Source organism: Rhopalosiphum maidis, chromosome 3 (genome assembly GCF_003676215.2).
Source record: "Rhopalosiphum maidis isolate BTI-1 chromosome 3, ASM367621v3, whole genome shotgun sequence".
NCBI classification, from domain to species: domain Eukaryota; kingdom Metazoa; phylum Arthropoda; class Insecta; order Hemiptera; family Aphididae; genus Rhopalosiphum; species Rhopalosiphum maidis.
This window is the reverse complement of record NC_040879.1, coordinates 42,744,923-42,817,011: the sequence shown is the minus strand read 5'-3', so window position 1 is coordinate 42,817,011 and position 72,089 is coordinate 42,744,923. Positions and strand designations below refer to the sequence as shown.

Sequence of the window (72,089 nt, the reverse complement as noted above, 5' to 3'; positions counted from 1 at the left end):
CGAAGAAAAATGCCAGATTTATTCGGAATTTATTTTTAAAAAGTCGGTTTCTTGATATCTAATTGGACTTTAATATATCATATTAAATTTCCCCAGTAACGTTCTTAAGCGTCAAGAAACCTATCATATAAACAATATTATGATAACTTATAAGAAAACTTACATTTGAATTTTGGGTCATAAGCAAATTAATTTTTTATATCTACTCATTTTATTGATTACATACCAAAAATTGTAACTTCTTATCACATTCAAGAAGGAAAATATGTTTAGAGTTAAACGTTGAAGAAGTGGGGAACAAATATCGTACTTGCATAGTTACATAGACCTTAGTACATGGACACATGATTGTATGTTATTGATATTAAATGTAGACAATATGGTATGTGTACCAAAAGGGCAAAAATATAAAGTAAATTTTGTATGAAAAAATTGTAAAATATATTAATTATTAATATAATATGCCTTACTATTGTAGTCCTCTAAAAAAATATTGTAAAATTACCATTTAAGATTTTAAAATTGTATAAATATATTGGCTTATTAATATGTAGGTAATATTTGTATTTAGATAATTTATAATCCTATCTATTCTGTATTATATTTTCAGCAAAATCACAATAATTGAAAAACAATATTTTATATTTATAAATATAAATTATTACTTTTATAATATAATGATATTTGAATATTTCTTAATATCAATTTTATATTTTAATAATTATACATATATAAATACGTAAAGTTATTTTTGTTAACTTTTTTTGTGGGAATCACAATAGCTTATAATATTTATCGCTATTAATGTTATTACAATTTTAGAAGAAATCATTATTATTGTTTAGATTATTATAAAGAACAAGAATATACTTTATTGTTGAAAGATGATGTGATTATTTTCTAAAAAATTATGGCTATTTATTAACTATTAAGTACACATTTGAACCTTATGTTGTATTAAGCTTTAAAATATACTTAACAGCAAACAACACTAAATTAAGCCAACACATTTCCACACACATTTTTACATATTCCTTACACATTTAATATAAATAAAAACGATTTTTAACAGCATTAAAGAGAAATCCAAAAAATGAGGTCATGTTTTTTGCTATATCGATGACTGTTGTATTAATCTTTAAATTATTTATAGATTATCTTAATTAGCGATACGAAATACTATTACGTAAAAGCTATATTAAGAAAGCAATTATGTTATAATTAAACAAACATACGATTTTATAACTAATAACATGACAAAAAAAAAATGATAAAATAATATATTTTTCCAAAACTAAGTTAAGATAACATTTCTGCAATATAATAATAAATTAAACTAATAATTATAGACGTTCATTAAATAAATGCCATTTAAAATTAAAATGATTCTCAAAAATGTATTTATATACAATAATATGCATTATGTTCAAAATATTCAAAAACATGCAAAAAATAAGCCTTGGGAACCTTTCTGCCTTTCCGGAATACTATTTTTGTTTGTCATTAGCAAAAATATTCATGTTTAAAATTTACAAAGAACAAGTATATGTTTTTGTTAAAAGTTTAAAATTTTATGTCATTATTTTCTGAAAAAATACAGCTACCTATATTGCCAATTGATTCACGATTAAGTACACATTGCAACCATACTTGTAATCCTATCTGTTCTGAATTATATTTTCAGCAAAATCACAATGAATGAAAAATAATATTTTAAGTTTATAAATATAAATCATTACTTTTATTATATAATGATATTTTTGTATTTCTTACTTAATATAAATTTTATATTTTAATAAGTATATATATATATAAAGTTATTTTTGTTACCTTCTTTGTTGGAATCAGAGTAACTTATAATACTTATTGTTGTTAATGTTATTAGAGTCTTAGAAAAAATCATTATTATTGTTTAGATTATTACAAAGAACAAGTATATATTTTTGTTAAAAGTTTAAAATTGTATGTTATTATTTTCTGAAAAAATACAGCTATATTGCCTATTGGTTCACGATTAATTACGCATTCCAACTATATGATGTATTAAGCATTCGATTATGTATAGATTAAATAAACTAGCAATACGAAGTAGTATTATGTTAAAACTATATTAAGAAAGCAACTATGATATAATTAAACAAACATACGGTTGTATAACTAAGTTAAGGTAACATCATAAAAATAATATATTTGTCCAAAACTAGGTTAAGATAACATTGATGTAATATAACAATATTAAGTATAATTTTACCTATAGTCAGTAAGTAGGATTTAGCAAATAAAGATGACTAAGTTAAAATTGAATCTTATAAGAGTCCTATAAAAAACGAAATGGTGAGCAGAGATGATGATCGAGTGACACCGTCAGTGGCGGACGCTAGTGGGGGGGGAGGGGTCCAACTCACCAATTGCAAATATTATTTGCAATGGCACATTATGATTGATGGGTTTCCCTAAATTTCGTTTACTCGTTAGACGTTACTATATATATCGTTAATCTATTATATTTATTTATATGTTATATGTAGTGTTATATGATCATGCGATAACGATCAACAATAGTCAATCGTTTCCTTCGAGTAGAACATTTGATTTCTTTGAGTTTGTTTCATGGTGTTTACGAACATGTTTGCTCATCATTGGAGGAACATGACGAGAACAGCACTAAAACTGATGGAGTACAATCCCATAGTCTATTTGCATCAATACGCACTACTCAATTTATTATAGCTTTAACCTTTAATAATAATAAAGTCTATATTTAACTTAATGAAAAATCTTAGCGTATTTTTGTAAAAAGAAAATTGTGATTTGAGCCACTGTGTAAATTACGCTAATGATGTGTCAAAATGCAGAAGAAAAATTTAAAAGTATATTTGTGAAAGCTTTGGAAATAGCAGGTACAGTTGATGTCCGTTAAGTGGTTCCTCGGCATGTCAGACAACAGCAAAACCGTAATAACTGTGAAAGATATACCGTAACGTACTAGCGTCGATCCATCTTTATTCCATTTTTAGACCACTTATTAGATCAACTCAAATCCAGGTTTCTCGATCATCGTGAATTACTTTAAAAAAATACAAAATATTTTATCAACAACGAGCAATGAACTGACAACAGAAGAAATAGTCTTAATAGTCAAAACGTTTAAAAAGGAGTGGCCAAATGACATAAAGGGATATGATCTGATGAAAATTTAGAGTCGGATATCACAATGGGACGCAGGTAACTTTGTTTTTTATTATCTTAGGTATTCTTTGTTCTTTATGTGAAAACTTATTTGTATTATTATTTCAGACATTGTTCAAATACGCCTGAAGAAAAAAGGCCAAAAACATTTGTTGATGCTCTAAACTTTTGCGAATCTACTTTATATCAGTCTATACATCGATTTTTGCAACTTAACACAACAACAAATTAAAATAGAAACTAACAACCTTGTGGATGACGGACAGCAAAAAAAAGCTCCGTATCAACTAAATACCTTATTTGTTAATTTAATTATGATTTACATAATTAAATATAATCATTAGATTTATCTATGTAACATTTCTTTGACATATCTAAAAGTATAACTGCTATCTACATTTAACGTTGTCATTTGTACCTACATAACTTAAAAAATGTTTAAGGGTAAAAATTTAAAATAATTAAAAATAATTAATTAATTATCATTTGTATATAGTTTAAATAATTTATTAAACATATTTTTTAAATATATATATATAATATACATACAACAAATTACAATTATTTTAAAATTTTTAAATATTTTTTGAAATATGTAAGTATAAAAGACAAATAACAATTATTGACAATGTTAAATACAGTTTTCAGCTATACTTATAGATATGTTAAAAAGGGTTACATAGATAAATGTAATGATTATATTTAATTATTACACCATTTAGGAGCAATATTGATGTATATTAAATATTATGTATGAAAGGAATATTAATATATATATATAAAATAAAACAAATTGAATTATGTAACAAAATTTCTAAAAAATCAATTATAACTGTCTACAGAACAGAATACATAAAGCATATATTTAACAATGCATTGAACTCAAACTATCCTAGTAGAATTATCACTGTATGGTATAAAACTCGTGAATAAAATTGTATAAATTAAAACAAATTCACTTTAAGCTATGTTCGAAATCCATGTTCAGCCAATTGGATTTCATGCGTCGGATGGTTATGCGTTTTTGACATTATAGCAATATTGGAATCTTCTTTGTGTATTGCTCGACCTCCACAATTATCAATACATTTATAATAGTGGTTAGAACCTATTGTTCTATCAATACGATGCATAAATTATCCAAAACTAAAAGTTGGCCATCTCGCTCAGAAGTTATTATAAACCACGACATTTTAAATTTAATATTATAATATAACAAACTGACGATGCAATGACTGTCAACTGACAAATGCCAATAATATCATAGTATAGTTTTATCAACATTTTGATTATAGATTATAATATTCTAGATTTCCACATAAAAATTATTTTTGTATTTTATGAAACTACGTTTTGTCGGCGAATTGGAATTTTTTTCATTTTTACCGGTTTCCGGTTTCCGCGTCGGCGAATTGGGTGTCGGCGAATCGGGCCTGAATCGAGTCATTAAATCCACTGAGTTAGACATAGGTATTATAATAATTAATAATAACAACTAACAAATAAGCAAATAACAATAATAAGCTCTAAGTTAGACTAATTATTAAAATTAGCCGAGTAAATTTACCGATTTTTTCTTATCGGTTACAAATATATCTAATAAAATACTATAAGAATTTTACCTGAGATCAATCATCCAAAATCTTCAAATATTAACTCTTATCCTTCTTTTAAATTTGAATTTAAAATGTAAAAAATAAAAAATTTTAAATAGTTATTATATAGGTTTGAAAAATATATTGGCAAAATTGGGATTGTTATTATCTACATCTTAAAGATTGGTTAAAGTAATCAAGTGTAACACATATGGTACCGAAAGATTTGAAATAAAACTTTTTAGTTAAGTACCTTTTATTTTATTTATAAAAGGTACCTAAATTAATATGTTCAAAAAAATTTGAATGAGTGAATTATGATAATATTTTATATAATTTTACATATTATTACAATTATAAAATATTTAATTTGTTTATACATTTTTACCATACGCTTCAATATACATATTATAGTACACGAATAATGAGTAGATACGTATATACTATATACATAATTGTTAATATTAGGTATATAGATACTAATGTATCCAAATATTTTGTTACCGTGGCTTGGTAAATCAAATAAATTAATCGTAATATTTTATAATTTAGTTTATCACGCAATTTTACTAAAATAACAAGTTTTTTTCCATCGTGACATTATTATAACATATTATTTATTATTCATTTTTATTGTATACCTATATATTTTAGCCAATTGAATATATCGTATAAAAAGTAAAGAAATCGAATTAGACATGAGTGATGTCACATCACCATTTATTTGACTTATTTTGAAATTTGAAATTTTCCATTTTTTTATAAATATTTGTAAAAAATGTATTTAATGATAAAAGTTCTTAAAAGTTTATTATTTACCAATTAAAAATATCATAAATTATGAATAATTATAGTATTTTTTATAAGCTCATTTAAATTTAAAATTGCGACAAGATTCGTAAAATCTCGAAGATTTTTAAATTATTTTGTAGCAGAAATTAATAAAAATGTATTTTTATTTCTTATGTTTGAAAATTAAAAACAAGTTTCTTTAAAAGTGTTCAACCTTTCTATTGTGCATTAGTACAAACTAGATCCAATTTCTTATATATCACAAACCAGCCTAATAATTAAAATAATAATTGACAAAATAATTGAAAATCTAACCATTAAATATATAAAAAAATGATATCATTGTCAAACCAATACAATTATTGATCAGAATTTAATAAGCGTAAGCATCATAATAGAATAATATTACAATTTACAATTAATGAAATAATATAATTAGACATATAGTAACAAGTAACAATAAATTAATACTCAATTTATAAGAATATTTTTTTTCATTTAACACAGGTATGTTATTACGACTTATGATTATTGATTAGGTAAGATAACAGGTGAGAATTAATAGGGTTACTCAATACTCAGGCAGCATGTTAAAGTAATAAAGTACCTATAGTTAAGTAATAACTAATAATTGAAACAAGTCAATTTATAATTAGATTATTTATTGTTTTCTATTAATTTATTAGTATATGTAAATAATAAATAATACCTAAATTCATCAGAAAAATATAAAAATCATATACTTTGTATTCAAATACCAACTGCAATATTTAAACATTTAATGCAATAGCAATATAATAATATATTATAATAAATTCGAATTAATCATGCCGAGTCGTTAAAGGCTCGTTGCAACATTATAGTAATAATAACACGATATATACCTATATATATCATAACGTTATGAAACCTAGGTGGATGACATAATATAACGACTTGGTCGTCCGTGATTCACCCACCGCGGCGATTTAATAGCCCGGGCACACGCGCCCACCAGCCCGCGGGACGCTTTTAAACGATGTGACTTAACCCGTATTATTATTATTATTATTATTAGCGTTATTATATTACAGTTATTACGACGTTGTCGTCGTTGTACTTACACAAGTTTCGCAAATTAATACACACAACGGCAGCGGCACGATCGAGTACGGGGACCGATCGCTTACCGGCTCTGGAATAGAAGGGGTGGTTTAATGGTGTGGGAGGGACTTCGTCGGTGGCGGCGGGATCGCGTGACTCCGGACATAACGGCGTGACATACGCATCGGTAATTCGACAGGTACACCAAACGAATAATATTATACCACCTGCAGGCTATTATTAAAATATAATGTCAAATACGCAGTGGCGACCGGTGACCTGGACACGCTAGAAACAGAGAATTACAGTGAGTTCCGCTTAATGTTATCACATTAGTTCAGATCATTTTGATTATATAACCGCGGTTGATTTGATAAACCATTTTTTTTAATCATTCTATATTTATACGTGTGCTTAAAATAAATAAATTTAAAATAAAGTAAAGAAATTATCTATTTTCTATTGTACTTATGAATCTGATAATTTCATTTCCATATTAGCCTGAAATTAAAATTCATATTCAATTAGTATGTACTTATATATAATTTTTAATTACTTAAAATTAAATAAATAATAATGTATGTACATTCAACATTATTGTAGCCTGTAGGTAACTATAACTTTTGGAACAACTGAAAAGCGTCGTTATCGCCGTATTTTTGAATAGCTTCTGTTAACTTTTCCAAAACAATTCTGTCGCATAATACATACACGTGATAGCAACAACCATTGATAACCTGCTATACATAAACCTTGAGAAGATTTATTTTTATTTAAAAAAAAAATGTATTTAAAATTTATCAATATGTTTTAACTCTAATGACTCTGTTGCATAGATATGAAAGCACCTCATACACTGCACTGACGTCTATAAGTAAACATAAGTAGATAAGTGCAGGGCTGTACGCTTATATAGTAAATATAATATATAACTGAATAGGTCAGTATAATGGATGTGTTTAATTTGAAATCGATGATAAATAATTCCATACAACCAACAATTTTGAACATATTTTAAGAATAAAACTATATTTTTTTTAGTAATACGGTAGGTAAAAAATTAATTTTTGCAGAAAATATTGCATTTGTTAACTATTATAATACTATATTACTATATATTTATATCATAAATATTATTGTTATTATCTTTTGAGTTAATGCCAACTTTAAATTTATTGAATAATAGTGTGAATAACATTGGTTATAGAGTAGTTTATTCTATAGTAATAATATGATTGCGTTATTAATAATTAACGATGGACGAGCTTAAGCCAACATATAATTATTGTCAATACTCGTTGACGGTCATATCTCGTGTTGATTGTCCACTCACCCGATCTATAGTAAGCTTAATTTTAGAATTCGGGTTTTTAATTTCCGTAGTGTCTTCCATTTTCTCGTCTCTTTTTATTAAATTAATTATTTTAATAAACAGTCCTACTAGTCCTACTCTACGGATGATAAGAATAGTGCACTAAGATCCATTATTTCTATTAGAGGACTAAACCAGTTTATGTATGTATGTGTTACTGTTTTTAATGTTATACTTGTATCAGATTTAGTTTTTTAACGTTATCAAAAATATGCATTAAAATTGTTTAGTATTTTAATAAATTAAATTAAAATTAAAAATGAATAAATAGACAAAAAAAGTTTAAAAATAATTTAAATATTATTGTTTATAGTAAAATTACCTCCGATTTGAGAAACGACGTAAATCATAAAATATTGAAAATTGAGATTATACGTAGAATGTGTTATCTATGGATCGATTCCTAATGTGTGGAAAAAAAATAATATTTAATTTTAGGATGGTTGGACAAAATAATAACTAAAAAAATTAGTTTATTGCAGTATTATACTACTCCTTTTTGTCCAATCATTAAAACAATATTTTAATATTATTTTATACGAGTAATTGGGGCTGATTGCGTATATGGGAACAAACATAAATCCAGTATGAAGTCTATAGTAATTTAGCCGCACATTTACACCACGGATAATCGCGTAGGTATTGTATGAAAATTTTCAATTAATAAACAAATAAGTTAACAAGTAGATAACTGCACTGTTGTATTATCATTGTACGTATAATGAGGTAAGTAGTCCAGAAACTTTATATGCACCTCTCCCAGGCCAAAATTTATTTATTTTTTTTAAATTTTGTATCCACAAGTTTATTTTATTAGACCTCTCGGTTTATCCACTATACATAACTAGTAGCGTAAAAACGGTTTTTTATTGCGTTTTCTTCGAAATATCTTTTATTGACTTACATAATTTCTCAAATAGATGGTTCAAATATGTGTGAAAGTTTTTAGTCTTTCAGTGGCGCCAAACTTGGACTTTTTTGTGAAGCGGAATCTAAAATTATGATTTATTTGACTTCTAATATCTAGATCACACGCTATCATTTATAAATTATAATATTATATATAACACCTTATTTAACTTTATTAATAACTCATTAATCCCAAGAACTCACCTGTACACACCCACCCACCTATTTATGAATATGAATAGATATGAAGCAATCGCTTTACATGATATATGAGTTCGGCGCCACAAATTCCTTGTGAATAATATTTTTGAATCACAACAAAATAACTAAAATCGTAATTTTTCGTTAAAGTATATAATTACATATACAATTAAACTTTATTCGCAAATAAAAATATTAAACATAAAAATTGAAACAGAGTTTAAAAATTCCCGTTTTCCATAATTTTTTTTGAAAAGTATCTACTTATCATTTTAAATTGTAATATTTAAAAGTACCAGCAAGATCCAATTTGCTACCAGAAACAATCCTCAAAGATGAAGATTAAATTTTTTTAAATATGTAAACATGCACACGCTTCACTGTAAAACCAATACATTGATGATTCATAGCTCAGAATTTATGAATATTTCCAATAATATGAATTTAATTCAATGTAGCTAAGTATAAAGTTATATTTAATATACCTAGTAGACAGTATAGTTAAAGGGTTAAATAAAGACACCTGATACAAATACATCAGCTATCAGCATAGCAATTATCTAAGAATAAATACAAATACTTTTCAATTGATTAACAATACTTACCTAATATTTTTATTAAACTAGAAAGTTCCCGGTGGGCCGGTTGTCGTATTATAACTCTGGGCCAATATATATTTGAATTAAAAATTTTACGAAAATAATTTGTTTAAGTATATTGTATTTAATTATAAGATAAGATTGTTATAAAAACCTAGAGCAAACGCGATGTAAACAATTCTACAATCATTTATTCTATGAATAATAGCTGCATGGTTAAGTCATCACGTAACATGTTCGTGGTAAATGATACAGCTGTTTTGTTGATTACATTCAACATTCATAGACCTTATAGTGTCTACTATCTACTGTATATTAAGCAGCATGAAGACTATAATATTCTAATAATAAACTATAATATTCTAATCTTCATGTTAAGCAGTATGAATTATGATTAGTGATAACAAATTTATTATTATTATTTATTTATCACTTATTTAATTGTTGTTTATTTTTATATTGTAATATTAACTGTGGTTTGTGAAGTGTGAACTCTAGAACGCTTTTCTAAATTTCTAATGTCTTATTAGTTACTACTTTATTAGTTATTTGTCCAAAAATGTATAAACTGCCTGAATAAAATGTCGAATAATAAAAAAAAAGGCGGAGCCCAAAAATTAAGGGAAAAAAACAAAAATTACTTGCGGATTCGGCTAAGTCATGCCAAAATATTCGCTCTATAATGTCTAATCAAAACGTAAAAAATAAAGCAATGGAGGTAAGAAATTTAAAACATTAAGGATTTTACCTATTAGTTATTCTTATCTATATATAATAACGATCATGATGAAATTAAAGACAAAGTTTATACTACATTATCATCATGTAAAAATTGTGCTGTATGTTGCTTCAATGTACGTACTAAGTATAAACTTTTTTTGTAATGCATATAGCAAATTAACTTTGGCTTACTCTAGGTAAGCCCTAGGTTACACCCTAAGTATATTCTTACCCTTCCATCAACACAAGTAAGTATTAACTTATAATTCATTTATGAGTTAAATTAAGTCACTATAAGCATTATAAAATATTAAACTTTTGTTTGATTTTAGGTACGCATGTGAAAGGTCTTTTTCGGTTCTTAAAAATATAAAAACAAGGCTTAGAAGCACTTTAAATGAATCAAAACTTGATGCTTTTATGTTTATAGCTGTGGAAAAAAATTGTTTGAATAGCTTAGATATAGATGAGATTATTGATGATGTAAAACAAAATAGTGATTTATTAAAAAAAGAATTGTCTTACTAATTGAATTGCTTTAATAATTATTTGCACGCTTGTAATTTTTGCCAAAATAGTAGAAGCAGTTAATACATGAGTTAATTTATAATTAACTGTTAACTATCTAATCTAAATTTTTATAAGATTCATTTTAATATTTAATTATAAATATTGTTTAATATGTGCATGTTGCATGATGCATGAGCACTGATATAAAAAGTAAAGGTAATTGAGTGATATTATATTAAATAAAAATATTATATTTATTATGAAATAAATAAAACGATGACTAAAAAAAAAAAAAAAAATAGTTGTATGGAAAATTATTATTTTTGGATGGTTGGGCCATACAATTTCCCGGGCCGAAATTTTTACCCAATCCGCCGCTGGAGATTAGTAACTCGTTTAAACAGTATTTTATACATAAATATATAAATATCATAATATATAACCTATATGTTCGAAAAAATATCGTAAAATAACCTACCTATACTATACTAACTTAATAAATTAATTTGTACAATGACAACAACTTACTCGCACGTTTTTAAGTTTTAGTTAAATGTAAATTACTTGTATAGTTGTATCTTTAATACTTAGGTAAATCTAATAATTATAGCAAATATAGTACTACTACCTAGGTATATAAAGACTAAATTTTTAACTAATTATTTATTAAAATATAACATGTTACGAGATCAATTTGAGACAACAAGCTCAAGAGTACTTTTCATGTTAGAGGTGAACATATGTATATAAATATAAATATTAAATACCTATTCTTCCCGCCCGCCTTCCAAGTAATATAATAAGTAATATTATAGCAATAAGCCTTCGAAGTTCAATTGTTGCATTATAATTATTTTTAAATTAGTTTTTCTAAGATATATATATATATATATATATATATAAATTGACCCATGAATATTGGCTACACAGTTTATTAGTTTATTAGTTTGACAATCCGTTTGTTAGATTATCCCGCAAAAACAATGTAATTCTTGACACTACGATTCGTATTGTTATTTTACAAGCTATATGGTTATAGCAAAAAAGAAAAAGATATGGTTTTCGTTTTCGCCAAATAAACTTTATTTCGAATTTATCGTTTGAGATTTGAGAACCACTAGTTATAATTTTTGGTCTGGCGTAGTTATTGTTTTATGTTTTAATAAATGAGCATAAAACCTAAAAATATTATCAATATAGAGATTTTGAAAACAGTATACCTATAATATACTATATATTATTGTACTATATGTAATTTATTTGTGTATGTCTAGATTTGATGGGAAATCAAATCAAATCTTTTTTCTTTACTTTGGCAGAAATAATATAGTAGGCGGAAACGAAAATTTTTGTTTTTATGGAAACGAATAACTCCCAACGTACACCGTACCCGACGATGATAACAAATGTATATAGGCATAATATATAACTACATAATCGTGGAACAAAGTGAGGTCGGGTCGGGTTATGTAATAGGTAATTTGTCCTAGATTAGCCTTTTTGTGTAAGCGAGCTCGCGCGTGTGTGTATTATATAGTTCCAAACAAAAGTCGACTTATTATTATAACTTTTACCGAAAAAACGAAAAGTCCTGTCACGAAACATCAATTAAACTATATGCGTGGAGCAGCTATATATATATATATATATATATATATGTGTATATATATTTGTGACTGTTGTTGTGATAGTGAGCCCAATGGGTTGCGTGTGCGCGGGGCGCGGAAGATTTGGAAACGTTCCGAAAACTTTGCGTATTATACGACGACGACGTTAGTCACTCGTGTCCGGGACTTGTAGCACTCGCGGCCCAGCGAGACAATCGCGTATTCCGCTCAGCAAACGAAATATAGTCTCTGTTGTCGCGCAAGTTTGCCAGCCACGTGTAATCGCTTGCCACCTATGTTTTTCATAATTTAGTTTAATAAAATACATAGGTACATATTATACGTATATATCGTTAAAATTATATCGTCGTGTCGTGCAGTCGTTTTCCACAGAGGTTCCGTCGGGTGGCTGCGATTCGATACACTATATTATTATATCATAATAATACCATCTAGATCAAAACGAGTAAGTCGAGAAATGATACACCCACCTGTTTTGATAGACTGAAGATAAACCTGGTGACATCAATATGTGTATTTTAATTTTTGTATACCTATAACTGATTAACAACCTAATGTGTATACATGAATTCTAGTGTCGCAACCAAGGGATGGTAGAAGGGTACCTGGGCTTAGGTCTGTGATTAAGTGAGGGTGATCACAATGGTCACATAAGCCACAGCTGAGTAGTGAGTGTAGTATTCACGGTATTCACTTCAAGCGATACATTTTATGCAGTAAATTGTAAAATATTTAATACCTACTAATTAATACCTATAGGCATGTATAACGGATCATCTCCCTGAAAATTTCTGGTTGCACTACTGACGGGTTTCTATACGATTATACGAATAATATATATTGTTTTAGTACTTAAACAAATATATACATAGCATCAATATATTGATTCATTATATTAAAATATATTACGAAAACAGTTAAGTGAAGACAAGTAAAGATTTGAGGGGAATGAATAGAAGATAAATACTATCAATCAACGAGACAGCTTTTTTCATCCCATAATTATTTAGGATAATAATTTTAAGCTTGAGTACGATGTATGATGACTTTGATAAAATGAAAAATTTTAAAAGTGAATAAGAATAAATATGCATTGTGACCATGTTCACATTGCAACATTGCAGATACTGTATTTGTAAGATGCTATAATTTGAAGCAATAATACTGGGCAATGGGCATTAACAATTTATTTATACTACTAATAAAATTAAGCTTGGTTTTATGCTTTTATAAAATATATATAAACGGGCTTTTCTATCTTTCTTAATTTCTTCATAATCTTTTGTCTTTGATCCTTTAGACTTATGTTTATAAATTATAAATACGTGCCGGACACGGAATACCTATATAAAATTATATAAAAATATTAAAAGAATGAAACACTTTAATTATTACTCTAGTCATCCACTCTACCGCTTATAATTTATTATATTTATAGTCATATGCAGATTTTGTAGTTTGGGTACTGGGTTGGGGAGGGGGTACCTCATATAAAGTCATTAATTATCCTGTGTTTTCGATATAAAGAACCTCTTTAATAAATAAGTACAATAAGCTAGTAATATGTTCACAAACAATTTATAATAATAATTTTGTTCAGTGTCTTTAAGATCTTGATAGCGAATCGATGAATATATTGGTTTTACAATAATATGTTTACCTATATTTGTTTTGTCTATCGTACATTTTGGAAAAATAATAATATTTCAATTTATTACCAAATTGTGGGTGTTTTTTGCTTTAAAATTGGATTTAGTTGGTACTTTGTAAAATAAAAGTAAAAAAATTCCTAACATTTTTCAAAACAATACAAATCAAAAACTATAAAAAATGAAAGTATTAATAAGAAGAAAAAAAAATGTATTTTCGTTACAAATTTAACATTAATAACCGCAAAAGTCACGTAAATACTTAAAATGTTTACAAAATAATTATATTAGTATTTATTAATATGAAGAAGACGTAGTTTTTTGAATTTGTTTATGGTTGTAACAAATATTTAAAAATTATTATTTTTTTTTTTATTTTTTTATTAAGTAAAAATGCTTTCAGTTTATACTTCAAATTTTTATAAAATTTGTTAAAATAACGAATATATAAATTATTGTGTACAGCTCAAAATGTATTGAATTATTAATTTTAACACTTAAGACTTAAAAAATTATATATGATTCCCTGTACATCTTTTGTAGGAATTCAAAGTAAATTGTTTAGTGATGAACTGAATAAATTTTTATGAGCAATTGAAGTTCCAGTGTTGATGATGTTAGATATTCATATACCTACGTTTAAGAACAATTTATCAGTAAACGATTTTCATAATTTGTCATAGAAACATATATTCAACTATGACTAAATTAATATTCAAAATTATTTTTAAGCTGTTCATATATCCTGTCCTATTAAAACTATTCTACGATACTTAAATTATATGTTACATCAAATGTTTTTTGTTTAGTATTATTATATAATTAAATAATAAGTAATAAATTTGTTTAGTAATACGCCTATAATATATATAAAATATAGATTGAAATATATGCTCAGTTCAAAATAATTAGTCATGTAGAATTATTTTTTATTGAATTAAAATTAAACACATCCATGAAAATTACCCAATCGATGACAAGGAGGTACACTCAAAATCTTATTATAATATATACATCGGGGAAGAAAATATTCTTAGTGTTCTTTCTATTATGTTTAGTGTCAAATCAATTTTAAATTCTTAACGATTTTTATAATGTGGGTGTAAGCCGTAGGACTTGATATTATTCTTTCACTCTAAAAACTAATTTTACATTTTTACGGTTAAAATAACGATTGGCGTGTTGGTTAGTTATTATACGATGCACATGGAGTCATTATTATTATTGAGTTTCAGGAAGGGATTTTTTTTTTAGATAAAACAAACACACATAAGCATATTTCTCGGTAGTTTATTCTTCAATTGAATACTTTTATTTTTATTACCATTTAGTCAGACGTGCTCTCGATAAATCACTTATAATTAATTTTATTTAAGAGTACCTATACCAAATGAAACAAATAATTACGTATCTACTTATCTACTTATCTACTTATCTATGCATATTTATGCATTTATTTGTTTTAATCAACTAGGAATGTAATGAATAATAATTTACAAAGAATATCTTTAAATAATGTAGTTACTGCCCATTATACTATAAACATTAAATTTCATAATATAATAATTGATATAAGTATATGTATAATAATAATTATTTGTGTACCAACAACAGTTCGTACCCATGTACTTAGTTGCACGTAAGTTTTCAACTTCATACCAAGTAAAAACAAAACAAATGGAATCACGCTAAACTCATTACATTTATAACTCAAGGATGATGGGTTATAATTAATAGCACTTTGTAATAACCACTGAGGTTAAAACATTTTGAATTTTTCATTAATTGAAAAAAAAATCCTATAACCATTTTATTAATTTCGGTTTAGGAGTGTATATTAAACATTAAACAATTAAGTTTAAAATTTCAGACATCTAATAATACATGCGTGGGATTGACGTAAACTTCTTAATTTCATTACCTAATTTTTGGTGAAAAAAAGCATGTATGACACTTACCCAATACCCATATAATGTGTAAATTATAAACCATTTTTAATTTTTAATGTCATTTTCACCGTACATATGATTTTTACTTTTTTTTTTTTTAAATTTAAATACCAGCAGATATATTATACTAATTTCAACAATTAATAGACTTTTACACTCTACTGATAAAATACTTTCTGAGATTAACCTATCTTAAAATAGGTTAATAGATACTAAATAGTATAATAATAATATTAATATGTAAAAAAAATAATATATACATCAGTTTAAATGATATGAACATCCAGCATAATACTTTTATATGATATACCTGCACATGCACTTAAACGTTGCCTATACAATGTAAAATATACATAAATACATTATACAGTGAAACTTTCATACAACGAAGTTGAATAAGCAACAAAAATATAAAGGAATATGGAGGAATTCGTTAAATAGAATTACGTATTTATTAACAACAAAGGTCATAGTTCTTAAAAATATTGTATGTGTATTTAAATTCCTCAATTTATTCAAAGTTTTTACTATAGTCAAATCAAATTTTTTCTTTTTTTTTTTAAAGGGGGGTTTGATATTAACAAAATTTAATTTAATAAATAAATAAGAAAATTAAATTTTAAAAAGCTTTATTAAATAGGTTCATTGGAATATAGGTACTATAACTATATTTATTAAAAAATAATTAACTATCATATACTATACTAATATTTAGCCGTTAAACTGTTTGACGAGTAGGAACCTATTTCTTAATGTTTAAACAATAAATAGGTATAATAGGTAGGTATGCTTCAACATATTAAACCTATACATTATTAATACTTAAAAAAAAATTACAACTCGTGAGTTATGAGGAATAAATAAATAATAATTTTATCTTTAATTTTGTATAATATAATAAATTATAAACTCAATAGTAATACTCGAACACAACACACCTATATATATTATATATTTGTAAATACTTTACTCGTGCAATACCCAATAATTATCAGTCCACAGTCACATAACATTTTTTAAACGTTAATTTAACATAAATATACAATAAACCAAAATATTCAGCAACAATACTTGTTGGACTTGTCTGTTTATTGTGATTTTATCTTTAGAATCGTAACTGTAACATTGTAATAAAAAATAAGTTTTCGAGTTGGCGCGACTCGACTGTGCTTACTATATAGATATAATAAGTTATTATTTCTCAAGAGCTAAGACCTTAACCTATTATTTTTCTTGTACAACACCAGTTTATAAACTTTGAAACAAAACAAAACAATTACAAACCTTAAAAGACATTAGCCAAATTTTTACATCGATACTAAACAAAACAAAAAAAAACTTGTAAACGGGATACATGTCGAGATTGGATTTCGAACACCAAGTAAAAACATTAAGAAATAATAATGATTATTGTTATTATACATTTTAATACTATGATAAATTTATTACACTAAAAAAAAAATGATATCATAGACGCCTCACCTAGTATTACAAATAACTAATAAACATATATCCATAGTTTCCCCACAAGTACTTAATTTCACAAATAACTCGTGAATAATGAATTGTATTAAAAATTTGTTTTAATATTTATGTTTCACTTATATATTAGCATTTTCTAGACACAGAATAACTTTTAAAATATTTTGGTTCATCTTGAACTAGTTTAAACAGAAATTTCCTTTTTCTAGTATATTTAGCTTGACATTTTATTTTAAGGTTCCTTTATATGTTATTCATATCCAAATTAAACATCAATGATTTAAACATACTATAGCTTATCCTTGAATGAGATGTTTTTATTAATTATTTTTCCAAAAATAAAGGAATTTGAAACATTCTATTATTATTTAAATTACACATTGAAAAATTCTAAATAATTTAATTACAATTTTTTATGCTAAATATTTAAAACTTTATATTTGTTATAATTATGTACAACTTGAATTATATACATATATTCTACTTTTATTGGAAAATATTTACTATTAGAAATATAAATATCTACGTAATCAGAAATGTTTAGAAATATACACGAAAATATCGTTTACATATGGAATCATCTTTTGTATACTTGTACAATGATTTATCATTGCATTCAAATTGAACTCATCCAATAACCTACTCATTGATGAGCAGACAAGCTACACTTGACACATCCTATAGCTCTATGCTTCTATACTAAATAACAGAAAAAATGTCTAGTTTTTTATATTATAATCTTTTATTTTAAATATCGTATTATCTATATTATTTGTATACTTTTTGGTTGTACATGAATGTATGATAGACTAACTTACTAACTGTATAGAACTGTATCAAGAAATTGAGTTGATAGATTTTTTTCTAATTTAATTAGTCTATCATATTATTTATATGTGTCTATGTTTATGTCTATGTCTATATACTAACTGCAAATGGGTCTAATTGATATATCGTTTGTATTGTAACACTATATACAAAATATGTTGCTATATAAATCATAAATGTAATGTTATTGATTTACGTAATATATTAAATTCATATTTTGTAGGATGACCAGCAAGAAAAAAAATAAGTCAAAGCACAAAAAAAAGAAAGGGAATTTAGATAACGCAGACGACAGTCTACGAATACTTTTACAAGATGAGGCGTTAGTATACTGTAAAATGGAAAACTATGAAAAAGCTATTCATCAATATACGGCGGTAAATATTTTTGTTGTTATTATTTAAAAATCAGGTTTGATTAAAGACCATCTAACCTTAGAATAACCTAAATTATTAAAAATTCCCACTGAAAATTGTTTTTGCTTTTTCATTAATACGTCATAAAAAGTTTTATTTTTTGCTTTTCTTTGTATATATGAACTATTAAGCTAGAAAAAGTTATTTTAATCTTAGATCATGTTAAAATAAGTAAATAAATAAAAATAAATAATTAATTTAAAGGGAGAATTTAAGAAATTTAAAAGAAAAAAATATATTTTATTATAAAACATTTTCAAGTTAGAATTAAGAAATGTCATTAATCATTATAATCATTAACATTGTATTAATCATTGGGATCACGACCGTTGAGCCGACAATTAGTAAATTGATAGGAATGATAGGATATCAAGCCGACAAGGTATCTAAAATCCTAATTTAAATGTTTAAAAATAAAAAATGTATTACTAAATTATAATTTATTATTCATATTTCTTACATTATTAATATAATCGCCTAAAAATATTCGTTTCAATAATTACAAATTAAAAAAAAATAATAATTACATTTATAGCTTTTAGCTTTATATTATAAGCTATACTTTTTAGAAAATCTATGATGATCTATGATTTATGATCAATAATATTATTTATTTAACCGTTTCTTATTTTTGACCATAACATAGCCATTTATAAAAAGCTTGTTGTTCAACAAAAAACACTCCATCATTATAAAATAAAATACGACAATAGCACAAACATCACTGATTAAAAATAACATTGGAGCAATAGAAACATAACACAAATGTATAATACTGGTTCGATATCTTATATCAAATAATTTTTTTGATAAATATCGAACTTATTATTATTTGGAAATTGTGGATATAGCCGATATAGGCACATAATATATTATTTTTATTGTAATAATATACTAATAATAATACCCAACTGTCGGCTCAACGGCTGTCGGCTCGCCGTCCTAGTCCTATCCTAGTCATTATACTGTTATTTTTTACTTTTTACCTACGTTCATTTCAGTCGTAGTGATCCATTGACTATCAGTCATCAGACCTATTTAATACAGTATACATTTAAGTTAATTTAACTAGACATTTGTTGAGTATTTTATAAAAGTATTTAAAAAGTGATATTTTAAATACTTTTTAATTTAATGGATACTTTTAAAAATGTTATCATATCATGCAACAACGCAAAACTTGAGCTGCACTCAGCAACAGTAAACTATAGACAATTTAAAAGTTAAAACACCTGTCATATCAAAAACTGTGTAAGACTAAAATTCAAAATATTTTGAATTTATACAGTTATGGCTTATGACATAACAACTTTGAGTTTAAAAATAAATTTTAATTAAACATTTTTAATTAGAATAAAAAGAAGTTTTTACTACAAGGCACTATAAACATTTTTTCATGGTACTTCACTACTTCTATTCAAGGTTTTAGTTTTAATCCTAAAATAATGTTCAAAATAGTTAAAAATAGATACCTACACTTTATAGTTTATACTATAGGTATAAGTACAATATTTATTAATTATTAAAATACACTTAATTTACAGTGTAGTTTGTAGATATGACTAATATGATTGCTCGCTTCTCTCAAATCATGATGTAGTACCTATAACATATGCCACAGTTTGCCTAAATATTGTTATAGGTAAACAATAAACATACCACTATTTTCGGCTCTATTTCAATGTGTACCCTAATAACTAATAACTAATAAGCTATGAATAATAATAATAAAATACAGTTTATTTCAGTTGTATTATTGTGTTAAATGAAGTTCGTTATGGGTAGTATGAAAATAAAACTGTAAAACGACTAATTTTGATAATAATTACTAGGTATATTATTTTATGTAATAACAAAATTGGTACGATTAGTGAAATCTTTTGCATCTGAATTTTATTATCAAATAAATTATAATATTCGATAAGCTCTGATACGAGTATTTTTTTCGATTGCTGTGACAATAATTTATCAGTTATAGACTTATCGTGGTCATATCCGATTATTTTTGACAAATTTGCACGTTATTTCATGTATCTATTTAAATTATTTAAAATATTAATCACCTGTACATATACAACATACATTATACAGATTAAAAATCATATCTTTATGATTATTTTTATTTAATTAAAAAAGGCTGAACCTCCCACTTGTTTGTGTGCTATGTTAAAATGTGCAATGCTCTGTGAAATACAAACAAATCACAAAAACTAAGCCCAATCATTTAGTCATATTATACTATTTTCCAAGTTTAAACTTTTTACCCTTTATATGCTTTCACCCATGATCAATGAAAACATCGCGCGTATATCAACCCAATATACTTTGTTGTTGGAATACGACGTCGTCAAATTCTTCTAACTTCAAAGTCATAACATTAAGTATCTTACATAGGAACATATACAGTGAAACTTCCACATAACGAACTTTCATTTTACAAAATTTCTGTTTAACGAAATATTTTTTAGAACTATGACCTTCGTTGTTAATAAATACGTAATTCTATTTAACGAATTCCTCCATATTACGAATATTATTTGTTGCTTTTTCGACTTCGTTGTAATGGAAGTTTCACTGTATTATAAAATAAATTCAATTTTCAGTATGCATTTGACCGGCCAATTTATGATCAGATTTTCTAGTGAAAACACTGACAACTTATCGTGATTAGTTCATATATTTATAAATAATCGATTTGTTTTTTTTTACATATTGTCTTCTGTTCCCGTAAAAATACCATTTGTCAATGGTGTGTTCGAAACTTTGAAAGAACTATTGTTACCCTAAGAATTTCGTTCTAGCTGTTTCAAATTATACTCATTAATTACGTTTATACATTTTTACGGCGCATTAATCAATACAGCATTACATAGATTTAATAACTATCATAACTTTACACAGTATTTTATGTTTTTTTGCCAATAATTATGATTAAAAAAATTAATAGGTACAACTATACAAAATTCTTCTTCGAGTTTTTCGCCAATAAAAAAACTGCAATTAACTAACGTATGTTTGTTGTTAAAATTTGTTCGAACATTGGATATTATTCACCTTTATATAAACTTATCTCCTCAAAAGTTTTTTTGATATATATTCTAATGTACTTTAAAAAAAGAATAACCGTAAATAACGGAATTTTCATAAAATATTTACATTAGCATTTTCTGCACAATATGCAGTATAATTTTTTTAACATGTTGACACTTTTTGAGTTATTTATATAATTTGAAATTTTCAATTCTTATTAGTTTTTTTCTATATAAATATCTATAAAAATTATTCATCATGACAACATTTTTGAAAATTTAATACAAAAATCCCATATAATTTGTTCTTATATCTGTATAAAAATACATAAGCACAATTTTTTTTTATTTGCATTTGAATATTTAAACCAGTGTTTCTCAACCTTTATATTATGCCGACACACTATTAAAAATTTTCATACTTTGTGACACACAATAAAAAAAATAATAATACCTATTAATTTTTGTAAATATAGTGCCAACCAGGTTCGTACAGCATTTAATATTAGTACTTCTACTTAAATAATTATCGATTCTTTTTATTTGTGTTTTTTAGCCATTTAGTCTTTTTTGCAAAAGATTCTACCATTCCTTGTCCAGATATATCGGTATCTAAGTTCTTTTGCTTTTGTCGCTTTTGATCTTATATCTATCAGAGCAGCTTCCTGTTGTAAGCTGTTAAACTTTTTTTTTTTAAGAAAGTTCTAAGACTATATGAGGTGCTTCCAAGTTACGATTTTATAATTTTCGGTATGCATTTTTAATATCAAAAAGGTTAATATTGATGTCTATAATTCCAGCAGCGTCATTAACTATTGTTTCAACATTTTCGTTATGTTCCTTTTTTTACACCATTTATTTCCACTAGACACGCTCTGTCATTTTGTTCTAATATGCTGATTTTTATTTCTAGATTTTGTATTATACCGTCTTTTTCTTTTAAAGTTTTTTCTAGTTCTAATATCCAGTTACTTAAAGTTAAGAGGATTTCATTAGTAGTTATCTGGTTTTTAATGAGTTCATCTAATCTAGTTGTTATAGCTCTGGTATCTAAATCACTGTTCATATAAATATTTCGTGTTACTGATACCTATTAGTTGAGATATATTTTTGATAGGTGTGTACTTTCTCTTCTGTTTATTTAAGCTTTTTTTGCAGTTTTCACAGTAAAATTCCACTCCTTTTGATTTCTTAAAGTCTAAGGCGTCTAAGGAATCCGCGTTCGTGTTAGAGCATTTCATATGTAATACATGTTTATGTGTTATATTAAATACTGTCCTTATTTCTCGAAACTGCCACCTTGCATTTCGAACACGATGTCGTACTTGAACAAATAATTAACTAACCCCGACTTAGCACAATGAACGATCGGTCTAATTTGACTACAGTTCTACAGTAAAACCTCGATTATCCGAACTTCCGTTATACGAACCCTCTATTATCCGAACTGCAATTAACGTATCTGAACGCAGGGAGTCAAAACGGATTAAGATATTTTGGGTTACGGGTTTTGGATTTGAAGCCGGTGAACATTTTTAGCGGGTTTTGGGTTCATCACCGGGTAAATTTAAAAAAAATATAATAAAAATTATAATATGTAATATCCTACGTATATAATGTCACTAATGTATTTCTAATAATGTAATTATGTAATAAATAAAATATTTAACTGTTTTAAAACAAAAACAATTTTTAATTTCCAATATTTAAACTTTAGCGTATCCGAACTAGGTGCGGTCCCAATTAGTTCGGATAATCGAGGTTCTCCTGTATATACAATATACATATGTAAACATCTAAGTGTATAAAATTCAAATAATAATCAATATATGCTAAATATATACACACACACATATATACTAATATATGCTCGTGAAAATATTTCGACCAAATGAAAACGTACTATTCAATGTCTAATTAATAAATAGTCAATTAGGGTCTAGATCTTCATACATAACACTTGTCATGATATTTATATGTAATGCGTGACTAACCGCAGTGGTGACAAGGTCGTCGTCGAGATATTTGTACATTATAATTCTTCACCTTTAATCGCGTACCACTGTGTCATGACAATATTACATTATACCTACTTTAATAATATATACCTAATCGTGTAGATACGGAAAACATTCGATTTTTACCGATTCCGTAGCAATTTAACACCGTCGCACGCTACCCGTCACCACAAACACCACACGCGCGCTCTTACACTCACATAGGTCACACACACACACATACATACACACACACACACACACACATACACACACACACACACACACACACACACACACACACACACACACACACACACACACACACACACACACACACGTTAAGTAACGAACCGTACTAAGCGTTTAAGGTGCGGTTAGGCGTGGTTACTATAGCGACAACACGGAGGTGTTGAATCGACAATTTTTTCTTCGCCTTTTCCAATCACCACCGGCAGTATAACATACTCGCGCGTGTACTGTTAATCGGCCTCGGGCTACTATCCTTCCTATACTCGCGCGCACCGACGTCGTTCAATTGGAACGCCATATAAATATATATATTTAATATAAATAACGACGATACACACTATACGAGTGGTCCGCCATCGTACGCATCGGCCGGAATACGCGTGTGACGTTCGTCGCCTAACTGTCACGCCGCCATCATGGCTGGGCTGGGCGACACGTCGGGCGACATACAGCCGGTGTCAGATCACGCCAAGGACATACTGCAGATGACCCGCGACTCGGAGATGATGCAGAGCTACGTTCGGGTGGGCAAGTCGGACGAGTCGGACGACTGCGGCGGTGGAGGTAGCGAGGCGAATGGCGTATGCACCGGCGGAGTCGGAGTTGGCTTCGGCCGAGGCGAATCGGATTCGGACGATCTGGCCGGGACGACAGGCTACGCGGTCGGGGTCATCGGTGCGGGCGCGGGCGACGGCCACGGGGGGCCGGGCACCGGACGAGTCGGCCGGAAGGGCTGCAGGGCGGCAGCGGGCCGGCGTCACGGGAGACGTAAGGGAGGTGGCGGCGGTGGCGGCGGTGGTTCTTTCGGTGGTGGCGGTGGTGGCGCGACCACGACGTTTGACGAGCTAACGGAAGAGTTCAAGACGCGCAAATCGGTCACCGGCACTGGAGGTGGCGTCGGTGGTGGTGGCTTTGGTGGCGGCTGGGCCAAGCGGCACAAGCGCGACTCCCGGTCCAGGCTGCTCGAAGAGGTGTACACGGACAAGGACCGGGCGGCCGCCGTAAACCTGGGCACGCGCGACATCAAAGCGTCGTTGCGTATGAAACGACGGCAGGATCGCAACCGAACGCTGCACATACCGTCCACGGCCGAGTCGCCCACCCTGTTGGCGCTGGCCCGGCACTGTATCAACGATGTGAACGTGTCGCTCGAGTTCATCGATAAGGTTAGGGCAGGGATGCGGGTCGGGTCGGGTCGGGTTTGAGAGACCTTTAGTCAGAGAGCCTGGATAATATGGTTATCTGCTAGCTTTGGCGCATTGCCGGTAAATTTATACTAAACTTTACACTAGTTTTTACTCGTAATTCATAATAATAAAATATAGCCCGTTAACCCGGGGTCTTGATATTTTCATCAAATTTTAATACTAGTATTTTCTAGACAATTTTTAGTTTGTTTTATTACTTATACAATTAGCAGAATAATTATATAAATAAATAAATTATAAAATATCCTTAGAAATAGAGACCAAAATACTATCCCTGTTATAAATTGTTTTTCATATTCAACGTTTTATTATTAAATCTTTATTTAGCACATCTATTACAGTGATCTACTCGCTACTCGATGACGAAGTATACTCGAAAAATACTTAATAGTAGTTATGAGCAACTTCCCCAGCTTTCTTGAATATGTTTTTTAATGTAAATAAAAATCTGACCAAAATATAGAAGTTAAAATGCACACCATTTAATGTAATATAATACTAATATTATTAATATTATTACATTCTTGAATCTATACGTAACGAATAGGTTACCAATTTAAAATATAAATTATACATAAAAAAAAAAGATGCGATAAGTAATTGTGAAAAATTAACCAAATTAAACCAAATTAAAAAAAGAAAAAACTGAAAACTCTATGTTTTACTGTTGTAAATATAGTAGAACAGTGTGAATAGTCTATTAATATATTCAGAATAAATATAGTAGTATCTAACTATAAATAATTAAAAATAGCTTAAAAATATTTAATAATCTAAATATTTTAAAATTTCATTATTGATGTTTCAAAATATTAAATATATGTTATAGGAAAGATGGTTTTTCTTAAGTATTTAAAATTTAAATTCACAAAAATATGTAACTTATTTAAAAATGTAGGTAATACAAGATTTTCTTTGAGTAATTACACTGTAACCAAATAATCTAATCAATTTATAAATGCAATTTTTTTATAAACATTTTAAGTTAACATTTGGACGAAATTAAATATTTATGCAAATAATAACAATTTAGTTATTTTGTTGTAATTTAAAAATATTTTTCGCGGGTACTTGAAACGTTGAATATTTAATAATTATATATTTTATACTTATACTAAAAATTCGTCTGTCAAAAAATGTGTGGGAAAAAACACACTGGGATGTTTTGACCTCTATTTCTATTAAAAGTACTTTATAATATATTTATTTTTATTACTATTAGTAATTAGTAATACGATATGTTTTCTTAATTTAATAAAATAAAAAAAATGTCAAAAATTGTAAATTATAAATTTCGCAAAATATTCAAAATATTTTAAATATTAAATATCAATTATAATATTACTATTATATGGTGCATTTTCTTGGTGCGAGATCATTAAACATTTGTTTAGGCCGCCGAATTTCTAGATACAATACATTTAGGCTAATTTTATGCTTTTGCCTTCTGTTAATTTCACTAATTTATTCACACCATTCTACAGTAAATCTATATTAAATAATTAAATCAAACGTTAATAACAATAATAGATATATAATATAAATAGAATTTACCATTATAATAATTATAAATATTAATAATGCAATAATTTTACTATTATAATAATAAAATTAACTAAGTATATATAAATATATTATAAATATATAATATATACATTATACCTACTTAATATTTTTAATTTTATTATTTCATAACTAGAAACTTCAAGTATGAATATTTGGTGAATGTTTTTCATTTCTAAAATATAACAAAAATAAAAACAAAATAAATTATTGTCTAAATCTGAATTTGCGTGAGAATTCCCATTTTTAGTATTGAGAAATTTTTATTTTGATCCTCCGAACTCCAAAGTACTAACTAGGTTCGATTTTCTATTTAAAAAAAAAAACCAAACTCGAAGTTGAAGATTGAAATATTTTTACTGCTCCTAAAATTATGTTAAAGTTGGAAAAAAACACGTATACCTAAAATCAATACTTTACAATTTACAAGTCACGTGTATTCATTACACTTAACTACTATTTTACTATATTTTATTTCAACTTCTAAAATAAGACTATTTAGATAATATAAAATAATAAAAATATTTAATCGAAGAATATAAATAACAATAATATATATTATTTAATTGTATTATCTACCTATTAGTTATTAAATTTATTTGTTTTTTTAGCAGTTCGAATTCTTAAAAATATTTTATCTAGTTTAAATACATGTTTTTATATTTTATTAACTGACACAATACTTACTGCAGTACATAAAATATATAAATAAATAAATTGAAACTAATAATATAAAATTTATATATATTATAATTACTTTATTTAGGTATTTTATTATAGTTTGTAGATTTACAGCAATATATTTTTGAATACCTAATGATAACTGATAAGTGTTAACTTTAAACAAAATAATTGTGTTAAACTTAAACAATAACCACTGTCGATTCTTCGACATCTATACTAAATACTAATATGTATGTCATGTAGGTACTCATATGCAACAAGTTTTATATGCTGAAAATCTGAAATATTACACGACTATTCATAGCAATAAGAACTTCGTGTTTGATACGCGAATATAATATATAAACACGCCACACGCGTGTAGGTACTATTCATTTGGCTTAGTCGGCTTCACAAAATTCAATATCGGATATATCTCAAGTTTTAATAAACACCATTACAAGTTCGTGTTAAGGATTTAAGAATGTTTTGAGTTATTCGTGTTAAACACTTAATGACGGCAATTTTCACACGTATAACATCATCAATGTTTGCACTGATCGTTTTAAATTAAGTGTAAACAGACAATTTAATTATAATTTTTTTTATTCATCTTCTTACTTTTATATTTTGAACGGAGTGATGAATGTATTAATTCTGCAATGATGCGTGTTTTTTGTTTTATTTTTGTGTCTGTCATCATGTTTTGGAATTGTAATAATGCTTCGATTTTCGACTTCAGCCCCTCTTTGAAAAGTAAAATTCATCTAGTTGGTACTTTAGGGGGTCAAAAGTAAAAAATTTCCAGTAGTTTTCAAAAGCGTCGGGAAAGACCCTGAAAAAATAACGGAAAACGGGAATTTTTACGCATAATCACTTTTCGACAAAATCGATATTTTGATTTTACTGTAATTCAAAAACGAATTATTGTAAATACTTAAAATTTTCACCAAACGTTTATATTATGGTTATCTATTTACGATTAAATTTTCAAAATATTTTGACCTTTTTTAAGCTACTTATAGATAATTAAAATTTTCGATTTTTAAGTTTTTTTTCTTAAAATGCCGATAAAAAAAATTTGGCTATCCAAAAAATCTTTAAAATTTAATACAAGGTTTATTTTAAGTTGTACTTATCGTAGTAAAAAAATCGTTGATCACAATTTTTGTTTATAAGCATTTAAAGTTCAAAAATTTATGAAATATATCAAAATCGCGAAAATTTGCAAGGAACTTTGAAATTGAAAATTCCGTAAGTTTTCCTTCAAGTAACTGTAAAAAAAAATTCCAGTGTCAATATAGAAAAAATGTTATGAGCGTATGAAATAAAATTCTTTTTCGAAATCATGTAAAATAATGATATATTACAATTTAAATATAGGAAATAATATAATATATCCTACTAATTATCATTAACTGACAAATCATCTCCGTTCAGAATCGTTTTTCGTATACAATGATTCAAATTGCATTCAAATTTAAAACATACATTATAGAGACGAGTGACCTACTCTCCATCTCTACTATACAGTAAAGCGATACCCACTTGCTAACTTTTTTAAACTTGTTTCTTAGTTAAAGTTTATTGAATTTCAAATTTTCATTTTATTTTGGTAAGCTGCTTGGTTTGCACACGCACAAACTATGCACTTTTTTTAACAATAGTCAAGGTTGTAAATATACGTGTAACTTATTAGTTACAATGAGTACGGTGAAATAAATAAAAGTCTTAACGGCCTATACATTTCTTAGAATTTTCTCTTTATGCATATCGAGGTCAACAATCGATGGCCTACGTCAAATTAAATAATATTAAATGAAATCTTTTGAAATATTTACTTGATGCATTAATTTTCAGTATTTAATTTTACTTACAATTTTAATGGTTATAAATAATAATTATAATTGTATCGCAGTTATTAATATTATTGTCATAGATATTAATAAAATGCATATCTGTTTAAATTTAATAATTATAAATAAAACATATTAGTTATATAAGTATAGCATACATATTTTTTTTAAAGATAGATAATAATATAGAACAATAAATAACAATGTGCATTTTATGATTCATCATGATCAATGGTTGTTTATTGAAAACTTATATAGTGCAATGTGGTGAATATATGTAGAGTTTCTTGTACATATACCTTTTTAATGTTGTATGTACCTACAACTGTAGCACGCGATAATTTTCGATTTATTATTTTTGTTTGAAGGCATTGGAATTGAGCCCCAATGACAAAACGGCTTTGGTTTCTAGAAGCAAATGTTATTTGCTTCTCGGTCAACCACGTTTGGCATTAAAAGATGCCGAAGTGGCGTTGAACGAAGACAGCACATATCTGAAAGGTATCGTAAGAAAATTACAACTTATACTGTAGGTACAAGGTGGAAAAATTATATAGGATGTATCTAAATAATATTTTACAATATCTAATCTAAAATGTTTAAATATATCTTATGTGAATACAATTGTGCAGTGAAGAGGTTTTTTAAAATTTAAAAAAAGTGGTTATACTTATGTTAGCTGCGTGTGTTTTCAAATTATTCAGTACACCACTGCAGTACTAAATGTCCATATTCTTGGTTTAACGTTTAAGCCATTAAGATTAAATTAATATAATACAAAAGACATATTTTATCCATAGTGACTGAATGATGTTTTAGGAAAAAATGCAGCAGTAATTACCAATAATTGTACTTTGTATCTTGTATAGATAAATTTTAATTTAACTTTAAAGGTAAATAAAGGAGAAACTTCAAAATATTATCAATTAGGTACAGATCAATCAACTATAGGTACTCTATACTCTATAGTAATGATAATAGTTACTTAACTAATATATCGTATGCCACATCAAAAAAGATAGTTTGGAATGTTTAACTGCCTATAAAGGAATGTCCATATTCTGCCAAAATAAATTAATATACAATATATTTTGTATATTTTTTAGTATAATCTAAATCTAATTAATAACCATCTTTAAATTTATTACGAATAATATAAATAGTATACCAACCAATATAAGTAACCACAATATAATTATTTCAAACATTACTATACAGGGTGATTCATTTATCATAAAACACTCATTATTTCAAAAAGTATTCACGTTTTTGAAAACATTTTTTTACATAGTTTCAAATTGTTAAAAAAACAACTTTTATTAAAAAATTATAGCTTTAAATATTTTTTATCCTTATATTTTATTAAGATTTTTACTTTTTTGAATGAGAACATAGCGTTTTAATTTCATATTCCAAAGCAGAATAATTTTTTGAATATTTTGATACATAAAAATCGAATTTTAGGCGAGTAGTTTATGAGTTATACGTATTCAAAGTTTAGATGTGCGGAGTGGAGTGGTACAGGATTACCTCGCAAAATTTTTGTCTACTACAAAACTTAGGTTTTGCAAAACTTAAGTTTTTTTTTTAAATATTTAAGAAAAATATCAATGGGAAAAAGTTGTGTTAATCCATGCACATTTAAATAGTAGCCAATTACAGTGAAAAATGTTCGTAAAATATAAAATATAAAATAATTACCGTGTTGGTACTTTTATCTTTCGTGACCACTTATATAGTTATATGTGTGACATTGCACAAAAACCAAAAAAAAAAAACAATAGATTTAATGTCGAACCTGACATGAAAATTCAACTTTCTTCATTAAAGCCTAATATGAAATATATAATATGCTAACATATATATATTAACATATTATGTTATAATAAAAAGCAATTTCCATCATCTCACTAAAATTTAAGTTTAAAAATTCTGATTATTTGTCATTTTAAGATATTTTAGTTAATTCTGAAAATAATTTTTTAATGAAATAAATATTATTATTGTATAGGTATTAAATAATTGTCAAATCTGTTGCAAATATCTTTAAACCTATATAAAATGTTGCATTAAAACTATAGCAACAAATTAAGAGTTCTATGATAAAAGTAGACATAAAAAAGGTTCTTGAGATAAAAAATATTAAGAAAAGTTGCTCTGTATAATAAATTAAGACTCTCCTACTACTACGAGAATTACTATTATTGACTACATTATCATCAACACTATCATACACGACATAGGAATATATTATTAAATATTAATTTTTTTTTGTGTGTTATGTAGCTATTTATCAAAAAGCGGAAGCACTGTACCATCTTGGCGATTTTGAACATAGTCTCGTGTTTTACCACAGGGGACTGCACGTTCGACCGGAACTCGAACAATTCAGGCTGGGCGTTCAAAAAGCCAGAGAAGCCATCGAGAACGCTATAGGTATGTCCAAAACTCCAAAGGTCATCCACATCGCCTGAATTTTACGGCTAGAGTGTAGCCTGCAAAGGCCACTAGGGCTAGTACAATCAGTTCTCGATTATGGAGGGGCGAAACACTACACAAAACTTCATTATTTACTACGTTTCTGAAGGATTTAAAGCCGTCCATTCATTAATCATTAACATAATATAACATTTACATATACATTTTTTATTTTACAAAATTTTTACATAAATCTAAATAATGCGTTTAACGTGATTTACCAAAAAAAATTAGGTGCAAAATAATGGAATAATGTTTTTGTTTACAAACCCACGAAGGCACGAAATAACGTTTGATAATACTGGATTTATTAGGTAAATAGGTACCCAATATGTAACATAGATGTAAAATTACGAAAATGGCACTATATAAATATTAATATTAATGAAAAATATTGAATATACAAGTACCTACTACACATGATTTAATTTGCTATGACTCGATCAATTTTGCAATATAGCATAACTGTTTAGGTTTAACAATAAAATACTGATAGCACAAAAAATAATACCAAGCAAGTCTTATACGTATTTTTCAACTAAATTATTCAAAGACTTTAACTCTATGTCTCTGTACAACAACTATTTCATAGAAATGTTCTTTATTTTACACATACAAATTAAATCAATTAGAATTAAACCAACGTCTTACAATATACGACAGAAAAATAATACAGATTATTACTACTAAAGCATAAAAATCAAGTCTATGTTTTTCGTAAATCGGATTGAAGTTATTAAATAAAACCCAAACACATATCATTAATTGTAAATATTATATTAAATACAAAAAGTCTATTCATCAACTTAGTGTATGTGATGTAAATCTATTTAATCATTCTAGTAAATTATGGTGAAATTATTAAATAATTATATAACTACTAATAATATGCTAGGTATGCTTTCCATATCCCAGTTTTTTCATATATTCGTTATAGGTATAGACAATACCTTTTTTTTCAATATTATAATAATAATTTTTTTTATTAGTACTTCAATTTCACCAATACAAGGTTATACTCAATAGTTATTATATTATATTTTTTATAAATTTTAATCATATTTAAATGTACCATTAAATCATTAGGTATCCAATAAAATTATTATTATTATTAAAAGATTTCAAAATAAAGAGTGTTGGTCGATAAAAGAATCACTCTGTATATTTCATAAGCGCTAAATATAAAAGATATTACTGCGCAGGAAAAATGAAGGACACCGCCATCGTGATACAGCAAATTGGTTGGGGAGACAAGCGTCAAGCGACCGTGGCTAAAACAGTCAATGGAGGCGATGTTGGCGTCGGCGGTAGCAGAGGATCGACACCGGCTGTGACGGGGTCGACAACGAGGCGCAAGGAAGCAACAGCGTCGGCTGCCACTACCAAAAGCCAATCGAAAATGCTGCTTAGGGAATTGTGCGTAGACAAGGAATATCTGGAACACTTGACAATAGATCCAAGTAATATAATTTTTTTTAGATGACACAGTAGACATTTTTTCTAATATTTTAAAACGTCGCATATTAAGCAGCAGAAAATTTGTTATAAATAATTATATTGTATAAATATTAAATAAAAAATTAAAATAATTGATTTCTACGAGTAAAAGTGTTAGACTGGAAACTGGCGGACGCTTAAATAATGATTACATATTTATAACACGTATAAAAATTTGTGTAATTTTTTAGGATCGCCTTTTAATTGATAAATTTTTTTAAATGTTTGAGGTTCTTGTATACAACAGTTAACATTTCAAAATAATATGAACTCAAACAATAATAATAAATACAAATGGTTTATGCTCTCTTAGTATTAAAGTTTTAATAATTTTCTCCGCCAAATTTAGCTTCATTATAAGTCGTATTTTTTTTCGTACAGATATTGTGAGTGCCATTCAAGAAAACGATAACTATATACTCTCCGAGGCGAAAGATGGCATTAGTTTTTTGAACGGCCGAGAAGAATTCTGGAAACAACAAAAGCTTATTAATTAGTTTTTCTAAAATAGGTCCTAGATCGAAATGAATTAGGTATAGTTGTACTTAAAGTTTAGGTTAAATACCAATATTAATTAAATAATTTTAATTTTTTTTTATTTATCTATTAGTAAATGTAATAATGCATAATGCCTACAACTTATAAGGCTATAACAAATAAATAAATTAGATTTATTAAGTAGTTTCTTTTTACTTTTATGCTGATTTTAATCGAAGCGAGGATTTTAATTTAGAACGAGTAGTTTATCAGTTATACTTATTTAAAGTTTAGACAAATGGAGTAGTGGAGAAATATTTTGCGGGGTAACACCGTACCACTCCACTCCGCACATCAAACTTTAAATAAGTATAACTGATAAACTACTCGCCCTAAAGTCGATTTTATGTATCAAACTACTCAGAAAATTATTCAGCTTTGGAATTAGAAATTAAAACTCTATGTTGTCATTCAAAAAAGTAAAAAACTTAAAAAAAAATATAAGGATAAAAAATATTTAAAAATATATTTTTTAATAAAAACGTTGATTTTTTAACAACTCTAAACTATGTAAAAAAATGTTTTCAAAAACATAATACTTTTTGAAATAATGAGTGGTTCATGATGAAAGAATATATTATCAAAAACGCACTATGCAGATTTATTAATTATTATTATTATTTTTATTCAAGTATCAATCTTTGCCAGTTATATTAATTTACCTATAAACCTTTTTATATATTTCAATTTCCGAAGTCATATTTAAATTCGTTATGCAATTTACTTGGATGTGTTTTTCTTTTATTTTTAAATAATTTTTTTCAATACAATATTAATAACCAAAGCTTGTAAGTACTAGAAAATGCATATTTTCGTTTAGTAAGTCTCTGAACCTTCAAAATATGACAAAAATTTGTTTTACATTTCCCCGACGTAGTAGGTATACGAAATTGTATTTTGCAAATGTTCACCTATTTACGGGTTGTAGTGTTATTTTGCTTATTAGTTATTTATAATCATAAGTGCTACTTTTAAGTATATGTATATTAACATATATGAAAAGAATCAAACACGTTTTGATCAATTTTTTTTTATATTTTATCATCGAGAATGTCTAAAATGTTTAATACTATACTATTGAAATAATTGAAAAATTATCGGAAACATTCGTTTATTGAAGTTAATTATTTTTTATTTGCTACTGGAGAAAAAATGTCTTAAAATCTTAACAGTTTTCCTGAAGAATCGTAGGTTACCTAATCATAGTAACTTGGTATATTTTATGCGCCATTCACGATCGTTGATGTTAAGTAAATTGTACATAAAAATAACTTAAATAGATCTAAGATCTACATTTTTAAGATAACATTAAAAGAACCACGAGCAGGGGCATACCCAAGGGGAGTAACCTAACTTAACCACCAATTAACACGTCAAAAACATTTAAAGCTCATTTTACTTCACAGTTAATAACAATTATTGTTATATATAAATATATACGTAATTATATAGTTGATTCGAATGATTTGAAATAAAGAAGACCAATTTATGGTAATTTTATATTAATACTTTAGTAGTCGAAACATTTTATTTATTTGATAATTAGTAGAAAATCAAACTATAATAAAGCCAATTATACCTTGCCGCAATATTTCTTATAATATTTATAAATTTATAATGTTTAGTATTTCAAAATATATAAACATGTAATAAAAATTTTAAATAATTAGTTATTTTTGTTTAACCTATTCCTTGCAATAAGTATTAATAAAACAGAAAATTTCATCTTCGACTAAGTTAAAAAAAGTTGTCAATAGATATGGCTAGCTCTAAGCATTCATATATAAAGGATAAAATGTTTTATAAATATATAATTATACCTCCTACTAACTACAATAAGTAAGTATTTAATATGAACTCATTTATGACATAAATATTTTTAATAATTAGGAATCTAATATGTCATTAAACAGTAATATATTTAAAAGTAAATACAATTGATATATATTTGTAAACTATACATAGTTTGGTCTATACAGCAAAATGGTAGGTATCAAACTATAAGTAATACCATTTCACTAATTTTATAAAACTACTTAATTAGTTATGAAAATTATTTACTTTTCAAATTAAAATATTATTTAATTATATATATTTAAAGATAATAAACTAGATTTTATCATATTTTGTATAACACGACACTTAAATTAAAAATGCATAGTATATTTACAGTCATTATTTGATTACACACAAAATCTTTCTATCCTCTATCAAAACTAGCACAAATATCAATAATATAATATTATATAATACATTTTTAATCTTTTTAATATTATTAAAGAATATAAATAACAATTATTATCATCTTAAATTATAATAAGAAAAATATTTTACAAATATTTTTGTACAAAAATCTAAAAAATATCTTATAAGAAACATCATACTTTTTATACAATAAAAGACTATTTTAATATCACAACATGTATAATTATATAAAATCATATAATCTACCATGGTTAATAGAAAAATAAATAATATAAAATAAAAAAGCCACATAAATCAAATTATTATTTTAGACAGTTATAATTAAATCAAATTAAAAAAAAAACATACATTTGTTTATAAACTATATTGTTCAAAATAATAAACTTTTTCGTTGTTTTTATTGTTTATAGTTGTAGTACAATTAATTAATTATTGGTTTCGTGATAAAACAATGAATGATAGCGATAATAGAATATGTAATTTACATTGAACCACCTATTTAATAAATAGTTATACTTATACTTTCATATATATATGGCTTATACTAAACCCGTCTTTTACAATTATTTGGAATACTACAAGACATTAATTGCAATACTATATTATGGAGGTCTTGATCTTTTATTAAACGCATTGCTCTAGGTAAAGAATGTTTATAACTTATTTTACAGTAATCTGGTAGTATCCATTTATTACACACTTTACAACGACCCATTAAATTAAAGTATATCCATAGTGTACGAGGTATATCTTGTCTCTTGAACGGTATACAATTATCCATCAAATTGTATAAAGCCAAATGACTAAGTGATGTTACAGTATTTTCAACATTGTCTTTCTTTACAGTACTTGATACAGCCAAATATCGAAATAGGTGATCATTGTATTGGTTAACTCTACCACGAATTAAGTTACTTGATATGTTCATTTCGTCAAAAATTTTAGCAGAAAAACAACGAGGTAAGTATCTTAAAAAATTGTCGGCAACAAACAAGGCTTTGAGTTTCTTAAGTTCACCAATGAATTGAGGCAAATATGACTAGAAAAAAAACAACAATTTTATTTTAATTATTCATTAGATTAAAACAACGAAGTATTTAAATTTATTTTGTATATAAAATAATGCATGGTTTTTGTATAATAATAATAATAAATAACAAAAAGATTAATTCATTTTTGTCTTTTTAGAATTATAAATCAAGAGCCTGAAATTATATGCATTTGCAAGTGCTTTGAAATGTTCATATAACACTAATTTTAAATACTAAGTTTGATTTTGCATATTTGGAAGATTAATGTATTTAACATCAGATAAATCTATGAATTTACTAATTAACTTTTTAAATTGGAGCTCTATTTGTTTTGTTTTACTAGCTCAAACATAACATAAGTGTCAAATGTGCATTTAGTAGAATTAATCTTGCGTTGTTGTTTTAATGTGAAATCAAATTAACCTACCATCAAAATTAAAGTTGAATATATTATTTGTTTTTATTAAGGGTTTTTTTTAATGTTTTAATTTTTTATAGATATACATACATATATCTCATCATTTTTAAATTGCATTATTTTACATACTTATAACTTGTATAAAAATTGAAATGTCAAAACACGTCAAAATACAAACACAGATAATGTTTGATATTTCACAATTCACTATAGTATTATTGCTAACAATAATAAATTTGTTTTATAGAAAGAAAATTAGTAGTAAACTAACACAACAACATAATCAATACGAAAAAATAAAATAAATACATTTTATTTAAATTTAAAAAAAAATATGAACAGTACATATTATCGTTATTATTATTAATAAAATAATAATGTTATCATTAGTTGAGTTAATATAATATTGCAATTAATGATTTAAATAAAAAATTGTTTTGATTTTAAATAGGTATTTGAGTATTTATTATTGTAAATTAGTCACATTTAAAAGTTCAAAACTGATTTTCCTGATATAATTAATAAACATTTTTTCATTGTCTCACCGCACTTACATTAAATATAAATATAATTTTTATAACTTCATATTCATATCATCATTTTTTCTTTACATCATATAGTATTAATTTTTAAATACATATAATTCCAAGTTCTAGATTAATAATAAAGAGAATAAAGAATAATGCATTTTTAGATTTTTACATTAATTCTCAAAATTAATATTTTTTTTTAAATAATCTTTTCATGTACAATACACAAAAAATTAAGATCACCAAGTATACTACAGTAATAATACTTATTGGATATCGAATGGATGGATGCAACAGTAAAATATGCATTTGAAAATAATATAAAAAATCCTATAACTACCTACTGTTAATCAGTGCATTGGAGAATGAAATAACAGAAGAAAATTATAGTTTATAAAAGTGCATTATAAAAAAGACAATTATTATAGATAAGTAGTAATAAAGTTACTAAATTACCAGTTTATTTTTGGTTGCAGATAAAGTTTGTAGATTTTTTAGGAACATTATTTCAAAAGGCAATCTTTTTATGCCAATCGAATCCATTTTTAAAGTTATTAATGTATCACAAATTACTGTCATGGACGTCCAATTCCAGAAGGTATCTTGATTGATAGGAAGTTTACTTCCTGATATGTCGAGATATTTAAGTTTTAAACGACCAATTTCTATAGGGATCGTTGGCAAATCACATTTTTTCAACGTAAGTGTGGTCAAATGTCGCATGTTTAACACACGGTTATCAAAACGATTAACAGCTACAAACTCGAGAGCCATTAGATCAAAATGATTCACAACGGCTTTTGTAGAAGACATCGACTTGGGCATCTGACGTGTAGCGATGTTCACTTTTTTCCCTTCAACAATTGCCTTAATGTGAGTGTACAACATGTTAACCTCTGTCTTGTTTTTGGAGTCTATCGACAATAAATGTTTGGGCTCTTTGAACTCCAATCCCATCTTCCCTTCAGCAACGAATTTATGGTATATTTTATTCAACATTGCCAAGTTAAAGCATTTATCATGCGGAAACATTATGTTCTTCACGCACAGATAATAGTTATTGTTTATTTTCTTAGTCATCACATACGATATGAGCGGCCGCACGTTCCACTGTGGAACGTTTAAATCTTGCATAGTAATCGAACACCGGATTAACATCGTTATTATAGAAATACAATACGCACGTTCGCGATTAATCAAAAACGAAGTCTTTGACGTCTACATAAAATCCAAGATGGTCTTAAAGCATCTTTTTTCCGATTTCAGTTATCGATATAACAGCATTTCGTGGGAAATAATAGTTATCATGAACCAAGATTAGACTACTATCTCAGTGATAAGTAATCAACAAAGCGGTGGCAGTACTAAACTGAATCAGTTAATCGTGGTTGTTATATTGGTGTTTTATTTTTACGCCCTCCATTCTTATTTCTTATACCGATACGATTATGGAGGTAAAATAAAGTGCCGCTTGATATTATAATTTGAAGGTGGGCTAGCGTCTTACGGTGGAAGGTACAACGCATTAACCACAAATGTACAATTCTCAAGAATATATTAGGTATAAAATATTTTTGACATAAGTAACCAAATAAATTATTTCTACTTCAAGTTACGCTTATACTTATTTAAAATGTTTATATTTATAAACAGCTATTAATATTATTTATTATTGTCAATAGACAAAAGAGTCGTAGGCGAGTAACTTTTCGTTCGGAGTTCTTGCTACACGTAAGACTTACAAATCACAGTAGGTATTGAATAATGTGTTACATTTTTTGTGTAACTATGATGTGACATCAGTAAATTACGTTAATTTTTTTGAATGAATTACTAAATTATTTAATTTCTACAATATAGCTACCTTCTGTCTAATTTTCTGGGCTTAATATTATTTCTGGATTTCATTATTTCAAACTTATTATTGGCAATATATATTTAAAAAAAATAACTTATTAAGTTAATAAGTTAATTGAAAATTTTTAAATAACTATTAACTTAATTGTTAGAAAAAAATTAGATTGACTATAAATTTAAAATTTTTCAAAATGTTTTCTATCAACTTAACTTAGTATTATTAACTTGCCTAGGCTTGTTAAAATTGATATTGACATTTTCAAAATATCCTGATGTATTAAAAAATGAATAGTCTAGTATTTCAAAAGACAAAAAGCATTTAATAAATACATATTTTAAATAATTAATTCATTCATCAAATGTATTACTCATAACTGTTTATAAAACAAAAACCAATATCTTTGTTTAAATTAAAAGAGTTTTTAACAGATTTGACTAAACTCTAAGCTCTCATATAATCTTGTGTATAAAAAAAAACAATTTATAAATTTATAATTATACCAACTTTTTTTATTTTCATCTGTGCAAGAGATTACATTTATTTTATTGCATTATGATACCAAACCAATACACTCCAAGAAGTAAGTTTTTAATATGACCTCATTTATGAAATAAATATTTTTAATAATTAGGAATCTCATATGTCATTAAACAGTAATATATTTAAAAGTAAATACAATTGATATATATTTGTAAACTATAAATAGTTTGGTCTATACAGCAAAATGGTAGGTATCAAACTATAAGTAATACCATTTCACTAATTTTATAAAACTACTTAATTAGTTATGAAAATTATTTACTTTTCAAATTAAAATATTATTTAATTATATATATTTAAAGATAATAAACTAGATTTTATCATATTTTGTATAACACGACACTTAAATTAAAAATGCATTGTATATTTACAGTCATTATTTGATTACACACAAAATCTTTCTATCCTCTATCAAAACTAGCACAAATATCAATAATATAATATTATATAATACATTTTTAATCTTTTTAATATTATTAAAGAATATAAATAACAATTATTATCATCTTAAATTATAATAAGAAAAATATTTTACAAATATTTTTGTACAAAAATCTAAAAAATATCTTATAAGAAACATCATACTTTTTATACAATAAAAGACTATTTTAATATCACAACATGTATAATTATATAAAATCATATAATCTACCATGGTTAATAGAAAAATAAATAATATAAAATAAAAAAGCCACATAAATCAAATTATTATTTTAGACAGTTATAATTAAATCAAATTAAAAAAAAAACATACATTTGTTTATAAACTATATTGTTCAAAATAATAAACTTTTTCGTTGTTTTTATTGTTTATAGTTGTAGTACAATTAATTAATTATTGGTTTCGTGATAAAACAATGAATGATAGCGATAATAGAATATGTAATTTACATTGAACCACCTATTTAATAAATAGTTATACTTATACTTTCATATATATATGGCTTATACTAAACCCGTCTTTTACAATTATTTGGAATACTACAAGACATTAATTGCAATACTATATTATGGAGGTCTTGATCTTTTATTAAACGCATTGCTCTAGGTAAAGAATGTTTATAACTTATTTTACAGTAATCTGGTAGTATCCATTTATTACACACTTTACAACGACCCATTAAATTAAAGTATATCCATAGTGTACGAGGTATATCTTGTCTCTTGAACGGTATACAATTATCCATCAAATTGTATAAAGCCAAATGACTAAGTGATGTTACAGTATTTTCAACATTGTCTTTCTTTACAGTACTTGATACAGCCAAATATCGAAATAGGTGATCATTGTATTGGTTAACTCTACCACGAATTAAGTTACTTGATATGTTCATTTCGTCAAAAATTTTAGCAGAAAAACAACGAGGTAAGTATCTTAAAAAATTGTCGGCAACAAACAAGGCTTTGAGTTTCTTAAGTTCACCAATGAATTGAGGCAAATATGACTAGAAAAAAAACAACAATTTTATTTTAATTATTCATTAGATTAAAACAACGAAGTATTTAAATTTATTTTGTATATAAAATAATGCATGGTTTTTGTATAATAATAATAATAAATAACAAAAAGATTAATTCATTTTTGTCTTTTTAGAATTATAAATCAAGAGCCTGAAATTATATGCATTTGCAAGTGCTTTGAAATGTTCATATAACACTAATTTTAAATACTAAGTTTGATTTTGCATATTTGGAAGATTAATGTATTTAACATCAGATAAATCTATAAATTTACTAATTAACTTTTTAAATTGGAGCTCTATTTGTTTTGTTTTACTAGCTCAAACATAACATAAGTGTCAAATGTGCATTTAGTAGAATTAATCTTGCGTTGTTGTTTTAATGTGAAATCAAATTAACCTACCATCAAAATTAAAGTTGAATATATTATTTGTTTTTATTAAGGGTTTTTTTTAATGTTTTAATTTTTTATAGATATACATACATATATCTCATCATTTTTAAATTGCATTATTTTACATACTTATAACTTGTATAAAAATTGAAATGTCAAAACACGTCAAAATACAAACACAGATAATGTTTGATATTTCACAATTCACTATAGTATTATTGCTAACAATAATAAATTTGTTTTATAGAAAGAAAATTAGTAGTAAACTAACACAACAACATAATCAATACGAAAAAATAAAATAAATACATTTTATTTAAATTTAAAAAAAAATATGAACAGTACATATTATCGTTATTATTATTAATAAAATAATAATGTTATCATTAGTTGAGTTAATATAATATTGCAATTAATGATTTAAATAAAAAATTGTTTTGATTTTAAATAGGTATTTGAGTATTTATTATTGTAAATTAGTCACATTTAAAAGTTCAAAACTGATTTTCCTGATATAATTAATAAACATTTTTTCATTGTCTCACCGCACTTACATTAAATATAAATATAATTTTTATAACTTCATATTCATATCATCATTTTTTCTTTACATCATATAGTATTAATTTTTAAATACATATAATTCCAAGTTCTAGATTAATAATAAAGAGAATAAAGAATAATGCATTTTTAGATTTTTACATTAATTCTCAAAATTAATATTTTTTTTTAAATAATCTTTTCATGTACAATACACAAAAAATTAAGATCACCAAGTATACTACAGTAATAATACTTATTGGATATCGAATGGATGGATGCAACAGTAAAATATGCATTTGAAAATAATATAAAAAATCCTATAACTACCTACTGTTAATCAGTGCATTGGAGAATGAAATAACAGAAGAAAATTATAGTTTATAAAAGTGCATTATAAAAAAGACAATTATTATAGATAAGTAGTAATAAAGTTACTAAATTACCAGTTTATTTTTGGTTGCAGATAAAGTTTGTAGATTTTTTAGGAACATTATTTCAAAAGGCAATCTTTTTATGCCAATCGAATCCATTTTTAAAGTTATTAATGTATCACAAATTACTGTCATGGACGTCCAATTCCAGAAGGTATCTTGATTGATAGGAAGTTTACTTCCTGATATGTCGAGATATTTAAGTTTTAAACGACCAATTTCTATAGGGATCGTTGGCAAATCACATTTTTTCAACGTAAGTGTGGTCAAATGTCGCATGTTTAACACACGGTTATCAAAACGATTAACAGCTACAAACTCGAGAGCCATTAGATCAAAATGATTCACAACGGCTTTTGTAGAAGACATCGACTTGGGCATCTGACGTGTAGCGATGTTCACTTTTTTCCCTTCAACAATTGCCTTAATGTGAGTGTACAACATGTTAACCTCTGTCTTGTTTTTGGAGTCTATCGACAATAAATGTTTGGGCTCTTTGAACTCCAATCCCATCTTCCCTTCAGCAACGAATTTATGGTATATTTTATTCAACATTGCCAAGTTAAAGCATTTATCATGCGGAAACATTATGTTCTTCACGCACAGATAATAGTTATTGTTTATTTTCTTAGTCATCACATACGATATGAGCGGCCGCACGTTCCACTGTGGAACGTTTAAATCTTGCATAGTAATCGAACACCGGATTAACATCGTTATTATAGAAATACAATACGCACGTTCGCGATTAATCAAAAACGAAGTCTTTGACGTCTACATAAAATCCAAGATGGTCTTAAAGCATCTTTTTTCCGATTTCAGTTATCGATATAACAGCATTTCGTGGGAAATAATAGTTATCATGAACCAAGATTAGACTACTATCTCAGTGATAAGTAATCAACAAAGCGGTGGCAGTACTAAACTGAATCAGTTAATCGTGGTTGTTATATTGGTGTTTTATTTTTACGCCCTCCATTCTTATTTCTTATACCGATACGATTATGGAGGTAAAATAAAGTGCCGCTTGATATTATAATTTGAAGGTGGGCTAGCGTCTTACGGTGGAAGGTACAACGCATTAACCACAAATGTACAATTCTCAAGAATATATTAGGTATAAAATATTTTTGACATAAGTAACCAAATAAATTATTTCTACTTCAAGTTACGCTTATACTTATTTAAAATGTTTATATTTATAAACAGCTATTAATATTATTTATTATTGTCAATAGACAAAAGAGTCGTAGGCGAGTAACTTTTCGTTCGGAGTTCTTGCTACACGTAAGACTTACAAATCACAGTAGGTATTGAATAATGTGTTACATTTTTTGTGTAACTATGATGTGACATCAGTAAATTACGTTAATTTTTTTGAATGAATTACTAAATTATTTAATTTCTACAATATAGCTACCTTCTGTCTAATTTTCTGGGCTTAATATTATTTCTGGATTTCATTATTTCAAACTTATTATTGGCAATATATATTTAAAAAAAATAACTTATTAAGTTAATAAGTTAATTGAAAATTTTTAAATAACTATTAACTTAATTGTTAGAAAAAAATTAGATTGACTATAAATTTAAAATTTTTCAAAATGTTTTCTATCAACTTAACTTAGTATTATTAACTTGCCTAGGCTTGTTAAAATTGATATTGACATTTTCAAAATATCCTGATGTATTAAAAAATGAATAGTCTAGTATTTCAAAAGACAAAAAGCATTTAATAAATACATATTTTAAATAATTAATTCATTCATCAAATGTATTACTCATAACTGTTTATAAAACAAAAACCAATATCTTTGTTTAAATTAAAAGAGTTTTTAACAGATTTGACTAAACTCTAAGCTCTCATATAATCTTGTGTATAAAAAAAAACAATTTATAAATTTATAATTATACCAACTTTTTTTATTTTCATCTGTGCAAGAGATTACATTTATTTTATTGCATTATGATACCAAACCAATACACTCCAAGAAGTAAGTTTTTAATATGACCTCATTTATGAAATAAATATTTTTAATAATTAGGAATCTCATATGTCATTAAACAGTAATATATTTAAAAGTAAATACAATTGATATATATTTGTAAACTATAAATAGTTTGGTCTATACAGCAAAATGGTAGGTATCAAACTATAAGTAATACCATTTCACTAATTTTATAAAACTACTTAATTAGTTATGAAAATTATTTACTTTTCAAATTAAAATATTATTTAATTATATATATTTAAAGATAATAAACTAGATTTTATCATATTTTGTATAACACGACACTTAAATTAAAAATGCATTGTATATTTACAGTCATTATTTGATTACACACAAAATCTTTCTATCCTCTATCAAAACTAGCACAAATATCAATAATATAATATTATATAATACATTTTTAATCTTTTTAATATTATTAAAGAATATAAATAACAATTATTATCATCTTAAATTATAATAAGAAAAATATTTTACAAATATTTTTGTACAAAAATCTAAAAAATATCTTATAAGAAACATCATACTTTTTATACAATAAAAGACTATTTTAATATCACAACATGTATAATTATATAAAATCATATAATCTACCATGGTTAATAGAAAAATAAATAATATAAAATAAAAAAGCCACATAAATCAAATTATTATTTTAGACAGTTATAATTAAATCAAATTAAAAAAAAAACATACATTTGTTTATAAACTATATTGTTCAAAATAATAAACTTTTTCGTTGTTTTTATTGTTTATAGTTGTAGTACAATTAATTAATTATTGGTTTCGTGATAAAACAATGAATGATAGCGATAATAGAATATGTAATTTACATTGAACCACCTATTTAATAAATAGTTATACTTATACTTTCATATATATATGGCTTATACTAAACCCGTCTTTTACAATTATTTGGAATACTACAAGACATTAATTGCAATACTATATTATGGAGGTCTTGATCTTTTATTAAACGCATTGCTCTAGGTAAAGAATGTTTATAACTTATTTTACAGTAATCTGGTAGTATCCATTTATTACACACTTTACAACGACCCATTAAATTAAAGTATATCCATAGTGTACGAGGTATATCTTGTCTCTTGAACGGTATACAATTATCCATCAAATTGTATAAAGCCAAATGACTAAGTGATGTTACAGTATTTTCAACATTGTCTTTCTTTACAGTACTTGATACAGCCAAATATCGAAATAGGTGATCATTGTATTGGTTAACTCTACCACGAATTAAGTTACTTGATATGTTCATTTCGTCAAAAATTTTAGCAGAAAAACAACGAGGTAAGTATCTTAAAAAATTGTCGGCAACAAACAAGGCTTTGAGTTTCTTAAGTTCACCAATGAATTGAGGCAAATATGACTAGAAAAAAAACAACAATTTTATTTTAATTATTCATTAGATTAAAACAACGAAGTATTTAAATTTATTTTGTATATAAAATAATGCATGGTTTTTGTATAATAATAATAATAAATAACAAAAAGATTAATTCATTTTTGTCTTTTTAGAATTATAAATCAAGAGCCTGAAATTATATGCATTTGCAAGTGCTTTGAAATGTTCATATAACACTAATTTTAAATACTAAGTTTGATTTTGCATATTTGGAAGATTAATGTATTTAACATCAGATAAATCTATAAATTTACTAATTAACTTTTTAAATTGGAGCTCTATTTGTTTTGTTTTACTAGCTCAAACATAACATAAGTGTCAAATGTGCATTTAGTAGAATTAATCTTGCGTTGTTGTTTTAATGTGAAATCAAATTAACCTACCATCAAAATTAAAGTTGAATATATTATTTGTTTTTATTAAGGGTTTTTTTTAATGTTTTAATTTTTTATAGATATACATACATATATCTCATCATTTTTAAATTGCATTATTTTACATACTTATAACTTGTATAAAAATTGAAATGTCAAAACACGTCAAAATACAAACACAGATAATGTTTGATATTTCACAATTCACTATAGTATTATTGCTAACAATAATAAATTTGTTTTATAGAAAGAAAATTAGTAGTAAACTAACACAACAACATAATCAATACGAAAAAATAAAATAAATACATTTTATTTAAATTTAAAAAAAAATATGAACAGTACATATTATCGTTATTATTATTAATAAAATAATAATGTTATCATTAGTTGAGTTAATATAATATTGCAATTAATGATTTAAATAAAAAATTGTTTTGATTTTAAATAGGTATTTGAGTATTTATTATTGTAAATTAGTCACATTTAAAAGTTCAAAACTGATTTTCCTGATATAATTAATAAACATTTTTTCATTGTCTCACCGCACTTACATTAAATATAAATATAATTTTTATAACTTCATATTCATATCATCATTTTTTCTTTACATCATATAGTATTAATTTTTAAATACATATAATTCCAAGTTCTAGATTAATAATAAAGAGAATAAAGAATAATGCATTTTTAGATTTTTACATTAATTCTCAAAATTAATATTTTTTTTTAAATAATCTTTTCATGTACAATACACAAAAAATTAAGATCACCAAGTATACTACAGTAATAATACTTATTGGATATCGAATGGATGGATGCAACAGTAAAATATGCATTTGAAAATAATATAAAAAATCCTATAACTACCTACTGTTAATCAGTGCATTGGAGAATGAAATAACAGAAGAAAATTATAGTTTATAAAAGTGCATTATAAAAAAGACAATTATTATAGATAAGTAGTAATAAAGTTACTAAATTACCAGTTTATTTTTGGTTGCAGATAAAGTTTGTAGATTTTTTAGGAACATTATTTCAAAAGGCAATCTTTTTATGCCAATCGAATCCATTTTTAAAGTTATTAATGTATCACAAATTACTGTCATGGACGTCCAATTCCAGAAGGTATCTTGATTGATAGGAAGTTTACTTCCTGATATGTCGAGATATTTAAGTTTTAAACGACCAATTTCTATAGGGATCGTTGGCAAATCACATTTTTTCAACGTAAGTGTGGTCAAATGTCGCATGTTTAACACACGGTTATCAAAACGATTAACAGCTACAAACTCGAGAGCCATTAGATCAAAATGATTCACAACGGCTTTTGTAGAAGACATCGACTTGGGCATCTGACGTGTAGCGATGTTCACTTTTTTCCCTTCAACAATTGCCTTAATGTGAGTGTACAACATGTTAACCTCTGTCTTGTTTTTGGAGTCTATCGACAATAAATGTTTGGGCTCTTTGAACTCCAATCCCATCTTCCCTTCAGCAACGAATTTATGGTATATTTTATTCAACATTGCCAAGTTAAAGCATTTATCATGCGGAAACATTATGTTCTTCACGCACAGATAATAGTTATTGTTTATTTTCTTAGTCATCACATACGATATGAGCGGCCGCACGTTCCACTGTGGAACGTTTAAATCTTGCATAGTAATCGAACACCGGATTAACATCGTTATTATAGAAATACAATACGCACGTTCGCGATTAATCAAAAACGAAGTCTTTGACGTCTACATAAAATCCAAGATGGTCTTAAAGCATCTTTTTTCCGATTTCAGTTATCGATATAACAGCATTTCGTGGGAAATAATAGTTATCATGAACCAAGATTAGACTACTATCTCAGTGATAAGTAATCAACAAAGCGGTGGCAGTACTAAACTGAATCAGTTAATCGTGGTTGTTATATTGGTGTTTTATTTTTACGCCCTCCATTCTTATTTCTTATACCGATACGATTATGGAGGTAAAATAAAGTGCCGCTTGATATTATAATTTGAAGGTGGGCTAGCGTCTTACGGTGGAAGGTACAACGCATTAACCACAAATGTACAATTCTCAAGAATATATTAGGTATAAAATATTTTTGACATAAGTAACCAAATAAATTATTTCTACTTCAAGTTACGCTTATACTTATTTAAAATGTTTATATTTATAAACAGCTATTAATATTATTTATTATTGTCAATAGACAAAAGAGTCGTAGGCGAGTAACTTTTCGTTCGGAGTTCTTGCTACACGTAAGACTTACAAATCACAGTAGGTATTGAATAATGTGTTACATTTTTTGTGTAACTATGATGTGACATCAGTAAATTACGTTAATTTTTTTGAATGAATTACTAAATTATTTAATTTCTACAATATAGCTACCTTCTGTCTAATTTTCTGGGCTTAATATTATTTCTGGATTTCATTATTTCAAACTTATTATTGGCAATATATATTTAAAAAAAATAACTTATTAAGTTAATAAGTTAATTGAAAATTTTTAAATAACTATTAACTTAATTGTTAGAAAAAAATTAGATTGACTATAAATTTAAAATTTTTCAAAATGTTTTCTATCAACTTAACTTAGTATTATTAACTTGCCTAGGCTTGTTAAAATTGATATTGACATTTTCAAAATATCCTGATGTATTAAAAAATGAATAGTCTAGTATTTCAAAAGACAAAAAGCATTTAATAAATACATATTTTAAATAATTAATTCATTCATCAAATGTATTACTCATAACTGTTTATAAAACAAAAACCAATATCTTTGTTTAAATTAAAAGAGTTTTTAACAGATTTGACTAAACTCTAAGCTCTCATATAATCTTGTGTATAAAAAAAAACAATTTATAAATTTATAATTATACCAACTTTTTTTATTTTCATCTGTGCAAGAGATTACATTTATTTTATTGCATTATGATACCAAACCAATACACTCCAAGAAGTAAGTTTTTAATATGACCTCATTTATGAAATAAATATTTTTAATAATTAGGAATCTCATATGTCATTAAACAGTAATATATTTAAAAGTAAATACAATTGATATATATTTGTAAACTATAAATAGTTTGGTCTATACAGCAAAATGGTAGGTATCAAACTATAAGTAATACCATTTCACTAATTTTATAAAACTACTTAATTAGTTATGAAAATTATTTACTTTTCAAATTAAAATATTATTTAATTATATATATTTAAAGATAATAAACTAGATTTTATCATATTTTGTATAACACGACACTTAAATTAAAAATGCATTGTATATTTACAGTCATTATTTGATTACACACAAAATCTTTCTATCCTCTATCAAAACTAGCACAAATATCAATAATATAATATTATATAATACATTTTTAATCTTTTTAATATTATTAAAGAATATAAATAACAATTATTATCATCTTAAATTATAATAAGAAAAATATTTTACAAATATTTTTGTACAAAAATCTAAAAAATATCTTATAAGAAACATCATACTTTTTATACAATAAAAGACTATTTTAATATCACAACATGTATAATTATATAAAATCATATAATCTACCATGGTTAATAGAAAAATAAATAATATAAAATAAAAAAGCCACATAAATCAAATTATTATTTTAGACAGTTATAATTAAATCAAATTAAAAAAAAACATACATTTGTTTATAAACTATATTGTTCAAAATAATAAACTTTTTCGTTGTTTTTATTGTTTATAGTTGTAGTACAATTAATTAATTATTGGTTTCGTGATAAAACAATGAATGATAGCGATAATAGAATATGTAATTTACATTGAACCACCTATTTAATAAATAGTTATACTTATACTTTCATATATATATGGCTTATACTAAACCCGTCTTTTACAATTATTTGGAATACTACAAGACATTAATTGCAATACTATATTATGGAGGTCTTGATCTTTTATTAAACGCATTGCTCTAGGTAAAGAATGTTTATAACTTATTTTACAGTAATCTGGTAGTATCCATTTATTACACACTTTACAACGACCCATTAAATTAAAGTATATCCATAGTGTACGAGGTATATCTTGTCTCTTGAACGGTATACAATTATCCATCAAATTGTATAAAGCCAAATGACTAAGTGATGTTACAGTATTTTCAACATTGTCTTTCTTTACAGTACTTGATACAGCCAAATATCGAAATAGGTGATCATTGTATTGGTTAACTCTACCACGAATTAAGTTACTTGATATGTTCATTTCGTCAAAAATTTTAGCAGAAAAACAACGAGGTAAGTATCTTAAAAAATTGTCGGCAACAAACAAGGCTTTGAGTTTCTTAAGTTCACCAATGAATTGAGGCAAATATGACTAGAAAAAAAACAACAATTTTATTTTAATTATTCATTAGATTAAAACAACGAAGTATTTAAATTTATTTTGTATATAAATAATGCATGGTTTTTGTATAATAATAATAATAAATAACAAAAAGATTAATTCATTTTTGTCTTTTAGAATTATAAATCAAGAGCCTGAAATTATATGCATTTGCAAGTGCTTTGAAATGTTCATATAACACTAATTTTAAATACTAAGTTTGATTTTGCATATTGGAAGATTAATGTATTTAACATCAGATAAATCTATAAATTACTAATTAACTTTTTAAATTGGAGCTCTATTTGTTTTGTTTTACTAGCTCAAACATAACATAAGTGTCAAATGTGCATTTAGTAGAATTAATCTTGCGTTGTTGTTTTAATGTGAAATCAAATTAACCTACCATCAAAATTAAAGTTGAATATATTATTTGTTTTTATTAAGGTTTTTTTAAGTTTTAATTTTTATAGATATACATACATTATCTCATCATTTTTAAATTGCATTATTTTACATACTTATAACTTGTATAAAAATTGAAATGTCAAAACACGTCAAAATACAAACACAGATAATGTTTGATATTTCACAATTCACTATAGTATTATTGCTAACATAATAAAATTTGTTTTATAGAAAGAAAATTAGTAGTAAACTAACACAACAACATAATCAATACGAAAAAATAAAATAAATACATTTTATTTAAATTTAAAAAAAATATGAACAGTACATATTATCGTTATTATTATTAATAAAATATAATGTTATCATTAGTTGAGTTAATATAATATTGCAATTAATGATTTAAATAAAAAATTGTTTTGATTTTAAATAGGTATTTGAGTATTTATTATTGTAAATTAGTCACATTTAAAAGTTCAAAACTGATTTTCCTGATATAATAATAAACATTTTTTCATTGTCTCAACGCACTTACATTAAATATAATATAATTTTTATAACTTCATATTCATATCATCATTTTTCTTTACATCATATAGTATTAATTTTTAAATACATATAATTCCAAGTTCTAGATTAATAATAAAGAGAATAAAGAATAATGCATTTTTAGATTTTTTACATTAATTCTCAAAATTAATATTTTTTTTTAAATAATCTTTTCATGTACAATACACAAAAAATTAAGATCACCAAGTATACACAGTAATAATACTTATGGATATCGATGGATGGATTATGCTGCAACAGTAAAATATGCATTTGAAAATAATATAAAAAATCCTATAACTACCTACTGTTAATCAGTGCATTGGAGAAGAAATAACAGAAGAAAAAAAATTATAGTTATAAAATTGCTTAGGTAAAGAATGTTTATAATTATTTTACAGTAAGTTGGTAGTATACATTATTACCACTTTACAACGACCCATAATTAAAGTATATCCATAGTGTAGGAGGTATTCTTGTCTCTTGAATTGTATACAATTATCCATCAAATTATTATAAAGCCAAATTACTAAGTGATGTTACAGTATTTTCAACAGGTGTCTTTTTTACAGTTACTTGATACAGCCAAATATCGAAATTAGGTGATCATTCTATTGGTTTTGTTACCACGAATTAATTACTTGAATGTTCATTTCGTCAAAAAATTTAGCAGTGTAAAACACGGTTATCTTAAAAAATTATCGGTAACAAACAAGGCTTTGAGATCTTAAGTTCACAACGAATTGTAGGAAATATCGACTTGAAGTTAAAACAATTTTATTTTAATTATTCATTAATTAAAACAACATAGTTATTTAAATTTTTTAGTCATATACAATAAAGCATTTAGTAAAATTAATCTTGCGTTCGTTGATTTATGTATATCAAATTAACAATACCATCAAAATTAAAGTTGAAGTACTATTTGTTCTACATTAATAGTTTTTTTTAATGTTTTAATTTTTTATACGATATAGATACGATATAACATCATTTTTAAATTGCATTATTTTACATACTTATAATTTGTATAAAAATTGAAATGTCAAAACACGTCAAAATACAAACACAGATAATGTTTGATATTTCACAATTCACTATAGTATTATTGCTAACAATAATAGATTTGTTTTATAGAAAGAAAATTCTACATGTTAGAGAAAGAAAATTAATAGTAAATTAACACAACAACCTAATCAATACGAAAAAATAAAATAAATACATTTTATTTAAATTAAAAAAAAAATATGAACAGTAAATAATATCGTTATTATTATTAATAAAATAATAATGTTATCATTAGTTGAGTTAATATAATATTGCAATTAATGATTTAAATCAAAAATTGTTTTAAAATAGGTATTTGAGTACTTATTATTGTAAATTAGTCACATTTCTCAAAATTAATATTTTTTTTAAATAATCTTTTCATATACAATACACAAAAAATTAAGATCCCCAAGTATACTACAGTAATAATACTTATTGGATATCGAATGGATAGATGCAACAGTAAAATATGCATTTGAAAATAATATAAAAAATCCTATAACTACTATTACTGTTAATCAGTGCATTGGAGAATGAAATAACAGAAGAAAATTATAGTTTATAAAAGTGCATTATAAAAAAGACAATTATTAGAGATAAGTAGTAATAAAGTTACTAAATTACCAGTTTATTTTTGGTTGCAGATAAAGTTTGTAGATTTTTTAGGAACATTATTTCAAAAGGCAATCTTTTTATGCCAATCGAATCCATTTTTAAAGTTATTAATGTATCACAAATTACTGTCATGGACGTCCAATTCCAGAAGGTATCTTGATTGATAGGAAGTTTACTTCCTGATATGTCGAGATATTTAAGTTTTAAACGACCAATTTCTATAGGGATCGTTGGCAAATCACATTTTTCCAACGTAAGTGTGGTCAAATGTCGCATGTTTAACACACGGTTATCAAAACGATTAACAGCTACAAACTCGAGAGCCATTAGATCAAAATGATTCACAACGGCTTTTGTAGAAGACATCGACTTGGGCATCTGACGTGTAGCGATGTTCACTTTTTTCCCTTCAACAATTGCCTTAATGTGAGTGTACAACATGTTAACCTCTGTCTTGTTTTTGGAGTCTATCGACAATAAATGTTTGGGCTCTTTGAACTCCAATCCCATCTTCCCTTCAGCAACGAATTTATGGTATATTTTATTCAACATTGCCAAGTTAAAGCATTTATCATGCGGAAACATTATGTTCTTCACGCACAGATAATAGTTATTGTTTATTTTCTTAGTCATCACATACGATATGAGCGGCCGCACGTTCCACTGTGGAACGTTTAAATCTTGCATAGTAATCGAACACCGGATTAACATTGTTATTATAGAAATACAATACGCACGTTCGCGATTAATCAAAAACGAAGTCTTTGACGTCTACATAAAATCCAAGATGGTCTTAAAGCATCTTTTTTCCGATTTCAGTTATCGATATAACAGCATTTTGTGGGAAATAATAGTTATCATGAACCAAGATTAGACTACTATCTCAGTGATAAGTAATCAACAAAGCGGTGGCAGTACTAAACTGAATCAGTTAATCGTGGTTGTTACATTGGTGTAAATCAAATTATTATTTTAGACAATTAAATCAAATTAAAAAAACAAACAAACAGTTATTTATAAACTATATTGTTTAAAATAATAAATTTTCATTGTTTTATTTGTATATAGTTGTAGTACAATTAATTAATGATTGGTTTCATGATAAAACAATAAATAATAGCGATGATCAAATATGTAATTTATTTTTGACCTCTTAATTAATAAATTGTTATACCTACAGTTTCATATATATATATATATATATATATATATATATATATAATTATGGCTTATAAGAAACCTGCGTTTTACCATTGTTTGGAATACTACAAGACATTGATTGCAATGGTATACTATGGAGGTCTTGATCTTTTATTAAACGTATTGGCATAGGTAAAGAATATTTATAACTTATTTGACTGTAATTTGGTAGTATCTACCATTGTAATGTGTGTACGAGAACACACATTACAACGACTATTTTTAATGAAAATCAAGACAAATAATTGACTATTTAATATTATTCAATACATTTTTTAAATATTACCTATTAAAGGATTTAGTTATAAATTTTTTCATCTTAAATTATAATAAGAAAAATATTTGTAAAATATTTTTGTATAAAAATTTAAAAAACATATTGTATGGAGAATCATATTTTTTGTACAATCCAAATTTGCTAATTTTATTTTATTGTCACAACGTGTATTTTATTAATATATGATCAAAAAATCTACTTAATACTAAATATACAAAGGTGAGCGGATCAAATTGTTATCACTGTTACAATTAATACAAATAAAAAACAAAAAATTAACATTTATTTATTAATTATTGTTCAAAATAATAAACTTTTTCATTTTATTATTTATTTATAGTTTTAGTACATTGAGTAAATTATTGGTTTCATGAAAAAACAATGTTTGATAGTGATAATTGAATATGTAATTAACTTATATGACCGCTTAATTATTATACCAATAGTTTAAATATACTTATTCTTACTTTTTATAGTAATCAAATAAACTTGCCATCGATATTCTATAATTCACAGCAAACATTCTTACCATGTCCAATGCTTGCTGAATATCACTAGGTGGTAGCAATGGTAATGCAAATAGCATCCTTAGGAGTTTTAAAAGCAAATTCATTTGTATCAATTAATCTTAAAAACCTTCTTTTTCTCATATTTCGCCAAACTGCCTTTAAATGGTTTTTTTTTTTTTAATTAGTAAACTAGGTTAAGTAAGTTTTTTTTGTCTTTAGTAAGTATTATTTTATTTCATTTTAACTTTATTAATGAACTTACTTGGTTGTGGTGAAACCAACAACCTGTGATTCGTGCAGTCGGAAATAAATGTGAGAGTATCGCTAAGAACAGTTTCATAATCCATTATTATGACAGATGGATTAAGGTTGACCAACAGATGAGTATTTAAAAAGTTGAAAAGGCAGTTGTAGGTGTTTCTTGTTTTACACTCTATAAAACAGTATAATAAAGGTATAGACTAAACACAAAATATATGAAGTTTTACTGTCTTGGTACCTATATAAAGGATAATGTAATATTTTATGGTTACCATATTATGGTATATTTTATAATTTTACACAAAGCTAACAGTAGTATGTAGCTACTAATTATATTGATAAATAATTAGTCAGGAACTAATGGAATCAAGTTTTAGAACATTTAATTTCCAAATTTTATTATATTAGCAACATAACAGTTCAGAATAATTGTAATAAATATTTTAAATAATTTCTTATTTTTGAATTACCTGCTAATTTTGATTATAAAATACAAAATTTCAAAAATATTAAAATTATACATACGTAATTTTCAATCATACAATGAACAGTTAACAACTGACTTCCCATATTTGATGGCACAACCTTAAAAGTGGCGTCTACATCGACTTCTTCAATATTTTTAGCTAAAACTAATTGGAATAATGAGGTGGGTGCATGATAAAATCATGCTTGCTTGGCCATCAACATCATGCAAACAACCCTTGAACATGATCTCACCACAGCAAGTGTACCGATGTAAACGTCTTATCAAAAATACTAGCCAAATCAGCCAGAGAATGGGGTAGAGATGGCAGAGATGATCTTCTGGCTACTCGCATAATACTTTCAGCAGTCGAATAAGGATAAAAGCTAGAAACTTCAGGATTTCTATGAAAACAAAATAGTGTTTACAAAGATTTCTTAGATTTTTCAAATGGCAATGTTTGTTTATATTTTAAAATGTATTTATTTGTTTTTATAACGAAAAGTACAAGAGTATTACTAATTTATTTTTATATTTATAAATGTATGAGATGAATAATAATTATTAATGTTTTACATATTAGGTTAAACAATAAGTATTAAGTAAAATTATGGGTAATGGACCTACAAAGAATCAAGAACAAGATAGTTTTGGTCACTACAGTATATTCACCATTGTTTCTTTTATTGTTGATCTTTTATAAAGAAAGTGTGTTATTTTTCAAAATAAATACGAGTAAATATATTTAATTATTAAATTAAGAGCCAAGTTCTCTGTATCATGCTTTATTTTGAAATAACTTTTTGTGGCTTACAATTTTAATATTTTTATACTTATAATTTTAGTGTTTAGTCCCATAACTCCCATATATTTATTTATAAGTTATTGGGAGGTAGGTCGTAGGTGGACTAAAATAAATATTTTTAGTTCACATACCTATTGTACAGTTACCAAATGATGTACTTTCCTTACCTTCTAGCTTCTTCATAATAAATATGCCTTAATGTTACATTTTCAAATGAAGCCCTTCTTTTAAACACTCCTGAATGCTCTGACCAATGTTTCATCAGGATTCCGAGTTTGGTGGCCATTATGTGGTTTAGTAGTTTATTTAGATTCCCTATTAATTATATTTATTAATATTATAGAATTATAGATATTGTTCATGCCATTTAGATCATAAGGATCTAGGTGGCCGATCACAAAATTTTGTTATACATATTAGTAAAATAGGACAATTAGTGTTGGGTAGTAATGTAAGATGTAACGTGCGACACTTGTTTCAGTAACTTAGATACACTTTTGAGTAAGGCTAGATATGGTAATTTTGTTATTTTTATCATTATTTAAAAGTAAATAAGTAGAAAAACGTGCTACATTATAAATTATATTTTTTGTATCTTTTACACTATAACGTGATGTTATGAAGAGGCATTTGGTGATTAATCTTTCCTCTCGTATCTGCATCAGGAAATTTAATTATATTAAAAATTTAATATTTATTTTCCCAGTATAGATAATATAAATACACGATTTTGTATTAAGATTATTTTTAATTTCAATTTTCGGTGAAAACTGATTATAAACATTTAGATTGTAAATAATAAAATATTTAGATTGATTTAAAATAGACTTTTTTTTATGGAACTTGAATAACACAAGAGTAACGTCATTTCAGTAACTCATTACTTTTGTACTTGAGTAACTAACAAGTAGTCTAGACAGTCTAGTTACCTGTTTTATTTTGTAACATTCCACCACATTAGGTAAAGGTAATGCATTACATATTAAACACTAAATAGTAATGGTGATGGGCGATTTTTGAAAGTAGATTTTACAGAAAAAAACGTACGGTTTAGTGCAAATATCACGTATTTATTTAAACAAAACCCATTTGACAAAAAGCCACCCGACGGCCGACACAAAGGAATAGGAAATCGACATAGAGCTATGCGACAAAAAAACCAACCGACATAAGACCGCCAATCACCATCCAGTCTTGCCAATATTGCACAATATTTCATCACAATTATTTGAAACGACAAAAAACATCAAAATAATTAAATGGTGTATGATCATTTATATTCTATTCCGTATATCCTAATTCATTTGTTATCAACATTAACTTAGTAATTATATTTTATCATGGTCAGAAACTCAGAACGATTTTAGATATTTAAGCAGTTTATTAGTTTAAGGTAACGTATAAATATTAAATTGTACTTGTCAGTGAGACGTTAACTATTATAATATACCTAATACTACTTGATACCTAGTTGATCAGTACCTATCTGTTAATGCCAACATGCCTTAGAATGGTGTGATTAAGTCATGCGTTAATTGCTTAAAATTAATCCAAACATCATAATATTGTATATTACGATTTACGCCCATATGCATAACTATCGGTGGCTGGTGGCCTGCTCCCCCCCATAAAAAACCAAATAATATTTTATACATTACGATTTACGGCTGTAGTAGCCTATAAGATTTTGCGCTAGTTGCGCCACCGATTACAACTAAAAAATAAATTTAAATCGTAACTACATTTACATATCAAATGATGTCCACACTTGAATCTAAATTTCTCTGAAACAATAATCGGCATATTATGTATTTTGACAATAATTGTCAGTTCACAGTTGCTATTACTAAGTACAATTTGTAAGAAATCTAGTATTATGTTTACAGATTAGTTGATCAAGCTTATAATAACTTAATAAATTATAAGTTATAAATGTCGTACCTATATAAGTTATAAGAGAAATACATAATATATAATAATACCTTGAGTATTCAACCTTTTTCACAAAGACATCAAGTCATCAAATAAAATCTGTTCATAAATACTAATTGAAAAAATACATTATTGATTAGTGATTACTATAGTTTAACCACTGATCTCTAAAAAAAATTGTCTATGTTTTTACCATGTCACAACTTTAAATTGCTCTACACCAGTAGCGGCTTTAGGGTTTGATTCTGAGGGGGCCATAAACATCACACAATTTTTTTAAAAATATTTTATAATATATTTATTCCAATTAGTGCCATATATTACCCACATTAATCATTAGTGCAAAATATTATATAAAATAAATATATATATAATAATTACATTTTATAAAACGAATTCTAATTTTCGATTTTTATTTTTAGCAAATCTATCTATATCTATAGATTGTCTCGATGAATGTGCATGAGAGCGAGGTTAGGTTAGGTTATAATTATCTATTGCTTTTAAAATTTTTTCTAAACTGAGGTCATATTATGATTTTTTGTTTTTTAATGGTTAATGATTTTATGTTATTACTGCTGTTATTGATTTTTATATGACCGTATTATGTTTGATATAATTTCAATTTGACTAAAACATCCAAAAATATAAAAATACCTATTGGGAATTGGGATGCTATTTTAAAATTGTTCATTAAAGTGAGATTAAAAACATTTACAGTTATTGGTGTTTTACTTAAATTTATATTTATATGATTATATTATGCCTAATGTTAAAAATAATAATATATTTAGTTGATTATACTACCATATAAAATTATTATATAACACAGGTAAAAATATGGCCTACAGTAGTTTAAAAAACTTTAAAATACATAATATGCACTATAGTTTTTTAGCATTTGAAGTTAGAATTATTATAAAATTTGTCAAAATTCCATACTAATAATAGAAACTTAATTCCGTCTCCGTTCATTTTGTTCACAGTCATTTTTTATTGTATACAATAATTCATTGTACATAACTTATATGGTTTAGTCGTTTAGTGTAATCATTGAAAACATTAATTATAAAAACATTTTGTTTTTTCTAATTAATAATCTAAATTCTAAAGTTATAGTACAGTAAACAATTATTGAAATGAAATAAAGAGTTTAGAGTAAAGAAATTAATTAAATAATTTTTAATTTAATATGCTGAAATAATACGTATCATTACAATGCAAATTACATGCCAGAGGTTAAATTTTTTACAATGGTAACTATTTTGGTCGTCTGCTCGGGTAAAATGGCTGTGGTAAAATGAAGTTACAAAAATTAAATCATTTAAAACGATATTAATCTGAACGTCTAAACATGACAGTCGTCAAACGGTTAAACATATTAACAATAAGAAATCAATCAAATTAGAAATATACCATATAGAAAATCCAAGAGTCCCTATCGGAAAACCTTTTTCATACTACAATACTACATACTAGTGTAGCCCCTCCCCTAGAGTCGCCACTGCTCTACACATTTTATTATGTTAAAAGAAAAGTAAAAACCACTACAAATTATTACAGTATTATTTTATTATATTTATTATTAATATTATTTGTTTACAATATTTATTTATTTGTATAAACTAATAAGTAACATTCTGTCAATTTCAATTTTAAATATAATTAATTTTTACTTAATATTTATTTATTTTTCATATGCGGATAAAATAAATACAAATGCTTTACTAAAGAGACTGCCATTGAGAAATCGTCTATACATGTTTTGAACAAATGGACATAAAATTCATTATTAAAATAGATAACATATTCAAAGAATTTTCAAGTATTTTAGGTTGAATTAAAGGTGTATAATCAAAATTATCGAATTGTGTAAAAAATGTATTAGTAATTTATAGATGACGGTTTTATTATTATTTTATTTATTCACTTAGGTAGTTAGATAGGCTATTGGTTTTGTCATACCTATTTAAGTTTTGACAGTTTTAGATTTTATAATAATTTTTAATTAACATTTATAATTTAACATAGAAAACATTAATAATTTCAAATAAATAATAATACAAATTAGGAATTCGTTAATTCATATTATTATGCATTTCATTTTTATTTGTTTTTATCACCGGTCTCCACATACACGAGCATTGATAAAATTGTACAATAACATTCATAACCATAGTTACATGTTTTAACAACGTATTTTATTTGAATAAGGGACATCATGGATGAACAAATTAAGAAATTCGTTTGCCCCAACTGATGTGAAAAAAACGCATCAAGGTCAGGGTTTAACCATATTATCACTGATATGACCCGCGAATTTTATTGTTGTCGTGTTAATACAGTGTCTTCTGTATGGTGTTCTTACTCATTGGTTGGCACGTTTTACAATAACTGTTGTTACTACCATTTTTTTTATTTTTAATTCAGTCGTTCTAGAACTATTATATTATTTGTGGTCGATCCGCATGCCAAAGACAAGTGTCTGTCGCTTACAACACACAAATTCTCAGACGCAAAAGTGTAAGTAAATTTGTCAGCAAAGCCGTTTTCCCCGATTGCTGTTAAATATTTATATTTCCAGGTGATCAGTAAACTTTTTGTAACACTAGAATCATCATTGTATCCCCATTATATTTATCGGTAGATTCTCATTACTATTAATTTTTAGTTTACGTCCAGCCCTTTGCACGGACAGCTGTAATTTTTTTCAGCATTGTGAAGTTTCATCATTTCGACAGTTTATACAAATTCGATAACAAGAGTGTGTTACGCTATCAACAATGATATTACGATATGACTTGTATCATGTTATACTGTTGTCATTTGTGCGTAATTATGGATGTGATTATTAATATGATTTCTTATAAATTGTCAGTTAGTTTTTTAAATGGTAGCAAAATGTGAATATTTTCACTCATATGGATCTATGATTTACAAACATGGTTTTTGTTTCAACAAATTAACATTCTTTGTAACTTGTAATATAGGTTTAGAATTGCCGTTTTTCCTTGTCTACTTTTTACATTAATTTTTAAGACAATTATTAAAACACTTATTTTGGTGTATTGTCAATAATATGCTCATTGATAGGTATAAATATAGTGCAGACGTACTAGTTTAAATATACATTTGTAAAATTAAAAAAATTGCTTTATTAAAATGTATAAATGTGTTTCTCTGTCTTATAATTTTGACAGAATAAAAACTTGTTGAAAATTTAAATTATTTTTTGCATACTCACTTTTAATTTTATTTAAAATAGTATAAAAATTATTAAATACTTGTTGACCGTTATACAGTTTTTTCTATTGGTGGAATTTTTCCTGAATAATTCAGATATTTTATCAGGATTATATATAAAATGTGTAAATTGTACAACCATAATTTTTAAATTATTAAGTTTTTTTTAAATATTATAGTTTTTTTTTTATTTACAAACATTAATTATTTTTGATTTAATTTCAAATTTTTTGTAAATGTTAAACATAGATACATAATAAATATACCTAACCTACTTGGTAGTATTTAGAAAAAATTTAATTTACACAACTATTGGTCAATTTTTAGTAGTATATCAAAACAAAATTTATAATATTACTTATAAGATAATTATTACTAATCTTCTAACTTGTTTCTTTGTTTTAAAAAGGTTTTCCCTTTTTGTGTTTCAATGTTTGAATAATTCATCAATAACTCTGATATAAAAGTCAACATGGAAACAGTTGTGGTGGAATCTGAAGTATTTGAAACTACTAGAAACGGCATTGAAATCTTGCTAACTGAATTAAAAGAGATGGAAGATAATTCTGATAACGTTGAAAGTTGTTCTATGATGAAAGATGATGTTACTGATGCCATCGAATCATTGTGTATTGCTGATACTCAACCAGAATATTTCAATGATAGTGATCCAAGCACTTTAGTTGATAATTTTAATGATACTAAAAGTGAAGTGAGTTCTATTGGACAAAATCAACAATTAATTTCTACAATTGAAGATCCAAAAGCAATAATGAACCAGATTAAAAATCTTCGATGTTTATTTACATGGAATATAAAACCAAATAATGAGAATAATTTAATTGTATTGATACAGAATAAATTTGGAGAATACAACTTAAATATTTGTTCATCTGAGTTTACATTAGAAAGGTATGTTCAATTTTAATAAATTATTTAGTTTCACTTTAAAAGTTTTAACATCCTAAATATAAAATATTCAATGGAATTGCTAAACTCTTTCCAAAAATATATAACTACTTTGTACCTTTGTGTCTGAATTGGCCATTGTTTTCATCATATTATAAAATAACCTATGTATAAATTTGAACTTCTAAAATCAGCTTACCTATTTTTTAATCAAAATCTTATTTATTTATCACAAACAGTAATAAATATATAACTACCAATAAAACTAATTATTCTCAAAAAATATAACTTAAAAAAGATTTAAGTAAGGACTTAAAGATAGTGTTGTCATGACTTCTTGCTAACCATTAAAAGAAAAAATTATTTTTAAATAATTTATTCAACAAGTTTTCTAACAAAAGGTTATTATTTTATTCTTTTAAAAACTAATAATTATATATAAATTAGTTTGTATGGGATATGAAAGATGCTTATTTAGAATATGCGTTGTCAACTTGTATCTGATGGCAACAGGCCACAGAGTTATATTATATAAAGTATGTTTGGCGATCTTTATTTGGTTCTATAATTATAATACTAATGCTCAATTAAATAATTAATTTTGATTGTTATTCTTAGGTATGTTGGCAATTTAATTATTGCTTATGAATTGTTTCATAAGAATGAACCCGAATTAGCCCAAATGAAATTGTTGGAAATTCAAAATTGGCTTGAAGAATTAGATAAAGGTACTGATGAGTTTTATTTGTCTATTAAAATTGGTCTTCAACATGTCACGAAAGCTACTTTCATTCATATGTTATATGCTACAAATCTTATTGAAGAATGTAAATGGGTAAGTTATTAATTAAGAGTTATTCTTTTTTTCATTCTTATTTTAATACATTAAGAATTTATATTTTCTTTCCTAAGCTAATAATAGGGTATGTGGTTTCTTTTAAAATTATTTTTTTTATAGACTAGTTTTAATTTATATATTTCAATTATTTTAATTAATAAATCAATTAACTAAAGTAATTCATCAACATTTACCATCATTATTTTTTTTATATATATATGTATTAAAAAGCACTATCAAACCCAATTAAAAATAATATAGGTGATTTTGATTGTGTAGTGTAATGTAGTGCAGTGTAATTAAAAAATGTTTATTGACAAAAAAAGAAACATTAAATTATGTATACTTTTTAAATTTTAAATTCCAAATTATTGATACATAATTATAAAAAATATAAGATTCGACTGTAAATAATTATTCTTTAGTGATATCATACAGTTACACTACCTTTAAAATTATCAAATAATTTATCATAACAAGGTTCTTTGTATAAAAAAAAAAAAATATGACAGGTATGTCAGGTATATGGCCAAAAGTATTTCAATTTAAAGATGGTGGTTTTAAAAATGTTTAAATAATTTAAATATTTAACTAGATTAACCAGTTGTTTTTTATCTTCCTCATTAAAAACATCAATTTTGCTTTCAATAGAATCATAGAAATTAGCTTTAACATTAGTTAATTGATCTATTATCAAACTTGAAGTGAAAATAAATATGATAGAATATTGAATTTTTACAATATTTCAGTTTTCATATGTGTAAAATATGACAATTTAAAAATCATAATTTATTACACTAAAATTGAATTATTGTGTAACAGTCAATGTACAAACACAGATAATTATATGTTTTAACTTAAATTTGTATAATATATCAATAAACAAAAATATTAAGCAAATAATAGTTATATTTTTGTTAGTGCACATTTGCTAAGTTGTACTATTTATAAGATGTTGACAACTGATAACACATGTGAATGTGATATCTCCTTAATTTTGGTAATATGTAAAAATGTATGGTTAAGATTGAAGACCGGATTTAATTATATTGAAAACACAAAAATTGTATATTAAAATGGTATAATAGCATAAAGGAATATGTAAAATTGCACTATAAAAATACATAAGTCATGTAAAAAAAAATTTAAATTCATGACTATAATTAAATTAATTAAAAAAAGAAAATTAGGTAAATGTTTTTTTTTTTAATTAAAATTGATAATTAAATACATTTTAAAATTATGTTCATTAAAAATAATTCTTCTACCACTTAAAACATTATGTTTGTACAAATAAAAACTATGTTCTATGTTATACTAGTTGTTGGTGCATATTTAAAACAATTCAATAAGGTAGGTGTTATATCTAAATTAACATCTGCTTTACTAAACATGACTTTTATAACTCATAAGATTTTATCATTTTTTCAATTATATATATAAATTTATCTTTTATTGTTAATTGTTTCATACTTTCAATTAGTTCATTATTTGATTATTCCAAGTTGGTAAAATTAAAGAATAACTCAGATAAGTGTAATTATATGCTAAACCATATTAAACTGCATTATTTTGTACAAGCTGTTTCAGCTTTTTTGTGCTTATAGCATTGTCTTTTAAACTTTTAATCGCATTTTTAATGTAATTATTTGCATAGAAAAGTGTAAACATTTAACCATGTTCCCCACTTTATAATAATAGGTTTGGGAGTTAAAAGTATATCCTGTATTTAATTTTGTATTTATTTAAGTCTTTAGTTATGATAATTCAAACTTCATTTATACACAACAAATTTTTAATATATAAAAAAAATAAAGCTAATTATATGTTTGCATTGAACAAAAACATATTGTCTGTTCAAAGTTGCCATGAAGATCTATGATTAGTGACATTGATGAATAATGTATTGATTTTACGGAGATGGGCTTTTTTTTGTTAGCACCTTTTAAAACTGTAAACATACTTTGATTTACCACTTTTGGTTTATAGTAGCAAAATGGATCTAATAGGTACTTTCAGAAACCAGAAGTAAAAAATACACAGTACTTTTCAGTATAACCTGAGAAAAAAATGTAGGAAACGAGAGTTTTTACGCAAAACCAGTAGTTTATAAATCATTTTTGTTTTTCGTTGTTACTCTTAAATGAATATCAGTAGACTTAAAATTGTATTCAAAAATTTATAATAGCATTTATTATTTATTAGATATTTTACTAGATTTAAAATTTTTCCCTTTTATTTAGTATATATTTATGATACATTTTTGTTTTCCTTTAAAAGTTTTAAAAATACAAGATTTCTTATAGGTTTTTCTTACAAGAGTCATAAAAATTATTAAGTAATACAATTCTTCAAACAATTTTTATGAGCACCAGAAATTTAAATTTTGATGAAATTGGAGACTCATATATGAATTGTCGATTTCTTATCTAAATATTGGAGTTTTATTGTTGTAACTTAAATTTGTATATTAATTGAATAAACTTGAAACATTCAACTATTGCTTAAATTATTGTTTTCTAAAGAAAACAAATATCATGTTGGTATTTTAAAATTCTAACATATGATTCAGCAATTTGTGCTAAATTAATGACCATTATATTATTCTTTTTTTTTTTTAGATATTGAATGATGTTGTATTATATTCCCATATGAATTTCAAATCAAGAGCAACTATTCATGCAATATGTGCGGCTGTATTAACTGAATATGGTGCAAATAATATGATCTATTTAAAAAACGCTTGCAACAATGCAAAGATAGCATGTGATTTAGATCCTACAACTTCTCATTGGTTTTATACTTATTCACTTGCATTGACAGCTAACAGACAATTCTCACATAAGTCAAATCCTACTAAAAATGAAATTAATGCAATTAATCAAGCAGTTATGTTGTCAAATGGGAAAAATGTTCTTTTTAATTACCATCAATTGATTCTATGTAGATATGATATAGTAAGAAATACTATAAAAAAAAAATCCCTGATTAAACAAAATTTACAACATAAAAAATGTGTTTATATTATCAAGTAAGTAAAACTATAAGAACATATTATTATTTTTATTGCTCATGAGTTATGTTTGTAATTAGACATAAATATTTAATAATATTTTTAAGAAAAATTATCTAGAAAGAAATTAGTAAAAATAAAATTATAAATTCAGCATAAGACATAATTCGTAAATATTTAAGAAAAAACAATTTAAGTAGAAAAATATTTGTTTTAGAAACATAATAAGCATGGATCCAAAAGACCCTCTTTTGATAGTTAAGTGTGCTAGAATTTTAATGACTCTTCCTATTATGGCTCTTGATTTTAATCTGGGAAAACAATGTTTAATAAAAGCCTTTGAAATGGCATCAAATGATGAGACGGTTTTAAAAGCTATTAGTGAAGCAGTCAACGCATATTATAATAATATTGTAAGTTATATTCAAAAATAATACACATTTATTTAAGTTAATTTTTTTTTTTAAATTTTATTCTTCAAAACAGAAACCTAAAACAACTGTAACTAAGCCAAATCAACCACCACCAAGGATTAAAAGATCAAAACTAGGAAATGATTTAAGATTTATAATGAAAAAACATATGAATGGAGAAGATCCTGTTCCTTACCTGACCAATTTAGTTTCTAAATATGATGGACTTGAACAATCAATAGTTATAGCTCAACTATGTTCCTATACAATATTATTCACAGACAACTTAAAATTTGGCATTGAACAGTTCATTAAGTTGATTGAACAACCAGGAATTGCCAATAACGATATTATCACAGTAATTAATTTAAATATAATATTTGTTTTCTATTTCACTTATAAATTATCTAACTGTACTCGATTCAAATTATAAACTATACTCACTGGTAACCAGTTTTTATCATACAATAGTTGTTTTTCACCTCAACTGAATTAATTATATGCACACCCATTTGCACAAGTTAGGTACTATATTTCATACTTTATTTATCACTGTCATTAATTAAATTATTGATTATTAATTAATTAATGATGTAAAAATAAAATATTTGTTATGTTAAAAATTCTAAGCAAAGCTAAGATCAGTTTTAAAATGATTTGAGTTGGTTTTAATTGTATCATCAGTGATTTATATTTAGATCAAATTAGTTAAATCAAAAAATTAATTATTTAGAGTAATATTATGAATAAATTTAAAAATGTCCTTACATATAAAGACATAATCTACTCATAATGATTTTTTTAAATATTAAATATAATTTAATTAAAATGTAATACATTTATTATAGTAATCATACTATAATAGATCACTCAATAACAAGATATTCTTAATAACTACTATATAACAATGACTTTCTTGGGTTTTAAAATGTTCATGACATATTATACTTAGTTTTAAATGTCTTATAAGTATTTTATTTGTTTCAGAAACATACTTCATCATTTGGTTCACAGAAATTTAATTTATCAGAGCTAATTTATAATGAAATCAGATTGGCTACAAATTTAAGTGGCACTTCTACTGAAGATATATTGTATTATTATAAAATATTAGCTAAAATCATGGAAACATGTAATTTAGAGATTAAAGATATAGACTCATCAATGAAAGCTAAGCTCATTGCTGATTCATCTGTTAAGTCAGATCGTTATGGATTTTCAAATAGAAGAGTCCAATGTAAGACTAAGAGTGTGAACAAAAATAATGTTTTAAAAAATAAACGGTCAAAAGCAAAGAAGGTCAATTTAAGGAAAGTTAAAATACCCAAAATGTCTTCTGATGGGTATAGGGTCAGACTTTCCAATAAATCTATAACTTTGACCATGCAATCAAATTTAGAAACATGAACAGAAGTGTACCAGCAAGCATTTTAAAACATTTATTTAACATACGACAACACTTGAATTCAACTAATGTTTTTTCTGCTGATCTTAAGAGGATGCTACTTAGATAATGAAAACCATATAATTATCAATACCCTTTTCTGCTTTAAGAGTAGAGTTTGTTTACATTTAATTTTTTTTTTTTAATAATAAAAATAATTTAATTTTAATTAATACCAAAATATTTTAAGATTGTTGCAAAATCACTTTATAGAAGAAAATATTATCTTTGCTAAAATATAATTAAATGTTCAAAAACTTAATCCATTTATTTTAACTTCTGTGTTATTTATTTGCACTCATTCTGTTTTCACACTACTGTTTGTTAGTGGGTAGCTTCCTCTTAAGAGGTATTACTAAAATATGTACACATTTAACGGTCTAGAGATAGATCTATTTTTAGCTTCACTCATTAACATATTTTATATTATACACCTATGAACCAAACTGTCTAAGATACTTATATCAGTTTCCTTTTAAAGTCTAATTTTGATATTTTTAAGCCTTCATAAAATATTTCATGATGAATAATACCAGTTTTATATTTTTTTTCAAAAATAATTTTTATTAAATTAAAAATCTAAATTTTAATCTTTTCTATAATTATGTTCATAGAAAAGGAATTTTTTTCTAACACATTTTGATGATAGATAAATATACTTTATATAAAATATAATTTTAATTAAAATTATGTAGGTTTGAATTCATCAGATGAAGACAACAGTCCATTTAAAAATTCACATCAAATTCAATAAAAACCTACAACATTTATACATCTAAAACTCAGGCCACAAACAAATTTTTTTTTTTTCATAAAATTTTAATTTTTTTTAATGTTAATAAAATAATGAAATGTATCTATATCTATATCGTTCTTTTTTATTTGTTACGTAAAAAGTATATTTTTATATTTTTAGTATATTGTATTACTAATTATTAAAATTTAAATATATTCAGTTAAAAATTTTTAAACTATTTTATATGAATTTTGTTGTTTTGTTTTTGTTTAATATTTCATTGTATAGGAATTTAGTAAAATATTTTACCATATAGGTTCATAAAATAATGAATATTTTATATGGAAAAGTGTTGTACTCGATTTAAATAATTATTTATTTATTGAATATGAATTTTAATATAGGAATTAAAATATGAACAATTTGTACAATATATAATGTAGGTATAAATTATAAGGTATAACAAGACTATTTAACAAATTCCCATTACAAATGTTACTATGTCGTATGTATGTAAGACAGAGACAACACATGCGGGTAAGACGTCCTCTTAATTCATGTATAGTAGCACACAATACTGAATTAGGACCTCAACAAAGTCAAATTAGGTATAGTAGAACCTCCATTAACCGTGCTCACACTTCAGAAAATTAACTAATAAGTATGGACTGTAGATATATAATATCTAGTTATAATCGAACATTTTATATTAGGTGTATAATAATATAATATACAATATTGACAAACGTATTAATTACATTTTTGACGATAATACCTAATAATATGAAATGAGAAGTGAAGTAAGGAAAATTATTTCAAACCAAAAAAAAAAACGAAGACAGATAACTTCGTATTTTAAGCCCTGATAACTTGTTATATATAATATTATGGATGTATAACATTGTATGCATTTCTAATTATAAATAAATAAAAAAAATAATGATTATAAAATGTCTCGATTAACCGTGGTTTTCATTTATCCACGTGACTCCCTCCTCATCATTACCCTGGATAATTGAAGTTCCACTGTATATATTTTTGCGGAACTTACCTATTAAAAATAATATTTGTTCAAATGGTTGCAGTAGTGTTATTTATTGTTTATTGTTTGTGTTAGCATCCTAAGTACATACTACATTACAATTATGATAATTAATCGTTTAAATTGTTAAAAATTAACTACATGAAAAAAAAAACAGTGCATAGTTTTTTCAAATTCTATTATATGTAAAAAAAAATTACCAGGAATCAGGATAACCATTTAACAATTAAATTGATAATCCTTATGCGTATTATGGTATTTATCAAAAAGCGAAAAGCAGAACTTAAAAGTTTTATAAGCAAAGTGAAAAATACTCAAGTCCATACAAAATATTATAGAACCTGTGTATTTTAATTATATTATAGATTTAATTTTATAATCAATTATTAGAATACTTGCTTCGAAGTTTATAAAAAAATTGAATACAATGCATTATTTATCTATCTTTTGTAATAGGTGATTTAAGGTAAACATGCAATTTATAGGTAATGATGTAATGTACAAATACATTTTTGACTGTTAGTGTATGGGCTTATTACTAAATTAAAAATTAGTTTTATCTATTTGCTATTAAGTTTTCTTCGCCATCAACTCAAAAACAACACTATCGACGGACTGGATTAATCTAGAAAGTACTAATAAATCCAGACGAATTGATTCCAAGTCATAATCGGACCAGCTATCCTAAAATAAAAACAAAAAATAAAAATAATATTAATCACAATTAAATGAAATATTACATAATAAATATTTAAAAAAAAAAATAAAGAATTCTA

General features: G+C 25.4%; 7 protein-coding genes across 10 annotated transcripts; 2 read left to right on the top strand and 5 right to left on the bottom strand.

The window, feature by feature from the left end:
* Positions 1-24,557: 24,557 nt before the first annotated feature.
* Positions 24,558-33,979, top strand: LOC113558543 (keratin, type I cytoskeletal 9). The gene is made up of 5 exons (XM_026964030.2): positions 24,558-25,366; positions 29,859-29,991; positions 31,777-31,926; positions 33,171-33,428; positions 33,847-33,979. The coding sequence occupies exons 1-5, from the start codon at positions 24,617-24,619 to the stop codon at positions 33,960-33,962; spliced, it is 1,407 nt and encodes a 468-aa protein (XP_026819831.1). The 5' UTR covers positions 24,558-24,616; the 3' UTR covers positions 33,963-33,979.
* A 2,598-nt stretch (positions 33,980-36,577) lies between these two features.
* LOC113557261 (leucine-rich repeat-containing protein 69-like) lies at positions 36,578-39,489 on the bottom strand. Its single transcript, XM_026962679.2, has 2 exons — positions 38,643-39,489; positions 36,578-37,246 (listed from the first exon to the last, which is right to left on the bottom strand). The coding sequence occupies exons 1-2, from the start codon at positions 39,342-39,344 to the stop codon at positions 36,752-36,754; spliced, it is 1,197 nt and encodes a 398-aa protein (XP_026818480.1). The 5' UTR covers positions 39,345-39,489; the 3' UTR covers positions 36,578-36,751.
* A 1,871-nt stretch (positions 39,490-41,360) lies between these two features.
* Positions 41,361-44,272, bottom strand: LOC113557221 (leucine-rich repeat-containing protein 69-like). Its single transcript, XM_026962612.2, has 2 exons — positions 43,426-44,272; positions 41,361-42,029 (listed from the first exon to the last, which is right to left on the bottom strand). The coding sequence occupies exons 1-2, from the start codon at positions 44,125-44,127 to the stop codon at positions 41,535-41,537; spliced, it is 1,197 nt and encodes a 398-aa protein (XP_026818413.1). The 5' UTR covers positions 44,128-44,272; the 3' UTR covers positions 41,361-41,534.
* Positions 44,273-46,143: 1,871 nt separating this feature from the next.
* Positions 46,144-49,055, bottom strand: LOC113557228 (leucine-rich repeat-containing protein 69-like). The gene is made up of 2 exons (XM_026962618.2): positions 48,209-49,055; positions 46,144-46,812 (listed from the first exon to the last, which is right to left on the bottom strand). Exons 1-2 carry the CDS (start codon positions 48,908-48,910, stop codon positions 46,318-46,320), a joined length of 1,197 nt encoding a protein of 398 aa, XP_026818419.1. The 5' UTR covers positions 48,911-49,055; the 3' UTR covers positions 46,144-46,317.
* A 1,874-nt stretch (positions 49,056-50,929) lies between these two features.
* On the bottom strand, positions 50,930-55,070 carry LOC113557328 (leucine-rich repeat-containing protein 69-like). Its single transcript, XM_026962789.2, has 2 exons — positions 54,235-55,070; positions 50,930-51,594 (listed from the first exon to the last, which is right to left on the bottom strand). The coding sequence occupies exons 1-2, from the start codon at positions 54,934-54,936 to the stop codon at positions 51,100-51,102; spliced, it is 1,197 nt and encodes a 398-aa protein (XP_026818590.1). The 5' UTR covers positions 54,937-55,070; the 3' UTR covers positions 50,930-51,099.
* Positions 55,071-57,015: 1,945 nt separating this feature from the next.
* Positions 57,016-58,804, bottom strand: LOC113558972. The gene is made up of 3 exons (XM_026964567.1): positions 58,673-58,804; positions 57,911-58,058; positions 57,016-57,342 (listed from the first exon to the last, which is right to left on the bottom strand). Exons 1-3 carry the CDS (start codon positions 58,689-58,691, stop codon positions 57,189-57,191), a joined length of 321 nt encoding a protein of 106 aa, XP_026820368.1. The 5' UTR covers positions 58,692-58,804; the 3' UTR covers positions 57,016-57,188.
* Positions 58,805-59,090: 286 nt separating this feature from the next.
* On the top strand, positions 59,091-70,061 carry LOC113557156. Of its 4 annotated transcripts, XM_026962494.1 has the most exons (8): positions 62,042-62,198; positions 63,328-63,830; positions 64,446-64,662; positions 67,287-67,431; positions 67,489-67,696; positions 67,896-68,091; positions 68,165-68,449; positions 69,079-70,061. In XM_026962494.1, exons 2-8 carry the CDS (start codon positions 63,391-63,393, stop codon positions 69,496-69,498), a joined length of 1,911 nt encoding a protein of 636 aa, XP_026818295.1. In that variant the 5' UTR covers positions 62,042-62,198; positions 63,328-63,390; the 3' UTR covers positions 69,499-70,061. The 4 variants fall into 4 exon arrangements, with proteins under 4 accessions (XP_026818293.1, XP_026818295.1, XP_026818292.1 ...); XM_026962492.1 differs by lacking the exon at positions 62,042-62,198 and adding an exon at positions 59,091-59,136 and having other exon boundaries at positions 67,287-67,696; XM_026962491.1 differs by having other exon boundaries at positions 67,287-67,696.
* The last annotated feature ends 2,028 nt before the right edge of the window (positions 70,062-72,089 follow it).

Bases quoted from the DNA above. Each gene is read 5' to 3' on its own strand.
- LOC113558543 (XM_026964030.2), top strand. From the start codon at position 24,617: ATGGCTGGGCTGGGCGACACGTCGGGCGACATACAGCCGGTGTCAGAT. The intron at 29,992-31,776 runs GTATCGTAAGAA...TGTGTTATGTAG, and splicing joins AGACAGCACATATCTGAAAG to CTATTTATCAAAAAGCGGAA. The intron at 31,927-33,170 runs GTATGTCCAAAA...ATTACTGCGCAG, and splicing joins AGCCATCGAGAACGCTATAG to GAAAAATGAAGGACACCGCC.
- LOC113557261 (XM_026962679.2), bottom strand. From the start codon at position 39,344: ATGTTAATCCGGTGTTCGATTACTATGCAAGATTTAAACGTTCCACAG. The intron at 37,247-38,642 runs GTAATTTAGTAA...TTTTTTTTCTAG, and splicing joins CTGCAACCAAAAATAAACTG to TCATATTTGCCTCAATTCAT.
- LOC113557221 (XM_026962612.2), bottom strand. From the start codon at position 44,127: ATGTTAATCCGGTGTTCGATTACTATGCAAGATTTAAACGTTCCACAG. The intron at 42,030-43,425 runs GTAATTTAGTAA...TTTTTTTTCTAG, and splicing joins CTGCAACCAAAAATAAACTG to TCATATTTGCCTCAATTCAT.
- LOC113557228 (XM_026962618.2), bottom strand. From the start codon at position 48,910: ATGTTAATCCGGTGTTCGATTACTATGCAAGATTTAAACGTTCCACAG. The intron at 46,813-48,208 runs GTAATTTAGTAA...TTTTTTTTCTAG, and splicing joins CTGCAACCAAAAATAAACTG to TCATATTTGCCTCAATTCAT.
- LOC113557328 (XM_026962789.2), bottom strand. From the start codon at position 54,936: ATGTTAATCCGGTGTTCGATTACTATGCAAGATTTAAACGTTCCACAG. The intron at 51,595-54,234 runs GTAATTTAGTAA...TTTTTTTTCTAG, and splicing joins CTGCAACCAAAAATAAACTG to TCATATTTGCCTCAATTCAT.
- LOC113558972 (XM_026964567.1), bottom strand. The intron at 57,343-57,910 runs GTAAGGAAAGTA...TTGTTTTCATAG, and splicing joins TATTATGAAGAAGCTAGAAG to AAATCCTGAAGTTTCTAGCT.
- LOC113557156 (XM_026962492.1), top strand. From the start codon at position 63,391: ATGGAAACAGTTGTGGTGGAATCTGAAGTATTTGAAACTACTAGAAAC. The intron at 63,831-64,445 runs GTATGTTCAATT...TGTTATTCTTAG, and splicing joins TCTGAGTTTACATTAGAAAG to GTATGTTGGCAATTTAATTA. The intron at 68,450-69,078 runs GTAATTAATTTA...TATTTGTTTCAG, and splicing joins CCAATAACGATATTATCACA to AAACATACTTCATCATTTGG.